The 72,089-nt window shown below is 39.3% G+C and overlaps 2 long non-coding RNA genes and 1 pseudogene across 2 annotated transcripts; all 3 read left to right on the top strand.

Moving 5' to 3' along the window:
- Positions 1 to 24,580: 24,580 nt before the first annotated feature.
- On the top strand, positions 24,581 to 26,910 carry LOC148213104 (uncharacterized). Its single transcript, XR_015788481.1, has 3 exons — positions 24,581 to 25,212; positions 25,306 to 25,358; positions 26,551 to 26,910. It is a non-coding gene; the product is annotated as an uncharacterized LOC148213104 (long non-coding RNA).
- A 21,062-nt stretch (positions 26,911 to 47,972) lies between these two features.
- On the top strand, positions 47,973 to 51,068 carry LOC148213103 (uncharacterized). Its single transcript, XR_015791490.1, has 3 exons — positions 47,973 to 48,675; positions 48,761 to 48,801; positions 50,582 to 51,068. It is a non-coding gene; the product is annotated as an uncharacterized LOC148213103 (long non-coding RNA).
- A 1,232-nt stretch (positions 51,069 to 52,300) lies between these two features.
- On the top strand, positions 52,301 to 54,067 carry LOC148213102 (uncharacterized; annotated as a pseudogene).
- The last annotated feature ends 18,022 nt before the right edge of the window (positions 54,068 to 72,089 follow it).

Raw genomic sequence — 72,089 nt, 5'->3', positions numbered from 1 at the left:
AAAACAGAGTTCGAAAGGTCTTAGGCTTGCTAGGCTGATGTCGAATAGTAGTGGGTCGATGCCAAAACAATGTCGAAGGGGTGGGTAACTCAGGCTTCGCCTAGGTGTGGGTCACAGCCAAAGGTCACCGGAACAATGAGAAAATGTCACGAACTCGCCGACTTTACGAACCTGAGATGCAGTAGTTGCGGCTGTAGAAGACCGTCAGAGTAACAGCGCACCGATCCGAACCTGAGGAAAAGCATGCTGAAGTTGGGTCATCGTTGTGCCTACCGGCCATTGGGATGTCGCCTCCGTGGGAACCGTTTAACGCTGTAAGGGGCATCACTACTGTCGAGATGAAGCACTGCCATGGACGGACTCCAAAACTATATTTCGTGTAGTTATTCTAGTTGTTATATCTTGATGGAAGACGTTCAAATTGCCGATAGAATTAGATATCGTGGATACAACTTCGTTCAAATCGTGGGTCATAAAGATCTGGGAGTCAGAGGTCGGATGACGTTGAGAACCTGTCAAAATTTGGCTTGAAAGACACATTGTCACTGCTGCTAGTTCGGGTCATCGGCGGTGTCACCGGCGAGGGCTACCAAAGAGGAAGAAGAAGAGATGGGGGGGGGGGGGGGGGGGCGCTACAAGGAAGAGGGAGGAGAAAGAGATGGGATTTTTAGGATTTCCTTTTGTTTGTTGTCTTTTACACAAACATTTTTTTTTTTTATCAAATCCTTTTCACTTCATTTGTTTTGAAAATTAGAAAGTCCAACAACTAAAAATAAAAAAGAAAGCCCAAAACTAGAGTTCAGTCCAAAAAAATAAATAATAAATAAATTTAAAAAAACCTTGGATTTAAGATTTAATTAAAAAGTATATTCCAAAGCTTGAAAACTTAATTTATCTTAACCAACTAATTTAATTTTAGTTCTAATTTACCTAAAATAAGAACTCATAGATTTGAAAGTCCACCAAATAAAATCAACTTAGGGGAAAATCCAAAGGCTTAATTTCAATCTTAAGATAAAAATAACTCGAAAACTCGGGCTTGTTACAAAAAAATTTACAAGCTTAAACGATCCATCTATGGTTTGAAAGAAGCGTCTCGATCTTGGAACATAAGATTTGATACTGCAATCAAATCTTACTGTTTTGACCATAATGTTGATGAGCCTTGTGTATAGAAGAAAATCATCAACAAGACTGTAGCTTTCTTAGTGTTGTATGTGGACAATATCATACTCATTGAGAATGATTTATGTTTCCTTACTAACATGAAAAAATACTAGCCTTGTCTCAGGCAACTGGTATCGACAAAATGCTTGTCAAATATTGGATGTAGAATTCCAAGAATGATTACTACCTTTCAGGCATGGAATCTCTCTGTATAAGTAACAATGTCCTATGACGCCTCAAGAAGTTCAGAATATGAGACGTATTCCCTATGCTTCTGTAGTTGGTAATCCGATGTATGTCATGTTATGTACTAGGCCTCACATTTGCTATATAGTAGGGAGTAACACTAGGTATCAAAAAAAAACGAGAAGCTATATGATTGTGTATGGCGCTAAGGATTTGATCTTTATGGGATACACTGACTCTGATTTTCAAAGTTATAAGGATTCACGAAAATCTACATCGGGATAAGTATTCACTCTTAATGGATGAGCTGTAGTATGGCAGAGCATCAAACAAAGATGCATTGCATACTCCACAATGGAGGTTGAATATGTTGTCACTTGTCAAGCAACAAAAAAGGCGGTATGACTTAGAAAGTTTGTAACTGAATTGGACGCTATTCCTAACATGAATTTGTTCATCACCCTTTATTGTGATAACAGCGGTGTTGTGGTAAATTCTAAAAAACCCCAAAGTCATAAGAGAGGCAAGCATACTGAGAAGAAGTACTACTTGATACGAGAAATATTACAACGAGGGGACGTGATCATCATGAATGTTGCTTCAGGACATCACATTGCTGATCCATTGATGAATGCTCGCACGACAAAAGTGTTCGAGGGCCATCTATAAAGTATAGGCTGACGAGTTATGTACAATGTAGTTTAAGGCTAGTGAGACATTTGTAAATGGTATCATGTATGCCATAGTTTATTGTATCTGTACATTATTGTACAACACCCGCTACTTTAAGCTTTTATTCACCCCACTAGAGTTTAGTTGAAGTGGGAGATTGTTAGGTTTTATGCCCTAAACTCCTTATTTGTAAATGTAAAACAAAAATTTATTCAATAAAGTTTTTATTGAAGTTTCTTTTAGAATTACAGTAACCTAAATCCAATAAACTAACATCTAAGGTTATGTCATGTATCTAGAACAATAGTATATATTTAATATAAAGGGTATATATTTCATATATACAGTACATAATTAATACACAATATGTATTCGATATACAGGTTGATAACGTTCTAGTAATAACCTAAAGGGTTTATAGTATATGTGTAAGGTTAGATACCTTATCATGGTAACACTATGGATACGACCAACTTTGTAATAGTTATAAACGATTTAATCAAAATCGTTCATATGGAGACATGGGAGTGGAGGTATCCTATGCAATGAGTTTATATAAGACCGGACAGCAAAATAATTAATTTTTACCTATAATACAGTTAACTAATAGATTATTATTTCATAGGAAGACCAAGTAACTCAATCTCAATCTTGATTGAGTTATAGAGCTTGTAAGGAATCGAATTTTGATTTATATGGGTGAGAGTGACGCGGGCTACTTGCTTAATATTTCAACAATTTTGGGGATGAGACCGAGTGGACAGTTGGGTACATAACTACAGAAAATGGAATTGACTCATTCCCGACTTTAGGGTAATTAGATGAGTGTTCTCTTAAGTACTGCGAGACCGACTGAGGAGCTTGGAACATAATTACAAAAGATGAAATCACTCATTCCCGACTTTAAGGTAAATAGATGAGTGTTCTCTTAATTACTGACTCAATGACTTTAACAAGGGGCCCACCCGTTCATTGGCCCGAGAGGAACTTCTGTTTAATGGTCGGACCATGAACGAGTTGTTCATCAGAGAATTAGTTGTACTGAAGGTGGAAAAGGTTACTCTGAGGTAAAACAGTAATTTGACATAGCTGTAGTTACGAACACTTGTGAAGGATTGACTTATTTATAACGGTCACATTCCGTTGACACATAGTATTCTATAGTAAGAAGAGTGCAGCTGAGGGTCTTTAGTAGAGTGACCAAAAAGTTAATGAATGTTGATTAATATGGTCAATGAGTTTAATCAATTAATCTCGTAAAGCATCTACGACCACCTGATGTAGGATTTTAAACCCTTCCAAGAGGTGTCTCGGTTCTCAACGACTACTTAGAATTTCAATAGATGTCTCCATCATTTCATTCGATGCATGAGGGATGCGGCCGCCCGTGAAACGACGAAGAACACGTGTCCCCTTATTAATGCAACTGTGTGAGTGGACGTTTGTTATGACGTATCTAGACAAACTAGTGGCCCCCACAATGGATACGGGAAGGATCTACCCGCCACGTGCCTTGCAATACGGTCCGCTCATGCTTCTACTTGCAGCAATGCCTTTAGACTCGGTCATCCCAAACAAGATAACCCAGCTCCGAAAGTGAGCTAACTATTGAGGGAGAAATCCGAGTAAGATATGCGTCAAGCGTTGGGATCGACAACGAATCGTTGGACCACAAACGGTTAGTATCGTACGCTGCACAGACATACAGGCACGTCGCCACCATAGCTATACAGCGGAGATGTCCATGACTGCAACCTGCGACCTACGGCTGTAGGGGGACATACCAGCAAGTGGAGGAGCCACCCAATAACAATCGGGGACATCCCACCCCCCCACCCCCCCACATTAGGACCTCGTACAGCTTGGCGTGGCTCTGTAGCTCTAACCACCGTCTTTTTTTGGTTCGACCACTGCGCCTATAAAAGGGAAATATTTGTCACTAAACCCTTTGTGTCTACTCGTATTCCTTTCCTCTGATTACTAATTTGAGCGTTGTATTTTGACACGACCCATCCCAATACACCTATCAGCCTTAGAACGAGTCGCGCCGACCATAGACTCCGAGTAAATACGAAGTCCATGGTCAACTTTTTCTTAACTTTGACCTGAACTTTGACTAACAAATTCTGAATGGATGCACAATAAATTAATAATCTCAACAGAACAACCACACTTACATCCATTCTAAACATTATTTTCTATCAAAGGATGCAGATAAAAACTTTTTACAAACAAGACACATGCATACAGAATGTCATGCAACTCTTGAACTGTTATAGATGGCTTAATCTGTTCTACTTTCTCCTAGAAACTGATATACATCGTGGGGGGGAGGGGGGGGGGGGAATCAAATGATAAATAGTGAGCTGGAAAGCTCAGTGAGTAGTAAGTTAATAGGAAAATAATTTCATCCAATTTCTTACATAATCAACTGAAAATTCAATTCTAAAAACAAACTTCATAAACTCAAGTAACAACATTTTCATTTAAATTTCGCAAAACTTGAGCAACTAAACACTTAGTAAACTTTCTCATAATAATGTGACAACAATTTCTTTCTAGGCAAATCGAGAAGACAACGCTCCTAAGTCCAGGATTCGGACCAGGATTTGGAATCCGGATTTGGCCCTAATCGGCCTGACATTCCCCGCGTCCCGTACGACCTAGTTACGCCAACTTCTCAACCTGCTCTAAATCACATTCTAAAACATATAAAACATGCTTCTTTCAAACATAAAACATATAGATAAGACTGAACACCACACATGTATCCATATTCTATTATGGTTTACTGGCATAGAGTAATCTCAATACACACAGCAGAATAATTCTAGTCTACTAGCATTGAGTAATCTCAATACGTATAGTAGAATAATTTTCTCAACGCGCGGAGTAAAATGGTCCCAAAGACCTTCTATTTCTGGGTATACTATAGAAACACACTCTGGTAGCATACGGGTAATCACCTGGATATAATTATATGGTGGTTTGAAACGACTGTCATAAACTCTTCTAAATTTATTTTCTTCTTCTTTATAAGAAATGTTCTAACCTTCTTAAATCATTTCTAATATCTTTCTCTCTAAAAATGTTTCATGAAATTCTAAAATCATTTTCTGAAATCTCTTTCTAAATACCTTTCACATCTTTCTTGAACATTTCCTTGAAATCGTAAAACATTTATAAATTCTAATAAACATTTCTAAATTATGAGACAAACACATTTTCTCTCATTCTTATCATAAAAGCTAAATCATACATATATATAATTTCTCAGAAATTCTATAATAATATCTAAAACATTTAAGTAAATAAGCACTCACAAATCCTTCAAACCGGGTCGTTCGCAGCTCCAATTTCTGTATGACCTGAAATATTGATCTAATATCAAATTAATACACTTAATTCCAACATAAACTTAATTCCAACTTAAATCAAAATAACTTCAAATTAAACCCATTATCCAAAATCACAACCTCACTCTCTCTCTTCATTTAAAACTACTCATTCTTTTTGTTACTACCTTACAAGTGGGACCCACCATTTACCAATCAATTTCTCTCACTCAAATTCACCACACGCAATATACCTTTTTTTTACCCAATTTCTTTTCTTTTTCTTATTTAATTTTAAACCAATGCTTTCTTTCTCTCTCTTCCCTCAACATCCACCTTCTTCTTCTTCACCCTAGGACCATTCTTTACCAAATTTATTGTCATATTCACAACCATTGCAAACCCAACGAAATCGTACATCCCTGTAAAATTGAGCCCAAAAAATTCATCCTTCATCTCAGCTAAGAATAACAAGAGTTTTTCCCATTCTTTAAATACCCATAAAACTCAACTCCTCAAAGACACTTATTTCCTAAAAACCCACAAATACGAATCTTCAAAGGCTAAAAAAATTCCATGGATTCTTCCTATTTGATATCTAAAAACCTACCAAATTCTAAATTTCAGCTCCAAATCAGGAAAGTTCCTCCTTCTTCCCCATTTCAACAACTTTTATCCATCTTCCAGCTTTCAACCTCTACTTCCTCTTTAGTCTTTTTTTTCTCCAACCCTTTCTCTCCCATTCTTTCTCTTCCTTCTTCGTTTTCGTTTTTTTTTTAACACATGTGAGTGACACACCAAACAAACACCACACACATGTGTCCTACACAACAATTCCCAATTTTCTTCTTCTTCTTCTTTCTTCTTCTTTTTTTTAAACGTAAGTGGTAAAAGACCAAAGTGCCCGTTATTCCAAAATTTTCTTTTCCTTTTTTTTTAAACAGCTAAAAGACTATTATACCTTCATTAACTTCAACAATTCCAATTTTTTTCCTTCTTGGAAAATAATGACAGACAAGTCCTTACATATTGTATTAGCCGGGACACTACACCAACGTCGAGGTTTCTGGTTGCAAGTTCATTTGCCCCAAGCCAGACATAAGCTTACCCGAGGGACACATGGCCCTCCCCATGAGTCTAATGGCACTTTCTATAAGTCTAATTAGAAAATGGATAAATATTTATATATATTCAATTTCTTATTTTATAGAATAATTTGTTTCCTCAACATTTCTTAAATGGTACAATAACACAGCAACTACCCCAGTGTTTTAAACTTAAAATAATTTGTCTTCAATTTGGTTCAATTGTTGCCGACAATTTCAATACTTGTTTTTTTTCTTAATAATTTTTCTATATTTCATTGTATAAATATATTTTTTCTTTCTATACAAATCATCATAAAGTTGGTTGCTCTTATTTTATTTCATTTATAATTTGAATTTTGAATAGTCTAAAAAGTCAACAAAATTCTCTAAAATAATTTTTTTTATTTCCATTTAAAGTAAATAATTTATACTTCTATATCTTATAAACTTGCACTGTGGGTCATATTAAAAAAAATTAATTTAAATCTATTATTCTGAAGTATTATAAGTATGAAAAATATTATCTTTCTAAATTCCATTATCTTCCTTGACTTATATATAAAATTTAGTAATTATGAAATTGATCTATAAACTTTGAGAGTTATGTCTGGTAGGTTCCAAAGCTTTAAAACCATGTATAACAGGTCTTCGAACTTTAAACTTTAAATGAAAAGGAGTCTGAATTTTCAATTTTTTTTTGTTTAATATATTACTAACCTATAAAACTATATTTTTGTTTAATAGATACAAAATTCAATGTTTAAAGACATATTTGATAATCGTTAAAGTTTAGAAAGATATCAACGACAAATGAGAAAATTAAAGGAAAAACTTGTACTTTACGCAACTTAATATCAAAACATATAAACTAGTAAGTTATTTAAGTTCATCCACAACAGAATCTTGACAAAAACTATAGATGCAAACTTTTCGGCAATCCCTCTTACTGGAAGTTGTAGAAAGCATTGGGTGCTTGTGTGTGTGTGTGGATTAACCGTTATGACCAATCGATGCATGATCACTAGTCATCATATTTTTATGATTGTTGTGTTTACGAGCATTTTGTTTTGTTAATAGTAAGTGAGGGCTACTTACGGAGTATTTTATATACTCACCCCCACCCCTCTACAAATATAGTTTCAGGTGTTGACCGAGTCCTTGACCATGGTGATGACGTGGAGGAGGCTTACTGAATAAGGACCATTAGACTGTGTTTCTTTTGTTTAGGATAGTTGATTTATATTTTGATTGTTGGATACGTTGGGGACTTCTCGTTAGTGGTGCACTAGTTATTGCCATTGTGATGCGTTGAGCAATTTTCCAGATGAACCGTTGTTTTTTGTTACTTATGGTTTTCTTGTTTAGCTTGAATTTGTTGGACAACTAGAAGTTCCTTTCCTTTATTGATTTATTAGCCCATTGAGGGTATATGAATTTTCTTTTAGGAGTTAGTCGAAGTATTAAATCCCACATGTCTATCTTTACAGCAGTTGTTTATGTTTTCCTTGTTGAGATGGCGGTTGGACATGAAGTTTTATAATGTTACCTTGAAAGGGATGTTGAAATTTTTGGGGCGTTATAGTTGGTATCAGAGCCGAATTGTTCCTGTAGACTGACCTAGTAACTAGGGTGTTTAGGAGTAGTTATTCTGGTCGACCTCCTTGTCCTCACCAGGTACGCTTTATGGTTGGTTGTTTTGTGAAACTTATAACTCTCCCATGGTTTAATTGTTTATATGTTTTCATAAGAATTGGTTGTGGCCCTGATTAGTTTGGCATAGCGTGCACACTAAGTGGGCTAGATAGATTGTACTTGATCTTATTCTTCTGTGGAAGTTTCGACTGTCACCCTCGTTTGAGACTACGCTTAGAGTAAAGTGCTAACGTTTGTTTGATGATTCATTTGTGCCCTTCCATTTCAGATGATGCCTCCTTGTCGTAGTATGAGACTGTGTGCGAACGTAAACCCAGTCTCGAAAGTGAGAATGCGGCGGACCCACCGGTCCCTCCGACACGTGCTCAGGCAGCGGTAGCTCCTCCAATTCCTCCAACAATGGCTTAAGGAAGGGTGGTTCCCCCAAATCTCCCGACAGTTCCCTAAGTAAACCCTCAGGTGGCTTTGCTCACAGAAGCGTTATTGGCGTTGATCAATAACACAGTTTGGTCGGTGGTGCTCAAGCTCAGCCACCCCGACATTTTGAAGCTCCTCAAAGTGAGGCCAAATTCATCAAGGGTTTCCAGCATTACGAGCCCTTACATTTGATGGAGGTAGCAAGAAAGCTACATCAGCAGAAGAGTGGGTTAGGGAATTAGAAGCTCTTTATGCGTATCTACGTTGCAACGACTAGCTCATGGTCAAGGGAACGATCTTTATGTTGATGGGTGAAGCCATGAATTGGTGGGACTCAGTGGCAGCGACAGAAGACCATCTAATGTATCGATCATGTGGGGAAGGTCCGACATACTGTAAATGGACATTTCATGGAGAAAAGGTAGATGTTTCTCCATTTCAAAGATTCAAATCAATGTTTATTTGAGGTACATTTTAAGATTCGAGTAAAAATAGAGAAGATGGTGGAAATAGTATAAACCAAGCGATAACTAATGCTGATGAAATGTTCCAAATGATGAATGACTTGATGGTGTAGTGTTTGAAGACATTCCTAGAGTATCAAATAGGCAATATGAGATAAATGACTTTACTGAATTGTTTCGTGATGTCGACAAAGAGTTGTATCCAGGATGTTCGAAGTTTACATCGTTTTATTTTTAGTGAAGCTTATGCACATTACGACTCTTAATTATTTGAGTGATAAATCATTTGATATGTTACTCCAATTATAAAACGATGCATTTCCAAATGGTGTAAGGCTTTCTAAATAAAATTATGAGGCTAAGAAAAGGTTACGTGATCTATGGATGAGATATGAATAAATTCACGCGTGTAAGTATGATTGTGCTTTAGTTTGGAAAGAATACGCATCAGTTGACCATTACCCGTATTATGGAGAGTCAATGTACAAACTTAATAAAACAGAAGGAAAAAAAATTCCCCATAAGATGCTGATGTATTTTCCATGGAAGACAAGGTAACGAAGATTATATATTTCAAAACCTATGGTTTGGGATATGAGGTGGCCTACATATAAAAGGTCTAAAACTAAAGGAATATTTCGATATCTTGCTGATGCTGAGGGTTGGAAACATTTTAATAGCCAGTACGCTTTGTTTGCTGTAGCTGCTTGTAATGTGATATTGACACTTTATTTGGATGGTTTTAATTCATTTGGAAGTATAAATTTATCGTATAGTATGTGGCAAATGGTGCTCGTTCCCTATAAAGAATGGATGAAAAAACCATCCATTGTTTTATCTCTACTCATTCCTGGGCCAAGGTATCCTAGTAAATAGATTTATATTTTACCTACAACATTTGATAGATGAGTTGAATGAATTGTTGGTGAATGGTTTCCGCACGTACGATAGTTTCAGTGCCTCTTTCTTCCAACTTCATGTTGCCTTATTGTGGATTAACGATTTTACAGCTTATGGTGATTTGTCTGGTTGGAGGACAAAATGTTATAAGGTTTGCCCAATTTGCAATGACGATACGAGTTCAATGAAATTAAAGAGCGAAATTTGTTTCGTGGGACATCATCGATATCTACCTCAAACACATACATGACGTATGAGTAGACAACATAATGGAAAAAAAGAATTTAGAATAGTTCCGAGATATTATCTGGAAATGATATTAAAAATCAATTTAATTCATTGAGTTTCCCTATTTTGAGCAAGCATCCTACAGTAGTACGTGAAAACAAACGTGCGGGGATAATTAACAAGCACAATTAGAGTAAAAGAAGCATTTTCTTTGATCTTCCGTATTGGCAAATTCTTAAATTACGTCATACACTTAACGTGATGCATATTGAGAAAAACATACGTGATAATTGTGTTGGTACTATATTAAATATTGATGGGTTTATAAAAAACACCATTAAATCCCGTGAGGACATAGCAAACTTGAAAATATAAAGGAACTTCACGTATAGAAAATTGGAGGCAGACGTGTGAAGCCCCATGCATCGTTCACACTAACTGCAAGTGGAAAAGTTTGTTTTTGTATATTCTTATAAACCGTGAAGTTTCTAGATGGATTTGCTTCAAATATACCCCAGCATGTCGACATAAATGAGGGCAAGATCACACGTCTGAAAAGTCACGATTTTCACGTTTTATTGCAAAGGCTTTTTTCCAATTGGTATTCGATCATATATACACAAAGACATTTGTACATCTATATCAGAATTGTCGAACTTCTTTCATGATTTATATGCAAAAACTCTACACATATCAAATTTAGACAGAATGCAAACTGATATAGCGTTCATCTTATATAAGTTGGAAAAGATCTTTCCATGGGCATTTTTTTACATTATGGTTCACTTAGCTGTTAATTTTCCGTGGGAAGCAAAGATTGTTGGTCCAGTCTGTTATAGTTGGATATATCACATTGAAATGTATATGAAAATTTGCCCCTATACGTTGCTTCATATTTTTTCCATGGTCGATTTTAAGTTCTAAGTCCATCACTATTTTTTGTATTAGGAGCTTGCGATATTTGAAGAAATATGTTATAAAGAAAGCTCGACCTGGAAGTTAAATTGCATAAGCCTACATCATAAATGAATCTTTGACTTTTTGTTTTTATGTATTTAAATGGAATTGAAACAATATTTAATAGAAGTTAGTGTAATTATGATACCATCGAGCATGCAGATAATAATGGTGGGCTATCGGTTTTTTCTATACGTGTACGATTATTGGGTGGCAGCAAATGTCAACGCTTGACTTTTGATGAGCTAGAAAAATCACACTGGTATATATATTAAACATCTATGATGAAGTGGAACCTTACATTAAGTATGTATTTGTTCCCCCGTATAACTCGTATATTAGAGTTTGTTATTATGATGAAATTTAGATATGTTTCACGCTTAAGGTGCATATGAATCTCCTTCAATCAAACGGACATGGTGATTTGTACAAGAGACAATAATTATAGTTTCCTACTTTGTAAAAAAAAAAAAAAAAAAGGTAGGCAGATACTTGTAGTTATACAACTCTATTTTCTTAAAGGGATTTCCGATGGGTTGTATGCCCTGGCCTTGGGTCCAAACAACTATGTTCAATCTTATAGCGGGTGTATAGTCAATGGAATTCGATTTCATTCAAAAGAGCGTGATAATCGTCGAGTTACTCAAAATAGTGGAGATGATGAAACCGGACAAATAAGTTTCTATGGCAAGTTGCATGAAATAATTAGGCTACAATATATTCACTCGAGGACACTTATTTATTTTAAATCTGAATGGTACGATACAAGTTCAAGAAAGGGCAAAATTAATGTATCCGATGGTTATACATCGATTAATACACGTTATCAATGGTACAAAGATGAGTCATTCATCTTTGCAAGTCAAGCAGGCCAAGTATTCTACTTAAATGATTACAAGCTTAGTCAAGATTGGAAAATTGTTCAAGAAATTCAACAAAACATGTGTGGGATATTCCAGAGGTTGAGAATAATGAAACATAAGAAGAAGTAGTGACATATAAAACCATTGACACATGTTACCTACAAGTTACTGATAAGTTGGATTCACCAACCTTTATTAAAGAAGATGTTGTACCAACGCCTATTGGAGATGAAGTAGATTTTGGTAGTGACAATAAGACATCTATTCATGAAGAAAAAGAGTTAGATTTTGAGTATTGAAGTGATGATTCCATGAGCTCAAATTCGAATATATTATTAAATGATGAATAGAGTGATAGTGATAGATAGACATGTTCGTAAGTTGATAAAGTTATACGCAATATTTAGTCTTATATTTACAATATTTTTTAGTGTGCTTTTGTTCATTATTATGTTAGAGGATGTCTTTTTCAAACCATGGACCAGATAATGGACGTAGTCACACAACAAACGTTTAAATAATAGAAAACGCTCGCCAATAAGACATTGATCACCAAGCACAAAGTACGTACTGATTTTCACCGACATTCATGTCATGTACATTCCATAAAACATATGAAAGGAACATTAGAGCTCGATCGGATCTACTGTATCCTCGTACAACAAGAACTATTGCATTCCTACGCTATAGAGAAATATTGTAGGTATTATTTTCGTGTCATAACTCATCAATATTTCACTACTCATTACTTCGATTGATAATTATGTAGAAAATCAAAGAGGGTCGGGAGGTAGATGACATGAGACATGGAACATGTAACGCCCCCCAATTTCACTACAAGGAATGGGGTACCATTGCCATAATAACTATTCACTCTTTTCCCTATTAATGAAACATAAAGCGGAAAACCCATGGGGTCTCTGTCGCAACCGAAACCTAGAAACGCATATTTGCCTCAGTGGCTAATAATCCAAATAAAGAAAAGAATCGGATCCTATAAACTCATAATTGCCTCAGTGGCTAATAATCCAAATAAAGAAAGGCACATATATTTGTTTCCACAATTCAAAAATTCACCCTCGTTTTAAATAATAATAATAATCAGCACAACTAACAGCTCGATAAAAAAGTATGAAATAAGGAAGAACGTCCCATGAGTCAACCAAAACCTAGTACCACTAGCAATAAGTCTCTAATGCTACAAGCAATGAAACCCCAACCCAACTATCCTAGACAAAACGCAGCTAGTGGTCCCTCCTCGGTCAAGCCTCCTCCACATCATCACCACGACCGAGGGTCCTGTTCGCACCTGAAATAAGCAACATAGAGGGGGGTGAGTACATAAAATACTCCATAAGTAGCCCTCACCAAATAGACACCAAACAACATACTCACAATCACAGCGACATCATACTCAATAACTAAAGAAACAAATATAAAAAATCTATTAACAGTAATGTGACATCTCGACAGTCCAATCAAACTTCAGAACTCTCGTGACTTGAGTTGCACGACCCACTAGCCTTTTACTCCTTCAATATACCACTCGTACTAAACCCTGAGTTAGTGTTCCAAGTCTAGCTCTTCGAGGTGCATCGACCCTTGACATTTATCCCCAAGGTACCGACATCCCTCTACAGAAGCTTGGTATTCGACTTGGCCATTTATCCCCAAGGTGTTGAATTATGCCCCGGTCCTTGACATTTATCCCCAAGGTACCGACGTCCCTCTATAGAAGCTTGGTATTCGACCTTGCCATTTATCCCCAAGGTCTTGAACTATGCACCGGTCCTTTACGTTTATCCCGAAGGTCTCCGGCGACTACTTAACGTATTGGTCCTTGGCCTCCACCACGTATAGACTCAATACGTAGCCTCAATTAGATTAATCATGCCGACCCCACACCCTTTGTACCCGGAGCCTCGACACTCCTCTCTACAAAACTGGTGTACCGACCCTCGACCTTTTGTACCCGGAGTATCGACACCCCATAGCGACGTATCAGACCCCAACCTTTCTCTCGCAGGGCCCTAACACTCATCCAACATCCTACCCGTAACAAACAAAAAATTTTACTCCTATTGTGAAGATGTCTTCTATACGTGTAGTTATGGGTTTGGCAGCGAGCCTTGACGTGGAGGTTGAACATATGGACGTCAAGACTGCATTTTCGCATGGTGATTCAGATAAAGAGATTTATATGGAACAGCCAGAGGGTTTTGAGGAGAAAGGCAAGGAGAATCTTGTGTGCAAGTTGAATAAAAGTCTTTATGGTTGAAACAAGCACCGAGGCAGTGGTACAAGAAGTTTAAGTCAGTTATGGGGGAGCAAGGCTTCAAGAAGACTTCTTTTGATCATTGCGTATTTGTGCATAAATTTTCTGATAATGACTTTATTATACTGTTGCTTTATGTTGATCACATTTTGATTGTTGGCAGACATATTTCAAGAATTGACACGTTGAAGAAACAGTTGAGCAAATCTTTTGCCATGAAGGATTTGGGGCCAGCGAAGAAGATTCTTGGAATTCGTATAGCACGAGACAGAGCATCCAAGAAATTGTATATGTCTCAGGAGCATTACATAGAGAAGCTGCTTGAATGATTCAACATGAGCAAGGCTAAAATATAAGTTATCCTCTATCCAAACACTTCAAACTGAGCAGCAAGCAAAGTCCTTCTATATATAAAGAGAAGGAAGAGATGAGCAGACTTTGATATGCTTCAGCAGTTGGTAGTTTGATGTACGTCATGGTGTGCACTAGACCGGATATTGCCTATGCGTTAGTGTTGTTAGTCGGTTTATGTCGAATTCGTGAAAACAGCATTGTGAGGCAGTAAAATGGATTGTGAGATATTTACGGGGTACGTCCAGTTTGAAGCTCACTTTTGGAGTGGAATGCCAGTGCTCGCCGGTTACTCTAATTCAGATATGGCAGGAGAATTAGATAATCGTAAGTCTACTTCCGAATATTTGATGACATTTGTAGGTGGTGCAGTGTCGTGGCAATCAAGACTATAGAAAGTGTGTTGCACTTTCTATGATTGAGGCAGAATATATTGCAGCAGTAGAAGCGTGCAAGAAGATATTGTGGATGATGTGATTTATACAGGAGCTCGGCTTGAAGCAACAACAGTATGTGATATTCTGCAATAATGAAAGTGCTATTCATCTTGGTAAGAATTCAACATTTCATTCGAGAACGAAACATGTTGATGTAAAGTATCACTGGATGAGAGATGCTCTCAATGATAGATTGTTTGAACTTGAGAAGATACATACTAATCGTAATGGATCTGATATGTTGACAAAGAATCTACCAAGAGAAAAACTTGAGTTTTGTCGTTTCGTTGCTGGGATGGCAATTTCTTTCACACAGTGAAAAAGGGGGGATTTGTTGGTATTTTTCACTTGTGTGAAAGCCCAACAATTTTAGGCCCAAATGGGCATTATGTTTAGGGTTTTATATATATATATATATATATATATATATATATTACGAGTGGAACCGCCAAACACAATTGAAGAGAGAGAGGGAAAAGTCTCTACATGCATATCAAGAAGAGAAATATAAAAGAAAAAGGGAAAAAAATTTATTTTGTACAGAAATTTATCCGTGATCCGATCAAGGTGAAATTTTGACAGTGTTTTCGTAACACGAGGCTCTTCAATCTGGACGGTGGAGATTTCTTTTAGAGTTGCCTATAGTCAGATACAATGGGTAGTTGGTGCCACTTTCTAAGTGAGATCTTTCTAATTTTCTTCCCCGGTTTATTCCCTTTGTTTGTCGAGATTTATTGTCACGAGATATTATTATTGTATACCTCTAGTTGTTGCTAGGTAGAACTTGGTGTACCTATTATTGATTATAGTGGAGATTTTGACTTCGGTCCGTGGTTTTTTACTCCTCACATTGAAGGGATTTTTCCACGTTAAAATTGCTTGTGTCCTGTACTTGTTTGGATTATTACTTTTACTTGTTATTTCCTATTAGGTTCACCCAAGAGGGGATAATTGGTCCATTAATTTAAGTGTTTATCCCAATAGTTTGCTCTCTTCGACATATATGTAGCATAAGCCACTGTTTTACAATCATTGCATTGCATAAAGTCAAAAGCCTTCTCCATTTCCTAGATCCATTCTTCAGCAACGATCAGATATGTGCTTGTACCATGAAAGGAGGGTGGATGGAGCTGTCTAAACTATTCCACCGCACAATTAATTCTATCATTAGCTGGAGCATTCCTGTTAGTCATTGGGTGTTGTGAAACATCTAGAATATTATCTTGCAGTTCACCAACGACTTCATTGCTACGATTATTAGCCCTTCGTGTCGGTATTGTTCTACGAAGCATATTTCAACCAATTCTTATCGGTATTACAATGAAAGCGTAACTATATCGATAAAGATATAGTGAGTAATTAACACATATAAAACAAACACTCTCAAAATACTAAACACAAAACTGAAAACGATGATGCTTAAGGTTCTGGCATGAACTTTAGAACAAGCCAAACACATCAGAATTCTAAAGTCTACAAAGACCTTATATCATTGTTGTTAACCAGCTGTGACAACCCATATTTTCTAATATGGTCATTCTAACATAAATGTGGAAGCATAAATAATTAAATAGTGTAACAAAGAAAACTTCTTTATTAAACCTTAAAGAACGACAAATATAAGAACTGGTCAAACTTTGAAATAGAAACCTATAGTATAACGAATTCAAAGAGTAACTAGGAGAACTATACTAAGTTCTCATAATCAAGTAATGAACAGGACTAAAAATATTCAATTCTTTATGCCAGAACGCTATTCCGAGCGGCGAACAGAGATTCTAACACCGTAACTAGATTGCGGATGCGACCAGATGGCGTGAAGAATATTCCTATGGCGATGCTAATAAACGAACATATATGGCGATCCACTACACAGATACTGGCGGTGACGACCCATCTGGTGCAAGTAGATAACGATCAAGTGAAGATGATCAACAGGTCGCACTAATACTTTACAACCAAGGGCTGAGAACATCAGACATCATCCTTGAACACGAGACAAGGTCGAACATCGGCACCAGAGAACTAGAAAACCGAAGGAAAATTGTGACCCGGAGGTCACCCACCTTTGATCGACGATTCTCTTTGGGCCTTGCAACTACGAATTAGGTCTCCATTGTAGAAGGTTCTGGAACCATTCCCGCACCTATAAGTAAGCAATGCAGCCTAACCCTAAACGGTAAGAAACAAACTAGAAACTCACCATTTGTCAATTCCCCTTTGCTAACTTAGGCATCGGAGTCCATGTGACTAAGGTCACACCGGTTTAGGTTGATTCGGTTTTGCAGATTCTAGTTCCCTAATCATCAAGTTGGATGTGTGCGAGAAGGTAAACAGGAAGGCCAAAAGCCTCACATCAATAGTATTATAATAATAATTATCAATTTGTGTACAGAATTGTTGATTCCTGCCATAAGTGAAAAGTAATTATGTGTCGACGAGTGGGAATATCTCCTCTCTTAATCACTATGAAAAGTTTAAGAACTCGTTAATTTTTACATAAATTATTATTATTCTTATTTCTTTAAGTAATGATTAGATAGGTGGTCGCACCAGGTGGCTCTTCCATTTACTCTCTCCCATGCTTAGTGTGGGAACCACTAATTAGGTAGTTCATTAGGCAAATGTTCCCCCACCCACGCCAAAACTAAATCATCTCATCTAAACAATTTTTACTTGACGATGGCAATGTCTAGGACCCCATTTGTAACGCCCCATAACGTTTTACACTCTTCTAGGTGACGTTAATTAAACCTCCTGTCTAATCTTATCTCTAAACCCGAGATAACCAACTCCTTATGAAATTAATTAAAATGAATTATAGCTCCAACTCTGATCAATTCACCGAAAATAAGAGAAAATATCAAACCTATAAAATTATCAGTCAAACGTCCTCCGTGGACAACACCACAACGCAATTCCATTATTCCAACTGAACGAACTCAATAAATGGAAGAAAATAAATGAAGAACCCATCCCGAGTCATGGCAAACAATAGGTGGGAAACTCCCAACAATCAAACAGAACAAGTGGTTATTGTCAAAACAATAATGTATAAAACATCTAAACCTAGGTTAAGCGAAAATAACTACGCAGCCTATGGTCCTCTCTTGTCATGTCTCCTCCACGTCATCGCCATGGTCGTCACCAAAATCTCCGCCTGAAAACAATAATTGCAGAGGGGGGTGAGTATATAAAAATATACTCCGTAAGTAGCCCTCACCAACCACACACAAACATCATACTCAAAAATCATAAAAGAAAACATTCATGGTCATGCTCTTCATTACATTATACAAACAACCATAGACATGCTCTATAAGACTCGATGCTAACCACAACCATATACAATCAACTACCGTCCACGTGGCATCTCTAACATCTCAAACACCTCTATGCTCATCTCAGCTATTCTAGCTTTCCAAGGCTAGTTTGTTGCTAGTGTCGGCCCCTGACCATTTTTACCCAGAGCCCCAACACTACTACATGAACCTCGGCCACTTATCCCCAAGCCACGATGTCTTTACAATCTATTGGCCCTTGACCTTTTTTACCCAAGGCCCCAATAGTTTCTTTTCAAAAGACTCCTCGCATCGACCCTCGACCATTTATACCCGAGGCCTCGATGTCTTTACAATCTATTGGCCCTTGACCATTTTTACCCAAGGTCCCAATAGTTCTCCTTTCGAAAGACTCCTCGCATCAACCCTCGACCATTTATACCCGAGGCCTCGACGCTCATCTTTATCCAATATTGGCGTATCAACCCTCGACCATTTATACCCGAGGCCTCGATACCCAATTAGTGACGTATTAGCCCCCGACCATTTATACCCGAGGCCTTGACACTCACTCATTCCTCTTCCATAACTTCCAAAACTCCACATATCATTTCTAGCCTCCAACCAAGATTCTAGTACCAGCTCCCTAATAAAACTAATCACAACAACGTCCATCCACAACACATCATCTAGTATGATTTCAATGCATCACGGATCTCAATAACACATAATTTGACAACAACCTTTTGCTCACGACATAGAGAACACAAAAGCTTCAACAAAATAACCTGGGATGCTTCACATAACATACCTTTTTACAACATAACAAATCGTAATCAAATCCAACCATACAATATCAGCAAATTCCTAAAGTTGGAGACAACAATCATGGATACAAGCCATATACATATCCAATAAATAAAAACAGTCAGTTACAATAACAGTATCAACCTCACAACCATGTCCAATAATTAAAATGTAAGAGAAACACACGTATAATGAAAATCAGCAGGAACAATTTCTATTAGCACACAGCAACGCACACACCCGCCCCTGTACTACTTACAAACAAGATCCCAACATGGTACTAGGCTCGCCGCAAGATTCCTAAATCCAAAGAAAACAACCAAACTTGGGTTAGAGTTCACTTTATAAACACTTAATTTGCATCGAACTAAGTTTGGGTGATTCGGTACCTACTAACTCACGCCAAAATACTTGGGTTATGGTTGGGTATCTTCCGAAAACGTTCGAGCTTCTAAGATCGAGTTCGAAAGGCTTTGGGCTTGCTAATCCGATGTCAAAAAGTGATGGGTAACACAAATCAAGGTCCGTGTGGGTGTGGGTCAATGCCAAAATGTATCGGAACGAAGATATCTTCGCGAATCTGCTACTGTTCGCGTCGGATTGCAAAAAGAACGAGTCGCCGGAGCTGCTGTTCATTGGAGACGGCCGTCGGGAGTTGCGTACGTCGTCGGGGTTGAGGCCGTGGCAGCAAGTCGTCGGGGCTGCCGTGGATCTGACTGTTCGTCGCGCGCCGCCACGAGGAGACGCTGCAAGAAGCCGGTGCTAACAGATCTTGGTCGTTGCAGTTCGCCGGAGGAGGAGCCGAAACTTCTCTGTTCGTTTGGGGTTATGCTGAACGCACGCACTAAGCGTGGTAACAATTCTATAGATGCAAGCGCACACCTATCAGAGTAATATAAAATGGATGGAGTATCCAAGTATCGATCCTCAAGGACTTCTAAATAATTTCCAAACTCTAAAGTTTTAAAGAATAGTGAATGTTGAAATGAGTGATTCTTGTAAAATGGGAAGTGGTCACAAATAATGGTTTTGGATTTGGGATTTGGTCTTATAATGGTAAAACCTAGCCCGAATTACTTCAAGTTAGCCAACAAAGAATCAAGGATACGCTAAGGACGATAGGCATTTTACTTTAGGAACCAAAGACTACGCTTTTCACTTGACTTATGTCTAAGCAAGTTCAAAGTCCTAAGACACTCCCTAATATGTCTATTATGAGAGATATCTTAATTTTAGGATGGAAATAGTCGCAACCTCGGGTTAAGGTCCTATGTCTAGGCTACTTAACCGGAACCCTTATGTCTAAGGCGCTCCTCTCCTCGGTTTAACCACTCAACAATGCAAATAAGCAACCTTTTCAGTATTGACTTGTTAAGACTTACAGTGGCCTTCTCTAAATCCTAACTTTTTGGGAAAACATGTTGAGCAATGAATGGAAAGCAAAAACACTACTTCTTAGCAACCCTTTTTAGAAATAAAAGGCTAACTATCCATAACCGGGCTAGAGACGGGAATTTAGAAAGACATATTGAAGAAAATACAGCAAGTAAAATGGTTGAAATTGGAATGCATGTGTGAAAAACAAAAGTTAACTAACGGAGAGTTTTTCTCGGGATTGAGAGCCTCACCCTTCTCTTTCAAGCAAGGGGGAGTGTCACGTGCTCTTTCCTCCAAAAACACAACTCTCTTAACTGAAGATAAAGTAAAGGCAAAGGGAAGATAAGCAAAGTGCTGGATTTTTATATATTTGAATAGGTAGAAAATAACTAAGTACAAACGGAAACAAAACAAAGCTCAATAAAGGAATGTAAAGTGCTCGGGATTTAAAAACCAAAAGCAACTAATGAAAGCAACTCAAAAGTACTTAGAAAGCAACAAAGAAACACTAAAACTGATCAAGAGAAGGAAGCAAGGCTTGATGCATTTGGTGGAGAAGCTGCTGGAATTTATAGCTGTGCAGAATTGGTTAGGTAGGTCCTAAAACGATGATGAATCACCCATTTCCAACTCTTTTGACTGACCAAATCATGCTCAAACTGATAGTGGAACACTTCTTCTACACGTATGCATCGGTTGGAACCACCAAAACGCATTGGAAGACGCGTTTCATTAAGGGCAAAGTTGGAAGAAAAACTGTTTTTCTGCAGGCTTCCCAGGCGCCTGGCGCCTCCCATGTAGGTATTTCCGACTTTTTGCTTCTTTTGATTAATTTCCACTCCCAAATTTTCCTAAAATGTCATAAATATAATATAAGCCAACCACAAACCATAATATATGAATTTTGCATGAATTGGAACTCAAACGACCGAGAAAAATCCGAAACAAAGCTGAAACATAGTAAAAACAGCATCTAAAACCTTCTTTTTACGCATGTAAACAAGCGTAATCATAGCCCTCAAACACTTTAGCCGTGAGTGCTTTCGCAAAATGATCAGAATATTGTGCTCCGAAGCGATCTTTGTGACGGTCACATATCCTCGTTGCACTATCTCCTATATAAGGTGGTACTTCCTTTCGATGTGTTTGCCTCTCTTGTGGCTTCGAGGTTATTTAGAATTTGCCACAACAGCACTGTTATCACAATAAAGTGTGATGGGCAAGTTCATGTTTGAAACGACTTCCAAATCTGTTAAGAACTTTCTAAGCCAAACTACATCTTTTGCTGCTTCACAAGCTGCAACATACTCAGCCTCCATGGTGGAATTTGCGATGCATCCTTGTTTGATGCTTTGTCAAACTACCGCTCCTCCGTTAAGAGTGAATACTGACCCCGACGTGGATTTCTTTAAATCCTTGTCTATTTGGAAGTCAGAGTCAATGTATCCTGTAACGATCAAATCCTTAGAGCCATACACCAGCTTGTGGTCCCTCGTTCTCTTAAAATACTTGAGGATTCCCTTAACAGCAATCGAGTGATCATATCTTGGGTTTGATTAATACGTATTGACCATCCGTACCGCATAGAAAATGTCGGGCCTAGTGCACGACATAGCGTACATCAGACTGCCCACTGATGAAACATAGGGTATACGTCTCATATCCTCAACTTCTTGAGGTGTCTTTGGACATTGTTCCTTAGACAGATCATTTCCATGCCTGAAGAGCAATAAGCCTTTCTTGGAATTCTGCATCGAATATCGAACAAGCACGTCCTAGATATACGTTGCTTGAGACAGGGCTAACGTTTTGTTCTTGCGATCCTTTAGAATTTGGATGCCAAGAACATATTGAGCTTATCCCAAATCCTTCATTTGGAACTCAGTAGCTAGCCACTTTATTTCAGTGAGTTGTCCTACATCATTCCCAATGAGTAGGATATCATTCACATACAACACTAAGAAGGCTACAATGTTGTTGACGATCTTCTTGTATACACAAGGTTGCTCTTAATTGGCTTCTTCAAGTTGCTCTTCTACCTCTCCAAGTGGCCTAGGCTTCTTGGTGTTTTTATGTAACGCCCCGCGTTCTCGGGCATGCTTATTTTAAGATATCATTAGTGCCTTTGAATTTTTTTTCCCAAAGCTGATAATTTTAATTCTTGGATTTTATAATTTTAGAGTTCTAATTTTGGATAAATGAGGATCTAAGTTTAATTTAGATAGTTAAGATAAATTAAGTTTTGAAATTTTGGAGAATGATTTTTAATTAGATCTTAACCCTAAGTTTTGGATTTAGTTCTCTCTTTTGGTTTCTATTATTGGGTTTTAATTTTAAGCTAATATCCAAATCTTTTTTTATAGTGCGTCTCCTTGTTAAAAAAAAAGAAAGAAAAAGAAAAAAAAAGAATAAAATAAAAAGAAGGAAGCCCTAGCTTTCCCTTCTTCCTCCTCCTCTCTTGTTCCCTCTTTGGTGGCCGTCAAACCCCTCCCCCTTTATTTTTCTCCGTCCAGCCCATCTCCTCCCTCCGGTGACGGCAACAGCAGCGACGCTTCCTCAGAACAACGGCGGCATTCCTCAGATACGCGGCGACGACACCTGCAACACGCTCACGAACCCGACCACGCCTCCACGAGCAGTGACACTCCTCGAACCCAGGCGGCGGCGGTTTCCGGTGGGTTTAATGGCGGGGCGACGTACCCTTTCATTTTCTGCAGCGAACCCGCACGAACCCGACCCGGTGACCCGTGCCCAAACCCGCGGCGTCCCTTCCCCCGATCTGTGGCGTTTTCGGGCGCGATTCATCTCTTACGGTGCTGAATCGACACAGGGTTTAGGAGGGTAGCAGTGGGTAAGTAGATGAGGGGCGTGTGCGTGCGTCGATGTATATTAATTGGTTCTCAGTGTGCTGTTTTATGAAGTTTAATATTGATTTTGATACGCTATTATGCTAGGTAACTCTTGTTTGTGTCAGTCTGTATGCTTGGTGTGGTGTTGAATATTCGTCGATGTAATGGTGAAATTTTGTATTGTTGAGCTGCTGAGATTTGTTCTAGAATGATGTCTGTTTATAAAGTGGATTTATCGTGATTATGTTTCTTATGATGTAAGCAGGCTAGTATAGTTTATATAAATGTTTCTTTATGATGCGAGCGTGCTTGTCCGAGTCATATTAATTCCTTATGAGATGTGGTTGTAATAGAAGTATGTTATCGGAACCTGTTCGCAAGATAGGGGTTGTTGGGGAGTTGGCTATGATAAGAAACGTTGGATTTATTGTGGAGCGTGAATGGGTGAGTGTCAAGGCCTCAGGTATAAATGGTCTGGGGCTGATACATCACTAATTGGGTATCGAGGCCTTGGGTAAAATGGTCGAGGGTCGATACACCAATATTGAATAAAGATGAGTGTCGAGGTCTCGGGTATGAATGGTCGAGGGTCGATACGAGGAGTCATTTGAACAAAATACTATTGGGGCCTTGGGTAAAAATGGTCAAGGGCCAATAGATTGTAAAAACATCGAGACATTAGGGATAAATGGTCGAGGGTCGATGTAGTAGTGTCAGGGCTCTGGGTAAAAATGGTCAGAGGCCGACACTACCAACAAAATAGACTTGGAAAGCTAGAATAGCTGAGATGAGCATAGAGGTGCTTGAGGTGTTAGGGAGCCACGTGGTCGGTTGTAACGCCCCGCGTTACTCAGGTTAGCTTACCCTCGAGTTCCGGGACTTCTTTTCTTAGAATATATATAAATATATATTTTTTTATTGATTATTTTATTCATTAGTTATCTTTATTTAACTTAAGTGTGGCATTTCGGTTATTTTGAACTGCTGCAGAATTGGTGGTGAGTTAATTGCGTGTAGTTACTTATTAAATTATTGTTTAGCACGGATTCCGTTTCGTTGGCACTTGTTTTGGGCCGTTGGGCCAATTACGAAATTCTATTATTGGTTTTGAATAAGCTTAAGGAGGTTGTAATAGGATTTAAATGTTTTGATTCGTGAGCTTGGTTTTGTTTAACAACGAGTGATTGGGTAAGTGGGCCTTAAACAAAAGAAAAGTGAAGGAATAACCCAAGCCCATGTGAGTTATATGTTTTAAAACAAAATAACCCTAGCCATCTTATTCTCCTCCCTCTCCTTCTTCCTCCCTTCCCTCTCTTGTTGAAGCCGCTGCCCCCCCCCCCCCATTCGGATTCTCCTTCTCCGACGAAGCAGCACCGACGGCAGCACTTTCTCCGGCAGACAGGAGCAGACGGCGCGACGGACAGCAGCAGGCGGCGCGACTGGCAGCAGCGGAGTGCGACTTCGGGCAGCGGCGGAACACGACGTCAGGCAGCAGCAGGCAGCAGCGGAGCGCGGGTAGGGCAGCAGCAGGCGGCAGCGCGTGGGTGTTGTTTCGTGGTGTTTTTCTCCGATCCGACAAGCTCGAACGACCTCGAACAGCTTAGATCCGTGAAGCTCGGCAATTTTCTTTGACCCACCTTTGTTCGAAGTTAAATTTGGATTACCCACACCCAAACGAAACCGATTTGGGATACCCACACATAAGCAAAGTTGTTTTGTAGTAACGGACATCAGAACGAAGCCGTTGGAAGTCGTGTTGGCACATTTCTCTACTGCAAAAACGTGGACAACAGCGTTTTGGTGGTGTTCGGCAATTACCCTCATCCGTTCGAAGCCAATCTACGCTACCCACACCTTTGCAAGCTAGATCTAAGTTACCCACACCTACACGAAGTCGATTTTGCGGTAATGAGCCCTTTGAACCCTCTTAGAGTTGATTTCGAAGGCTGAACCGTACATATAACTTGCTGTTTTTTTTTCTATTTTTTTTATGCTTAGGTGTGAGATCGACGCAAGACTTAGGGACGTGGTTGTGTAAGTAGCACCAGGGGGTGAGCGCGTGCATTATTTAGCGTTAACGGAATGGTTTTGGTGCTGATTTTTAGTTAGAATAATTTATTTGTGCATGTAGGAATTGTTAGTTTTTGGTTTTGTGAACTTCTAGTGATTTTGTTGAGTTATGTGTTACTGTTTTCATCATTGAACAATTATGAGAAAACATGTTTTTTTTTTCTTCTTATCGTTCGATGTGACTGGTCAATTCTGATTATTGTGGTTGGAAGTAATTGACTCATGACGTTTTGTAAACATGTTGGAAATGAAATGCTCGCGTTGACAGCCTGATAATTAGTTTATATTGTTTTGGTTGTGAGCTGTTGGATTAGTGTTTTGTTTGTTACAATGAAAAGCATGCTGGGGGATTGTGCTGTGAATTGAAATGTGGGAAACTTATTTGTAGGTGGTCTTGGGAGGACTAGTGGGAATGGCGAAAAGTGAAGGGACGGGTTGGCAGTTCGTTAATCTATGGGTTGTCTGAATTGAAAATGCTTATTAATCGTTTGGTTATTCAAAGCCTTGAGTGGTTGCCTTGGGAATAAATGGCAAGGCCGCACGTCAGGTTTCTGTAGAGGAGTATTGGGGTCTTGGGAATAAATGTCAATGACCAATACGCTGGGTAGTCATCGGTACCTTGGGGATAAATGTCAAGGACTGGTGCACAGTTCAAGGCCTTAGGGATAAATGGCAAGATCGAACATCAAGTTTCTGTAGAGGAGTATTGTGGCCTTGGGGATAAATGTTAAGGGCCAATGCGACTCGAAGAGTTAGGCTTGAAGGACTAACGTAGAGTGGTGCTTGTGAGTAGCAGTTCCAGGCCTTGAGGATAAATGGCAAGGTCGAACATCAAGCATTGTAAAGGGAGGTCGGTATCTTGGGGATAAATTTCGAGAGCCGTTATGCCTCGAAGAGTTAGACTTGGAGTACCAACATGGGGTGTAGAGAGAGTGTTAGCTCAAGTGGGGCAAAGGCTAGTGAGTCGGGTGGTTGAAGTCCCGGAAGTCCCGACAATTGATTGTTTGTATGGAAATGTTAATCTATTGTTATTATCCTCCGCTGCCTATTTAATTGTCTTGCTATTGTTTTTTTTATATGGTTGTGAGTGCGAGCATGTTGTTGTGTTTAGTTAGGAAGGTCTACTTACAGAGTATTTTATGTACTCACCCCCCTCTTCCTTAATTATTTCAGGTGTGAACAGGGCCGACCGTTGTGATGACGTGGAGGGGGCTTGACCGAGGAGGGATCACTAGACGAGTCAGTTATAATAGAGGGAAATGTCGTTCGTTACGTGTAGCATTAGAATTTATTCCTATGGAGATACTAGGCATTGTGTTGACCCAAGGGACGTTTTTGTTCTCTTTTTAGAATTTTTGTTTTACGGATGTTATTGCTATACGCGCCACTGTTGTTCGTTGGATTTTTAGGTAAACGATTGTTTTTTTTTATTTAAGATTCCTAGCCACTGAGGCGGACATGAAATGTTTTATTTTGGAATTGTCCACGGAGGGCGATTGTTCGACAATCTATAAGATTGGTATTTTTGGTGAATTGATGGGAGTTCAAGCTTTATTTTACTTAATTATTTCACAGGGAGTTAGTCATCTCGTGTTTAGAGATAATATTAGATAGGTGGTTTAGTTAACGTTACCTAGAAGAGTGTAAAACGTTTTGGGGCGTTACATCGGTAGTTGAATCGTACATGGTTGTGGTTAGCACCGGGTCCTATAGAGTGTGTTTATGTTTGATTGTATAATGTAATGAAGAGCATGTCTATGAATGTTTCCTGATTTTTGAGCATGATGCTTGTTTGTGGTTGTTGAGGGCTACTTACTGAGTATAATTTTATATATTCACCCCCCCCCCCCCCCCCCCCCCGTAATTATTGTTTCAGGCGGGGATTTTGTTGACGACCATGGTGATGATGCGGAGGAGACATGACGAGAGAGGACCATAGGCTGCACAGTTACTTTTGCTTAGCTTAGGTTTAGATGGTTTATGCTTTATTGTTTTGGGTAACAAACCACTTGTTCCTATATGATTATTGGGAGTTTCCCACCTGTTGTTTATCTTGACTCAGGATAGGTGTTTCTTTTAGTTTTCTTCCATTCATTGAGTTTGCTTAGTTGGAATAATGGATTTGCCTTGTGGAGTTGTCCACGGAGGACGATTGAATGATAATTTATAGGATTGATATTTTTTTTCATTTTCGGTGAATTGATGAGAGTTGAAGCTTTATACTATTTAATTATTTCACAGGGAGTTAGTTATCTCGTGTTTTAGAGATAAGATTAAAGAGGTGGTGTAATTAATGCTACCTAAAAGAGTGTAAAATGTTCTGGGGCGTTACATTTTAGATGGACGAGCCTCAGGTGCTTTTTAGGCGGCCAAGCATGATACAGCGGCCCGGATGCGAGGTCTCGAAATTCGTACTCTTTTTTTTCTTCAAAACTTTGGTCAAACATACCTATTCTTCTGAGTTATTTGCATCAACAATGAAATTTAGATCAAGAACATTTATACTTGAAAAAAAAGGGGACACACCTTTTGAATAAGAGGAAGATAACTTCTCCATCGCTTCATTTGGGACATCCACAAGGTCGGATGTTCTTTCTTGCAGTTAAACAGGGGCGTCCTTTTCATCTTGCTGTACTCATGCACCAGAGTATGCATACGAACTTCAAACTATGAAATATCATCCTGTCCTTCTCCGTCCTCATAGTCTTCTCAATCGACTTCTTGGGGTAAATCTCCAATATCCTTATCATCTCAAATAACATCCAACCTACCCTGAGATTCCAGGTTGTTTCCATCATCCTCCAATTGATTTTCTCCTACTGCTTCATTCAAGGCTACCAAATTTTCAACGTTTTTTTACTTCGTCTTTTCCCGTTCTAATTCATAAAAAACTAAAGGATTTTTAGTCAAAATGAGATATGGAAATTTTGGAGGTGAAATACCTTCGAGTGTGGCTGGTGGGGTGTTCCAGTCAAAACTAATTTGTTCCTACCCTTTTATACCAACATTAACAGCAATAGAGGGTGGGGGTGGAATGGGTAACTCTAAATATTGAGATACAGGGTTGTTTTGAGGGAAATCTAACCTATGACGATTATTTGTATCACCTGATGCAATTTGTATTCCTTCACTCAATTTTCTCAAATTTTCCATAAATCTTTGCCATTAATCGTAATCTCTCTTTTCTTATTTTCAATATCAATATTCTCATTAATCCTAGCAATATTAGCTTCTAAATTCTTATTTCCATAATTTTTACCACCCATAGATTGATTCTTTCTAAGGTAGACCCTTTCGATCTCTTCTAATCGCCTTTCATCATAATCGCACTCATTAACCCGAACAACATTAATTTCTAAATCCCATTTTTCATAACTTTAACTATTAATTGATGGTTTCTTTCCAGTTGACGTTGTCAACATTTCCTAAAATTTCTTTCTTTGTGGGACTAACTTTTCTAACTCTGTCCGGTGGTTCAATATGGATGACCTAGTAGCCATCTTCCTTCTTCTATGCCGACAGATGTCCAAGAGGTTGTATTGCTTATGCATATGTTGCTATTACGCGGGTATGAATATTTAATCTCTATTCATAGATCATTATTCAAGATTTTGGTATCTTTACGCAATGCAACATAAATTTGAATCTCTTGAAAAGTTCAGAGAGTATAAGACTGAAGTTGAAAATTCATTAGGTAAGTCCATTAAAAAACTTTGATCAAATTGTGGTGGTGAGTACATGGACTTCAGATTTCAAGACTATATGATAGAACACGTAATCGATTTCCAACTCTGAGCACTCGGTACACCACAACAAAATAGTGTGTCAGAAAGGAGAAACATAATCCTGCTAGACATGGTTCGGTCAATGATGAGCTATACTCAATTACTTGACTCGTTTTGGGTTATGCAGATGACACTGCAATTTATATCCTAAACAATGTTCCATTAAATCGTATTTCTTAAATACCATTTGAACTTTGGAGGTCGTAAACCTAGTTTAAGATGTTGGATGTGTTTCCCTAAACTCGTAGTTTGTATTTTGTGTAAAAACAAATGTATATTCAATAAATTTTTATTCAATAAATTTGTTGTTGAATTCATAGCATTGCATTGTCCAAAATCCAATAAACTAAACATCCGAGGTTATTTTAGTGTAACCGGGACAGTATATGTACTGGGTATATATTTGATATACCCCTGATATATGAGGTATATATTTGATATAGCTTGATATACAAGTGGATAATGTCCCGTGAATAACCTAAAGGGTCTATAGTATATGGATAAGGCTGGGTATCTTATCTTGGCAACACTATGGATACGGCCCACTCTGTAAAGGTTACAGACGACTCGATCCAGGTCGTTCGTGTGGAGACATGCGAGTAGGGGTATCCTATACAATGCGTTTGTATAAGACCGGACCACGAAATAGCCAATCTTTAGATATAACACCGTTAACTAATAGATTGCTATTTCTTAGGATGACCATGCAACTCATTCTCAATCCTGAGTGAGTTATGGACTTCCGCCCGTGAGGGCTCGTCCTTTGATCTGTATGGGTGAGAGTGGCTCAAGTTGCCTACTCAACATTCCTACCATTTTGGAGACGAGACCGAGTGGGGAGCTGGGAACATAACTTCACAAGATGGAATTCACTTCTCTCCGACTTTAAGGGAGTAGATGAGTGTTCCCTTAAATGCTGACTCCGGGACTTGAACAAGGGGCCCCACCCTCTCATTGGCCTGAGAGGGACATCTAGTTCTTAGTCGGACCATAACCGGGTTGTTCATTAGAGGAGAAGTGGTATTTAAGGAGTAAGATGTAACTCAGAGGTAAAACGGTAATTTGACCCAACTTGAGTTACGAGCACTCGTGAAGGATTGACTCGTCATTAATGGTCGTATATCCATAGACACGAAAACATTCTGCAGTGAGAATAGTGCAACTGCGGGTCTTTAGTGGAATGACCCGTAGTTAACGAATCTTGATTAACTCGGCCAATGAGTTTGACCGATTAATCTTGCATCATTGGAGCTTCTGATCTGTAGGTCCATTAGGTCCCCTTGCTAGCTCATAACGGGTAAAACGAGGATCAAGTTTTTGGAAGAATTTGAATTGTTCAAATTACTTAAGGTATTATATGTATATTGATACATTATAATATATAGTTAATTATAAATTAAAACTATATATTATGAGAGAAATTTTTTGAATGAGATTCAAATAAAATTAATAAGAATAAGATTCATATTAAAACTATAGGTTAAAAATAATGTGCATAAGATGTACATTAGAACTATAGGTTATACGAGAGAAATGTTTTAGAATATGATTCTATTCATCTGATAAATAATTAAGGGTTAATTATTTATATATATATATATATTAATTATTATTTAGATTAATAATTAATTAACATTTATTAATTAATATGATTAATTAATTAATTATATATATATTAATTATTAATATTAATATTAATATTTAACTCCCCTGCATTATTGCAGGGGAGTGGGGGAGTTATGTGGTTTTCTCCAAAAGCCTGCAATGGTTACAGAACGAAAACAAAAAAGAGGCAAAACTTCCATTTTTTTTCTCTCGATCAAGCTCTCTCAATCAAACTATCCCTTTCGTTCCAAAGAAACGCTCCCACAAGCGTTTTCTCGAAACCCAAGAGGATAGCAAGGAAGATCGTTTGGTGGTGTTCATTGGGAAAAAGTTGAAGAAACGTTCTTCAAAGGTAATAATTTTCCCCCTGTTTTTCCTTCTTGCACATTTTGATTTTGTTACCCAAATATCACGATCAACGGTCCGCTTCCGCTCTTGGATTCAAAGTATATATAACATACTTTCCTCTCTCTATCACGTTCTCCTTTATATTCACACTGTGAGTTCCATGCTCGGCCTCGTGTCGCCCTGGGCGCGGCCTCCCTACAGAAGGTGTTTGCATGGTTTAATATTGAGGTGAATAGAGATAGTATTTATAGTAAGTGGGAGAAGGACGTGTGACAACATATCCTGCCGTCTCCGCCATTGGTTTGCACCTTGAGGTTTCATACATGACCTTCGTGTCGTCCTGGAGCGACCATCTCTACGGAGGGTTCATTGTATGGAATCAAAACAAAGGCAAACTCCAGAAATGGATAAGGGTCTCTTAGGTTTTGCACCAATATTTTCCTTCCGTACGGCTGTATTATTGGGGTGGATCTTTGAGGTACGAAAATGACGGGTCACACTTCTGGGGAGTTGTTAAGTTAGTTAGCAATTTCCTAACCAAACAAACGATGACTAAAGTTTATAGGAATAAGAGTTATTTTGGTGCAAAATTTAGTTGAGAACGTCTCAATTCAGTGAAGGAGTACCTGTTTGCCCGACGGTAGCTATTGCTCTAAATCACTGAAGCGTCGTTGCAAAACAATTTTGTTAGGGTGCTTGATTTTGCTAAAATTTGATTGGGTTTAAAGGCTAATGCATATTTCAATGCAGTGTGATCAGTGTGGATTATCACTTTTGCTACCATCAGGTAGACTCTAAACTTCTCAAATGCGAATACCACCGCAAGGAACTCGTTCTCTATAATGGTATAGTGAAATTGAGCCTTTATCAGTGTCTTGTTGGCATAATAGATTGGGTGTGATGCTTTATCTTTCTTTTTCGCAACACTACTCGTACGGCAAACTCACTGGCATCTCACATTAGTTCAAATGGAAGCTTCCATTATGGGCTTGCATGATTGGGGCGTGGGTGAGCGCATACACCAGTTCATCAAATGCTTGCAAACGGTAAGAAGAAAAGTAAAAAAAAAAAAACCTATTGTTTTCTATCAAAGAACATAACGGTTTTGAAAATTTAGAAAAATCCTTTATAAAGCGTCGGTAGAGCCCTCGTGGCCTAGGAAGCTTTGGACTCCCTTTACATTAGCTGGCGACAACAACTGCTCAATGACTTATACTTTGGCCTTATTCATTTTCAATTAGTTTTTCAAGACTCGGTGCCCCAGCAATATGCCGTTTTGTACCATGAACTGGCACTTTTCCCAATTGATCAATAGGTTGGTTTATTCACAACGCTGCAGCACCCATTGAAGATTTCATAAACAATCATTAAAGCTTGCCCCGAATACCAAAAAGTTGTCCATGAAGACTTCGACCACGGACTCGACTAGATCCGAGAAGATGACCATCATACAGTGCTGAAATGTGGCTGAAGTATTGCACAGACCGAACAACATCCTGTTAAAGGTGAAAGTTCAATAAGGAGGTAAAGGTTGTCTTGTGTTAATCTTTAGGTGCAATAGTGATCTAGTTGTAGCCATTGTATCCATTAAGGAAACAGTAATACTCCTGCCCAACTAATTTTTCCAACATCTGGTCCATGAAAGGCAAAGGGAAATGGTCCTTTATTGTAGCTTTATTAATATTCTAGTAGTCCATACATATTCTCCAGCCTGTAACTATTCGAGTGGGGATTAGCTCATTTTTTGAATTCTCAACCACTGTCATTCCCTTATTTGGAACACATTGTGCTTGACTGACCCATTCACTATCTGAGATCGGGTATATAATCACAACATCCAGCCACTTAATTATCTTATTTTTTTCGCAACTTATTTCATTGCAGGTTTAGCCTATAATGTGGTTCCACTGAATTCTTTCAATATTCTTCAAAAGAATTTTATGCATGCAATAACTAAGGCTTATCCCCTTAATATGTGCGATTGTCCAGCCTACGGCTCTTCGGTGTTCCCCCAGCACTGCCAGCAACTCGTTTTTTTCCTTAGACGGATTTGCGACAATAATGATTGGTAACATGTTGGACGTACCGAGGTAGGTGTACTTTAAATATTGCGGAATATCTTTTAGTTCTAGTTCATGTGGCTTATTAACAAGTTGTTTCAACTACATTCGGTCAACATCCTCTAATTCCAAACTCTCGTGAACTCTGGACCATAATTTTGCTAACTCCATTTCGCAGTCCACATAGAAAATTTCTTGGAAAATTTCATCTGCTTGCTCCATCATATTATTCAATCAAGTGTTCCGATGCTACAACATGGTTTCCACACTAAGCGTCGCCATTGCATCTTCATCTAGCACTCGCAATACCATACATTCCTCAGCATCCAAAGGGTATTTCATGGAATCATATAATGAAAATTTAATTTCTTGGTCATGCACCCTCATAGTGGCCTGCTGATTCTGTCCTGAAAATCCTGGTGGATATTGTGTTTTCTAAGGATATACTTGAGCATTACTTGTTCCCACACTGTGTCCTTCTTCGTTTCCTCCCCAACTAAAGTTAGGATGATTTATCCAACTTGGATTGTATGTGTTCCTATATACATGATTTCTATTATGCTGCGGTTTGCCCAAATAAAACACCAAAGCATGATTGCCTCGACAATTCTCAAACTCGTGCTTACGTTCACAACATGGGCATAGAGCACTTTGTACAGCATTCACCTTAGCTTTGGAGGCTCCAGCCTCACTTGCATTAGCATTTTTCGTAACTATATTAGCCAACCATGACATCTTCGAATTGAAGTATGCTACCAGATCATTTGCCACCAGGCCTCTCAAATTTGTTGAAGAAGCAACCCTACATTTCGACCATTCATGCTTGTTGCGTAAAATTCGCTATAAGATGTCGAATGCTTCCTCATACGACTTTGACAATAAGCCCCATTCACCAAGTTGTCTATCACCAGCTGAGTTGCCTCGTTCAGCACATTATAATAAGTTTCTATTTGCATATAACACGGTATTCCATGATGAGGACACTTTTGAAGCAACCCTTTATTCACTTGAAGATTATCTCGGGAGCTGCTGAAAATTATTGATTTTGCTCCGTAGCTCGATGTTATTGGAAGGTAAGAAATATTGCATCAAATTATTTTCTGCTAAATCGGTCCATAGTGTGATCGATTCAGCTAGTAGGGAATCCAACCATGCTCTAACGGTATCCCTTAAAGAGTAAGGGAATAATTTTAAACGAATAGCCTCCTTACTTACTCCTTATACTTTAAATGAACCTGCCACTTGCATGAACTATCGCAGATGCCAATGAGAATCTTTTGATGCCAGTCCATGGAATGGTCCCACAGCCTGAAGCATTTGAAACATTGCTGGCTTCAACTAAAATCTATCAGCTTCAATTATAAGATCTGCTATCACATAATTGAAGTCATAAACGGCAGGAGCAACATAAGCTCTAATTTCATGCTCTGTGTCATATGCTAGCAGGACAACGTTCAAGGGAGGGACTGGGACGACAACTTCAGCTCTAACCCCTTATATCCTCTCCAGTTCCTATTTTGGTCGAACTGATGCGTCTGAATTCATGGCTACTCCTCTACATTGTATTTGTTGTTCCGTCTTTCTTCATCTTAATGTGCGCTCAGGTTCTTGGTCGAATGCAAATTAAATTGTAGGAAAATCGTTCATCCACTGCACAGCCTACGTGCAACACATAAATAAAGGGATTCCTTAAGCACCGTATTTCGAAATAACAAACCCAATTTTTATGAATTCTATATCCCCAGCAACGACGCCAAAAACTAGTTCGATTTCCTCAACACTAGGAAATATAGTGCAAGTATACACTAATTTATCAGTTGTAGTATTTAAACAAGGTCGTCTCGTTGAGGAAATAGGTTACAAATGGATGCAGTAATTTTGAAATACCAAAAGTAAAAATAAACGATGCTTTGACTTTGTTTTGTGAACTCTGAAATGCATAAAAATAAACAACAAACAATAGAGAAAATTTCTAATCATACTCAAGAGCATCCAATCAGAAAACACAAAAATGATGTGAAATTACGACTTGTTAGTAAATCGGGGAGGTGATTTCCACTTGCTCTTTCTCCCCAAAAATTGCTATATAAAATTACTTTAAAACGCTGATTGCCCGATATTCACGGCTCTCTCCCGAGATACCGAACACATGCTTTAACCCGACTCTCATCGTGACTAAAACAAGAAATACAACCAATATTTAGGCACTATAGGGTGGACCCCATCCTTGAGTATTCACATTCCCACTGCACAAGGGGAGAACTGGAACTAACGTAACTAAATCCACTCAGCTAAATTCAATCATTCCTACATGAACAATCCATTATTAAGCATAAATTATTAAAACTGAGGAATTTAGGAATTGTAGCAGCTTGGGGGCCCACTCAATGCATTCTCACATTTTTCTTAGGTTTATTGATAAGGACCATCACATTTACACAACATAAAATGCCCACAAACGCCTATGAAACACTTTCTAATTGAGAGTTATCAATAGCATCTGAGCGGGAGCCCTGACCAACTCTTATACTCGGGAAAGTGCCTTAAAAAATCGAGTATCCAAAGGCCTGCTTACAGCAAATGATATGCCACGTGGGCGGTCTGGACTCGGGGGCAGCCGTGAAACTTTGAGTGTTCATATAAGGGAATGATATTGTCCAATTAGGCGCACTGGTTGACTACCCAACTTGGGAAAGTGTCGTGGATCATCAGGTCTCCATAGTCTTGCTCACGGCTGAGCAAATCCATGTATGCGATCTGGTCTTATGGGCAGCCTTGGAACTTTCAGTGTTCCGATAAGGCAATGATAGCATCCGAGCGGGAGCCCTAACCGACTAATGTACTCGGGAAAGTGACTTGGAACATCGGGTCTCTAGAAGCTAGCTCACGTTTGAGTAGATGATACGTAGGCAGTATGGACTCAGAGGAGCCTTGGAACTTTGAGCGTTCATGCAAGGCAACGACAGCGTCCGAGTGGGATGGTCAACACCTCTACTCAAGAAAGTGCATTGGAACATCGAGTCTTTAAAGGTTTGCGCACGGCCGAGCACATTCATCGTAGGTAGTTTGGACTCAAGGGCAACCTTTGTGTTAGGGTTGACTTTTTACTATAGAAATGTGAGTCAGTACGCATGTTTAACCATCAAAATTATCCCTTTTCCATCATGATTAGCTAAAGAGGTTTGCATATTCTCAAAGTAGAACATGCATAAATCATTTATGGATAATATGCAATATATGGTACCTTCGCAAAAATGTGAGAAAAACGTGGTCAAAGTTGGAAGAAAATCGTAAGATAATGTTTTGCGGGAAAAGCGCCTGGAGCTTTTTGGCATGGTCAAACCTCTGAAATGTGCGTTTCACTCAATGATGGGTAAGGGAGTCATTTCTAGCATGTTTCAATGAAGCCAAAATCGTGAGTCCAAGTCAAGAAGAGGTGGTTTGGAGAATCTCAACTCATTTCCTACTAAACATAGGCCCTATGACTCATTAATGAAAACGAGTTGATAATTACTTTCTAGGATTGTAATCACACATAGAAATATGATTATAGGTTATCCTAGCCTCTGCATCAACCAAAAGCAGTTTGTGAAAGAGTATAACTCATATTCCCAAGTTAACTAGACTGTAGCTGGCGCATTTCTCCAAAGTGTGTATCTTTTATATTTTTCCATCAAAACTAAGGTAAGAGGAAAGGAGGTTTAGTTTTATAAAATTGTTTGATATTTGAAACTCTAAACAACAACATTTTATCACTACTTTCTTCATAAACCATAGTTGCATTTTGAACCATTCAATTCTTTAAACCCGTTTTAAAAAGCACATGCCCTTAATGAATCGACCTTTGATTATTCCCAAGTATTACTTGTGACCGTGTATGCTTGCACGTGTCTCTTATATTTAAAGGTAAATAAAGTCCCAACAAGTCTTTTGCACTGTTGCTGGGACTTATTTTCAAAATCATTTTTTCTTTCAAGTGAATTGTTTCATTTTGTGATTGTTGCATACCTATGTCTTGATACTTAATTGTTATATCTAACTTTTGAGGGAGTTGTGTATGAGCACAAGGTCCAGAAATTGAAATAACCCTTAAAATGAGAAAACGTGAACAGATGTTAAGAAAAGAGAGAGAAAATCAAAAAGAGAAAGAAGTTCAAGAAGTTGTAGAAGTTTAAGAAGTCGAAGAAGAGACCATCCAGATGAATTGAAATCCACCTCCTCCACGAGATCCTCCACTTCCACAATATCCACCTGTGAACGAAGATATGGATGGTGAAGGAGGAAACCGAGGAGGAGAAGTTCTTAATCTGATCCTTTTAGCTGATAACTGAGATGTAGCCATATAGAACTATGTCACTCATACGTTCAATAACTTAAATTCAGGGATAAGTAATCCTTTACAACAAGCTGCATAGCTGGAGCTTAAGCCGGTCATGTTCCAGATGGTGCAGAAGATGGGCCAGTTTGCAGGATTGACAAACGAAGATCCTTATTCCCATCTCAAATCTAATGCATTTCAACTTCCTAGTGTCTCTGAAGATCCACTAGGACTAAATTTGTTTCCTTATTCTCTTTAGGACAATGCAAAGACTTGGCTAAATGCACTGAAACTAGATTCTATGACCACTGGGGCGGAACTGACGGATAAGTTTTTGGCAAAGTACCATACTTTGACTAGGAACACAGATCTTAAAAAAGACATTGTGTCTTTTCGACAAAATGAGAACGAAACAGTTCAAGAAGCTTCGGAGCATTTTAAAAAGTTACTTAGGAGATGTCGGAGTCATGGATTGCCTGCATGTGCGCATATTGAGCAATTCTATAGGGGATTGGATCGTCCATCGAGAATAATGTTGAATGCCACAACCAATGCTTCATTGTTAGAGAAGTTAGTTAATGAAATCGTTGAAACAACTTTAATACAAGCCCAAATGATAGCTATGAATGAGATGTTGAAACAACTGACAATGGAGAAGGACACCAAAACCGCTACTTTAGCAGCGATTATTGAACAATCTCTTGTTTTACAAATTTCTTATACATCTTGTGTTTATTGTGGTGATAACCACTTGTATGAAAACTATCCAGCTAATCCAGTGGAACTTCAATTCATATTCAAACGCATACAACCCTTGATGAAGGCACCATCCAAACTTGTCTTGGAGTAACCAAGGAAGAGCCAGTAGCAGTGCAAAAGCACGAGCTCAACAATTTAAGCAAAACGACACTCCTTCTTGTTTTCCCACTCAACCTGCATTGCCACCACAACATTACAACCAACAAAGAGTGCAGAACTATAGTCAGCAAAGTGGTAACAATGGGAGTTTGGAGGCCATGATGAAATAATACATGACAAGGACTGACGCTGCAATGAGAAACTTGGAGATGCAAGTGGGGCATATAGCGAACGAACATATGTTTATACCTCAAGGTACATTGCCAGGAAACACAGAAAATCCTAAGCGAGATCGAGATGGTAAAGAGAAATGTAAGGCAGTCATCACAAGAAGCAGACTGAGTTATGATGGACCAACACGTGCAGATGAAAGAATCGATGTAGCTACACCCGTACCTGCATCCGTCCCTAACACACACCCAGGAGAGAAAGTAGAACTCGTAAGCTCGTTTGAGAAAGGTAAGAAGGTCGACAAAGGTATGCAAGTAGTGCACTACACTACTCCACGGGTCGGTAATGTTAAAATTCATCTACCTTTCCCCCAAAGGTTAGTTAAAGAATCAATATAGTAATTTTATGTTCTTTGAAATACTGAAACAGATGCATATAAATATCCCTCTCATAGATGTTTTAGAGCATATGTCTAACTACATCAAGTTTTTAAAAGATATCGTTTCTACGCGTAATAAATTAGGTGAGCATGAAACGGTAGCCTTAAGAAAGTGTAGTAGTGATGCTTTTGGGAATCCATTGCCTGTCAAATTTAAGGATCCAGGTAGTTTCACTATCCCTTGCTCGATAGATGGTAAGAATTTAGGAAGAGCATTGTGCGACGTAGGAGCAAGCATTAATCTTATGCATCATTTTGTCTTTACATAGTTAAAAATAGGAGAAGCTTGTCCCACTATTGTAGCTTTGTAACTAGCTGATAGGTCCATAAAGAAACCGGAAGGAAAAATATAAGATGTTATTGTTAAAGTCTATAAGTTTATTTTTTCCGCCGATTTCATTATTTTGGATTGTGAAGCAGATATTGAGGTGGCTGATAAGCGCCAAGGTTGCTCGGGTTTACAAAGCTAGAGGTCCTTCTAAGATCCTTGCAAACATTCACAAAAACGACTAACTTACCGAATGATTTCAACCAAGAGTAAGGTTAGAAGATGAATCACTCTTAGATCGGACTTAGAATCTACGATGGTCACTCCTAGATCCTAAGACGACTCACTCCAGAAATAGCTTGATCGAGACTAATCCAATGAATCAGTTTAACATCAAACCTAAAGCAAGATTTGAAAGAAGCAACAACAAATGTGTTAAGGAACAAAAGTACTTGAATTCCAATATGTTTAATCTTAAGTTCTCCCCATAACAAGAGCATTACAAGCCTTTAAATAGGCCAAATGGTCGTTCAACATAAGAACACCAAAAGTTTTTCAAAATACTACTTAATGCAAATTGTAGAAAATAAGACATGCAAATTAAAACTTGATTGCACATCATTCTAGACACTTAAATGCGGATCAGAAAACATAGTCACGCTTCAAATGGTCTTATATATGTGCTGTAGGAGGCGCTTCACATTTGGATGACATTTGACAAGCTTTGACTTCACAAACTCCCAAGGGGTGCAATCTGCCAAGGCACCTGTTCACAATTATGCACACATTTTTTGTCCTCCGTGCCATCTCTCAAAATAGACAACTTTTTCCGTGCCATCTTTGCTCCATTCTCTTCTTGATTCATTGAAGTGACATTATGAACAAATTTGGGCTAAAAAATCTTTGTTGATTATTGTGCATTAACAAGCTTTTGAAGGTGCAGTGTGAAAGCCTCTTGAATCTTCTTGTCTTGCTTCTTGTAATTGCTCCTTTGGTGCATGTAATTGGTCGCAAATGGATTCGTATCAGTGGCAATCATTATTGGGAGGCGGTTTTAGCAACCGATGACATTATATTCAATGTTACAAAATGAGAGATAACCATAGAGGTCAACAATGAACAAGTCACATTCAACGTCCTTGATGCGATGCGTCTCCCATATGAAGTCGTTGAGTGCTCTGCAATAGGGACAACTATGGAGGAACTCCAAGAAATGATTGTGGAGGACTTAGAAGCATATTTGGAGGTTGCGTAAAAAGAAGGCAAAATTGTGCAAGCACAATTTTGGCAAAAATTGAGACGTTCGAGTTCTTGCAACCAACGACGGCTATTTGAAATCCATGCAGCCTTCCATTGTTAAACCTCCATAATTGGAAAAGAAACGCACGCCCTCTCACTTAAAATATGCATATTTGGGTTAAAATGATACTTTGACGGTTATCCTTTCTTCGTATTTGATTAATGAACATGAATCATTTCTTTTTAAGGTATTATCTAAGTACAACCAGGCTATTGGATGGACCATAGCGGACATAAGAGGAATTAGCCCCAGGTTTTGAATGCACAAAATCATATTGGTAGAAGGAGCCACAAATTCTATTGAGAGTCAAATGAGGCTGAAGCTCAAAATGAAAGAGGTCATAAAAAAGGAGATAATAAAATGGTTAGATGGTGGGGTGATCTACTCCATTTCAGATAGCAGCTAGATTCGCCTGGTTCAATGCATTCCCAATAAGGGCAGTATGACGGTAATAACCAACCCTAACAACGAATTGATCTCGACAAGAACGGTAACTAGTTAGAGAGTGTGCATGGACTATCGTCATCTAAACAATATAACTAGAAAATTCCATTTTCCACTTTTATTTATTGATCGAATGCTTGATCGTCTTGAAGGGAACGAGTATTGTTTCTTCCTTGATGATATTCTGGTTACAACAAGATAACAATAGCTTCGGAGGGCCAAGAAAATACCACTTTCACGTGTCCCTATGGGATATTTGCATTTTGGAGGATGTCGTTCGGTCCTTATAACGCTCCTGCCACCATCCAAAGATGGATGACTGCTATTTTTTCTGACATGGTAGATTGAACGGTAGAAATATTAATGGATGATTTTTCTGTGTTTGGATAGTCTTTTGAAGTTTGTTTATAAATTTTAAAAGATGTTTTAAAAGTTGGGAAGAGACTAAGCTCGTGCTTAATTGGAAGAAGTGTCATTTTATGGTACGTTAAGGAATAGTCTTAGGTGACAAAATTCCAAGAAAAGGAATTGAGGTCGATAGGGCTGAGATAGTTTTGAATTCTAAATTACCCCTTCCTATTGTTGTAAAATGTGTTAGAAGTTTTTTAGGATATGTGGGTTTCTACCACCGTTTTATTCAAAACTTTGCACAAATTTCTAACCCTTTATGTCAGTTGTTAAAAGGGGATCAACCCTTTAATTTTGATGAAAACTATTTGAAAGCTTTTGAGACACATAAAGATGCACTTAGTTTAACACTTATCATAATTTAACTTGATTGGAACTTGTCGTTCGAACTAATGTGTGGTGCAAATGACTTTGCGATAGGTGCGATATTCGGTCAGCAGAAAGGTAAAATTCTTCATTCTATGTTTCACCCTTCGCCCGCCACCAGTGGAAGCAAGCTAGCCCACCGGTACTACCAAAAAGTCTCATGCTTACGTTACTGTTATTGATGGTTTTATTATCTTGGACCCCAGTATGCAAGAAAGACTTTGAAGAGTAGTCAGTTAAACTACATTGTGACTAAGAAAGAGTTTTTAGCTGCTGTTTTCACATTCGATAAATTTCGTTCATATTTAATTAGGACTAAGGTAATAGTTTTTACTGATCATTCTGCATTAAAATACTTGTTTGCTAAAAAATAAGTTAAGTGTAGGTTAATTAGATGGATATTATTGCTACAAGAGTTTGATTTAGAGATAAGAGATAGAAAAGGACGGAAAACCAAGTAGCATATCAGTTGTATAGAGTATAGTCTTCTTTGCAACACGTTAACTATGAAATTAAATAACATTTTGTTGACGAGCATATGTTAGCTATTTATGAAGTCTCTTTGTCTGCTGATTAGGCGATCTATCTGGTTATCAACGTAATTCCTAGTGGTTTAAGTAACCACCATATTAAGAAGTTCTTTCATTGATTTTATAGATGGGATGAACCTTTCTTGTTTAAATTGGAGCCTGACAACATTCTTCGTAGGTGTGTTGTTCAGCATGAACATAAGGAGATTCTGGAGGCGTGCCACAAATCACCATATGGCGGTCATTTTGCTAAACGCAAAACTGCAAAGAAGATCCTCCAAAGTGGGTTCTTTTGGCAGTCCCTCTTTCGAGATGCAGGCATAGTCGCTCAAAGTTGTAGCCGATGCCAAAGATCAAGTAACTTGACACAAAAACATGAGATGCCTCTAAACCCAAATATTGGAAGTTAAGATGTTCGATGTTTGGGGCATTGGCTTCATGAGTCTGTTCCCGCCATAATTTTGTAAGAATTACATTCTTTTGATTGTTGACTACATTTTGAAATGGGTTGAGGATTTGGCCACCCCTACTAACAATGCCAATGTAGTTGATCTCTTCTTGCATAAGTTTATTTTTACTAGATATGGTACAACTATATGCTTGATTAGTCATGACGGCACACCCTTTTTAAATAGAGTAGTTGGTAATTTGTTAAAAAAATATAACATCAATCATCAGATTGCTACTGCCTATCACTCTTAAACTAACGGTTTAGCAGAGATATCTAATATGGCAATAAAATCAATTTTAGAGAAGTTTGTGAATGTGAATATGAATCACTTGGCTATTAAGTCTAATGATGCATTATGGGCATATAGAACTGCATATAAAACTCTGTTAGGTATGTTCCCATATCTCATTGTTTTTGGCAAGGCTGTCATCATCCGCTAAATTATAACATAGAGAATTTTGGGCTATATGGAAGCTAAATTTTGATTATTACGGTGCAGGTGTGTTAGAGTATATATTAGTATATTTTACATTCTTTTAAATAATATGTATTCATTTGTCCTTTACCTTCCCCTTCTAGGATTAGGTCAACATTGTATATTTGTCTATATATATAGACTTCAGTAACGAGAATAAGATCAATCTGGTTCTCTCAAACCTTAGTTTCTACATGGTATCAGAGCTCTAGGTTTTTTTGCCCATTAGGGTTTTGTGCCCATTAGGGTTTTGTCCATTGTTATCCAACTCAACTCACTACCACTGATGTCTCCGCCGCTGCCACCGTCGTCGCTGCCGCTGCCACCCACCGCCACTACAGCCACCGACCACCGCTGCCGTCGCCGCCCACCGTCGCTGCCGCCGCCTGCCGCCGCTGCTGTTTTCCAATTGCTGTTCATGGGTTTCGTCTCGTCGTCCTTCGCACCTCCGTCGCCATCAGTCGTCGTGCGCTTCTGTCACTGCCAATCTCCTTCGTCCCTCTGTTGTCGTGGGGTAGCACTTAGGGTTTCTAGTTTCATAAAACACCTGATCCGATTCAAGCAGTTCGGTTCAAGTGGTCCAGTTCAACTGGTTTGGTTTCAAGCGGTTTGGTTCATCCGATTCAGGTTCAGTTCGGTCTAGTTCGTCACATTCCAGTTCGGTTTGGTCTGATTTATACTGGTTCTAGTCCGGATCATTTGTTTCGATTCAATTGGTTTGGTTCACTTGGCTCTGTTCAATTGGTTTGGTTCGATTCCCTTTCCTCGTTGAGATTTGGTTTGGTGTAAACCAAGGAAGCACCATTGTCATGCCTCAATGACCCATAACGAGATCAAGAGCTAAGAAGCTACAACAAGCTTTACTTTCTCATGTTCAATACTTGGTGAGCTCGACTAGGGATGATCAAGAGATTTTATTATTGAATGAAAGTTGCTATTTTGCTTCAAAAGCCTAGAGCTTGTTGTTCTTTGCAATGCTTGAGTGTTAGATTTGCATGTTAGAGTCATTCAACTAGTCTTGATCAAGCTATCTTGTGGAGTGGTTCGAATCTTGAGTTTAGAAACAAGTTTTCTCTACTCTTGATCTTGATCATCAAGGTAAATTCGTTCTAACTTCTTCCTTAGGTTGAAATCATCTTTATTTTGGGGTTTTAGCATTTGTGATCTAGGGGTTTGCATAACCATAAGGGTTCTTAGATCCAATTGGCTATCGTTTTCTTATCATTTGGTATCAGAGAACTAGGCTCTAGATCGGATATATGTTTCCGTTTTTGTATAGCTCTTCTTGTTCATTGTTTTGAAATTTTTGTTCTTATTGTTCATCTCGTTACATTCTGTCCATGTATCTAAAATATTAAGAAAGTGTCATTTCCATTATTCTTTTCGTTTTATTGTCTTTTATGAGTTTGTAGATCTCTGTCTTATCTACAACTTTGTCTTCTTTCATATCTTGTGATTCAATTTGCTTCTCGGTAAAAAGTTTGAAAATTGACATTCTGTTCTGGAGAGAGCATGTGTTCTTCTTTGTTCTTTATATCTTTTTCACTTGCAAAGCATGCTAGATCTGAGTTGTGCCGTTGAAATTTCCTATTTGGGTTAATCTAGTTGTTGGTGTTAAATCATATTAGTTATGTTTTGATTTATTTCCACAACTAACTGTTACTCATTAAATTCTTGTTACAATTGTCTTAATTAATTTCCAGCAATTTGTTGTTCAATGCTCCTGATGTTTTTCCTGTGTAACTCATATATGTTATAAAAGGCTGAATTAAACTCCATAAAATCTCAAAGTAGCCTTAATTGTTCAAGAGTTACATTTTCTGGTCTTTTAAATTTTCATCTTGTTCGATCTTAATTATTCTGGTCATTTTCTTTCTTAAGCTTGTTTTTTATTTGAGTTTTTAATTTACTCATATATCAAGTTATTTGAGTGTTTTCTTTGTGTGTCTTATCTAATCACTTGAGTTGCAGTCTTGCTCATTGGCTTACTTTTCAATATTGGAGTGTACTTTGCTGAGAGGGTGAGATTGAGCGTTTGTGAGGGAGTGATTTATTGTTTGAGTGTTAAACACGAGTGAAATTCATTAACGAGTGGAAACATGTGAGGGAGTGCTTGTGAGGTCCATTTCTTGTTACTTTAACTTGTTTTGCAGCATGTCCAATCCTGAAGATAATACCATTCCCGATGCCCGAAGGAGAGAGGCATTAGAAGGAACTATGGAGCAATTGATTCGTGGCATAGAGGCTTTGACATAACGGATAGGAAGGTTGGAGGCTTAAAACCAAGCTCTGGAGAGAATTCCACCACCACGTGTTGTAGATGAGGATGATTATGAAAGTGATGGATCTGATCATTGGGAAGACGATCAAGTTACAGTCTTGGTGGCTCCAAGACGGGGAAAGAGACATGTTGGTCGTGGCTTAGATCGAGGGTGAGGCCGAGGAAGAGGCTACCATAATCTCCAACGGATAACTCCACAGGAGGATGCTCGAGTTGACCGAAACTTGGAAAATATCAAATTGAAGCTTCCAAAGTTCTATGGTAAGACTAATCTGGAGGCTTACATTTAGTGGGAGAAGCAAGTGGAGTACGTATTTGACTACCACAATTTTAACGAAGAAAAGAAGGTAAAACTATGTATTGCTCAATTTAAAGATTATGCAATAACATGGTGGGACAAATTGATGTCAAGTAGGAGATGAAATCTTGAGGTGCCAATCGATTCATGGTATGAATTCAAGGAGTTGATGAGAAGGCGATTTGCTCCTAAACATTTCCAAAGGGACACGACGCAAAAGCTACAAGTGTTGAGACAAGGTAGCAAGTTCATAGAGGATTATTACAAGGAGATGGATTTGTTGATGGATCGTGTAACGCCCCGTGTCCTTCAAGTTAGTTTAGTCTCGAATTAGGAGATTTTCATTTAAATTCTAAATTAATTTTAATTAAATTTATGTATACCGTATCGCGCGTGTTTGTTTTATCTCAGGTTGGGATGGGTTTTTCTTTTGGGTTTGGTTTATGCTGTTTTTTTTTTTTAGTTGGGTTGGTTTGGTTTTAAAACAAAAGGGAAAGATAAAAGAAACCCTAGCCCCATCTTCTTCTTCTTCCTCTTCCTTCTCTTGTACCCTAGCCACCATCCACCCACTCTCTTCTTCTTCTCCTCCGGTCGGCATCCCACGACGGCACACGATCAATAGCAGCAGCGGCACGATCTAGGTTCCACGACAACGAGCAAGTAGCAGCCGGCGACATCTTCCCCACGACGAGCACGACGGGGCGAACCATACCCACGGATTGTGTCGTTTCTGCAGCAGTTTCGGCGGCGACCTCACCCAGGCAGCGGCAGTGGCGCGTTACCTTCGGCGTTCTCCCCACGACGGCGTAGCAAGGCGGACAACAGCGAACCTTTAGTAGTGGCGGAGGTTCAGCGGTGTGCCTCGTGGATTTCGGTGGCCCAAGCTCAGGTCCGGCTTTGGTACGGTGTTCCAGCGACTGTCCGCAGCGGTGCACGACAGACAACGAAGTTTTGGTTCGTTCCCTGGCCTCGACAGCCCCGAACAGTCCGAACTCGTGAAGCCCAGCGGATTTGGTGACATTTTCCGGCCTTCCAGTGACGTCCGACGTTGACCCATACCCAAACGGAGCTTGATTTGTGTTACCCACCCCTTCCGGCATTGATTCGACGTTGACCCACTCCAATTCGAACCCAAATCAGATTTATCCATCACTTCTCGACATCGGACCAGCCAGCATAAAACCTTTTAAACATGGATTTGGGAGCCCGAACTTCCTTGGCATTAACCCACTCCTAACCCAAGTTGTTGTAGTGTGAGTTAGTAGGTAACGACTCACCTAAACTCGGTTTCAATTATATTTAAGTCCTTCTGATTGGTTACTAAAACTTCTTTTTCTTTTAGGAAGTGTTCAACAAGCTTAGGAGCTTTAGGACATCTGTTTGTAAGTAGACGATGGGCGGGTGCGTGTGTTGATGTATATTATTTGGTTGCCGTTGTGCTGTTTTATGATGTTTAATATTGATTTTGGTACGCTATTGTCCAATGTAACTCTCTTTTATGTTGGTTTGTATGCCTAGGTAGTGTTGAATGTCCGTCGGTGATAATAGTGGAAATTTTGTATTGTTGAGCTGCTGAGATTTGTTGTGGAATGATGTGTGCTTGCAAGGAATGTTCGTTAAAGTGGATTTATTGTGGGGATGTTTGTTGTCTAAATTTGTATGAAGTGTTTGGCGTGTCTTATGTGTTTTATTATATCTAGCAATGCTTATTGAATACGGATGTTGGATAATGAGTGTAACGCCCCACGTTCTCTGACTCATTTATTTTAAGAGATAAATAGTGTCTTTGGATTTTTTCCCTAACCTGATAACTTTAATTCCTGGATGTTATCATTTTGAAATTCTAATTTTTGGATAAATTAGAATTAAGGTTAATTTCATTGGATTAAGATAATTTAAGTTCTCGGTCTGTGTAGGAGATTTTTTTTAGTTAAATCTTAATTCAATCTTTGGAAATTTAATTTTTTGTTTTGGGATTTTATTTTGAGTTTTTAATTAATTTAATCTCTAAATTAATTTATCAAAATCCTTTAAAGTGGGTCTTCTTTTTAAAAAAGGATCAGGAAAAATCCCTTTTATTTAAAGATATTAGTAATGTTTTTGGTTAATATCATTATTTTCCTTTTTAGTTTTTTTGGTAAAAAGAAAAGGAAAAGGAAGAAAACAAAACAACAATTAAAATAGAAAGCACTAGCCTCCACCAAGTTTTCTTCTCCTCCTTCTTCTTCAACCCTAGTCACCACCCCCCTTCTTCTTGTTGTTAATTTTCGACAGCCACAAGTTCTTTTTCCGGCAAGGTGCAGCGGGGCCAACGACGACCCGACGGTGGAATAGCAACCCACGAGTGACGGTGTTTCTTCGAACTATAGTAGCAGCGGCGAATTTGGTTTCGGCGGCTTCGAGCAGTCCCACGACACGACGACTTCCGGCGCAGTGGCGGCGTCTCCTCGAACAGCAGCGACAGCTCTTAATCCCGAACGGTGGCGCACCCTCGGAAATATCCCAGATCCGGCAACCCCGAGCTAGATCTGTGGTATTCCCTTCGTTTTATGTAGCGATCGGTGCCCCTATGCGTGAAGCTTCCTCGGCGGCGTTTTTATTTTTCCGGCGTGCTGTAGCAACCCACGGCCAGCACACGTCAAGGCAGTTCAGTGATTCCGATAGCCTAGAATCACAGTGATTCCTTCGTTCCAGCAACGTTTGACGCTTACCCACACCAAAACGAAGCTTGATTTGAGTTACCCACCCCCTCCGGCTTTGATTCGACGTTGACCCACTCTTATTCGGATCGAAATTGGCATTACCCATCGCTTTTTGACATTGGAACAACAAGCCTGAACCCCCTCGACGTCGACCCACTCCTAACCCAACGGGTTTTAGTGTGAGTTAGTAGGTAACAACTCACTTGTATTGGATTTTTATTTAATTAAAGTGGTTTTAGTTAGTTTCTAACTTAAGTTTGGTTGCCTATGGTTTAGGAAATCCTTCGGCGAGCTTAGTAACGTGTCAGGGCACTTGTGTAAGTAGTTCTTACTTGGGGATGTTTGCTGTATGAATATGTATGAATTGTTTGGTGCTTTTGGTGTGTTTATTATTTATTAATATGTAAGTTGATTGTGTCTTTGTGAATGTTGGCTAATGATTATAAGTAGTGGAATGAAATCATGTTGGTTCTAGTTGTTTATAATTGATTTGCTTTGCGTTGTTGGATTTGATGCTTAGCGGGATTTCTGAAAGCGTTGTGGATTATGAATGGTTTTTATCGTTGTATGGCTGTGTTCATAAAAGCACACTGAAATAATGTGGGAGAAATCTGTTGTGTTGCACATGCACGTTGGACATGTCATTTCCTTTTTAGCTTACTGTTTTTGGTTCTGGAAGTATGCTGGTTTTATTGTGAGTTGAGTGCTGCATGGGTCATGGCCTAGAAAGTATGTAGTAGGACTCTGGTGAGAGTTTGGTCCTTAATGAAGTGAATGGGTTATGTTGTGTTCTGATTACTATGAAATTTTTAGAGTGTTGGATGCGTTTATGGATATATGTCGGCTACGTCTCTTTTGTGAATTATTTGTGCTGTGGTGTGTAAAGCATGCTTAGTGTTAAGAGAATGGCATCCTCGTGATGTTGAATGGCCATGTCTGGATGATAGTGACATAGGTTATGTGTATAACGTATGTTCCATTGTTGTGAGATAATTTCTACATGGGTCATGGCTGAAAAGCATGTAGGTCTCTGGTGAGAGTTCCGGGATGTAATAAAGTAAATGGAGAACTAACAGGGCCAAAAAGACTGACACGTCACTAGTTGGGTATCGAGGCTCCAGGTGCAAAGGTCGGGGATCGATACCCTAACTTGGTAGAGATGAGTGTCGAGGCTCCGGGTACAAAGGGTCGGGGGTCGGCACGGTGATTCTATTTTGTTGAATTAGTATTGGGTCTTGATGTGGTGGCGGTCAAGGACCAATACGTTGAGTAGTCGTCGATACCTTGGGGATAAATGTCAAGGGTCGATGCACAGTTCAAGACCTTGGGGATAAATGGCAAGGTCGACGCCAAGCTTCTGTAGATGAGTGTCGGGCCTTGGGGATAAATGGCCAGGGTCTATATGATTCGAGGAGCTAGACTTGGAGGACTAACATAATGTGATGCACAGTTCAAGACCTTGGGGATAAATGGCAAGGGTCTATACGATTCGAGGAGTTAGACTTGGAGGACTAACATAATGTGATGCACAGTTCAAGGCCTTGGGAATAAATGGCAAGGTTGAACGCCAAGCCTCTGTAGATGAATGTCGGGCCTTGGGGATAAATGGCAAGGGTCGATACGATTCGAGGAGTTAGACTTGGAGGACTAACATAGTGTGATAGGTTAGGAGTTGCTTGGAGGCCAAGGACCAATACGTTGAGTAGTAGTTGAAGCCTTGGGGATAAATGTCAAGGTCCAACACCGAGCACCGTAGAGAAGTGTCGATGCTTTAGCTACGTGAGGTCAGGGGTCGGTACGACTCGAATGAGTAAGTCTTGGAGGCATCAAGAAAGAGCACTAGTGAGTTAAGTTATGAGTCTGAGTTTGACCTGTATGGTACATTTTTAGTTAAACTTATACATAAACTGCTTCTTAAAATATGTTTCTTTTATTTAAGGCTTGAGGTTAATGATAAACATGATGTGTTGATCCTTTGATAAGCATGACACGTTGTATCCTTGATAAGCATGTTGTTTGTGCGTGACCCTCAGATAAGGGCTGCTTACTGAGTACTGTGGTTGTACTCATCCCTCTTTTTTCCCTCCACTTTTGCAGGTATCGAGCTAGCTCTTGGGATGGTGATGGTGAGGAGGAGACTTGACTAGAGAGACCATTTAACGTTGCGTCGTTAAGCTTCCATTTGGATAGAATAGTTATAGTTGTTTATTTGTAACTGAGTACGTTTTGAGATTATTAAATTGGATTGCTACTAAATTATTAACTGGGAAGGATTTGCATTCGTTAGAGCTTTGGCATTGTTTGTTTTGTTTAGTGCCAGCTTATGTAAGTGTTATTAATTAGAGTAGCGCAGCAGAAGCGTGGTGAGAATTGTCAAAATTTGTAATTTCTAGTGGTTTAGTTCTCTAGTGCGAGTGATACTTTTTAAGTGGTTTTTAGTAACGTTCCTGTTTGAATGCTGAAAATCCTGAGGCGTTACAATGAGTGTTTGGATGAATTGAGTTGGGCTTCAGTCGTTTAAAAATTGTTGACTATGCTCTGTTATAACTAAACTCACTGTGGCGCTGTTGTTAAGAATTGATGTGTTGTGAAAGCATGTTTGGTTTATTGTTTTGATATTAGAATGATGTTTATGTTGTGGAAGCATGTTGAATTGTGTTGGTGAGCTGAGTGATGCATGAGTCATGGTCTAAGAAGGCATAAAGTAGGACTCCGATGAGAGCCGGTTCCGTTATGAAGTGAATGGGTGAGTGTCAGGGCCTCGGGTATAAATGGTCGGGGGCTGATACGTCACTAATTGGGTATCGAGGCCTCGGGTAAAAATGGTTGAGGGTCGATACGCCAATATTGGATAAAGATGAGCGTCGAGGCCTCGGGTATAAATGGTCGAGGGTCGATGCGAGGAGCCTTTTGAAAGGAAAACTATTGAGGCCTTGGGTAAAAATGGTCAAGGGCCAATAGATTGTAAAGACATCGAGGCTTTGAGAATAAATGGCCGAGGGTCGATGCAGTAGTGTCGGGGCTCTGGGTAAAAATGGTCAAAGGCCGACACTACCAACAGAATAGCCTCGGAAAGCTAGAATGGCTGAGATGAGCATAGAGGTGCTTGAGGTGTTAGAGAGCCACGTGGACTGTAGTTGAATTGTACATGGTTGTGGTTAGTACCGGGTCTTACTGAGCATGTCTATGGTTGGTTATATAATGTAATGAAGAGCATGACTATGTATGTTTTTTTCTTTTATGACTTTTGAGCATGATGTTTGTGTGTGATTGGTGAGGGCTACTTATGGAGTATATTTTATATACTCACCCCCCCCCCCCTGCAATTGTTGTTTTCAGGCGGAGATTTTGTTGGCGACCATGGCGATGACGTGGAGGAAACATGACGAGAGAGGACCATAGGCTGCGTAGTTATTTTCGCTTAGCTTAGGTTTAGATGGTTTATGCATTATTGTTTTGGAAACAAACTACTTGTTCCTATTTGATTATTGGGAGTTTCCCACCTGTTGTTTACCTTGACTCAGGATAGTTGTTTCTTTTAGTTTTCTTCCATTCATTGAGTCTGCTTAGTTGGAATAATGGGTTTGCCTTATGGAGTTGTCCACGGAGGACGTTTGAATGATAATTTATAGAATTGATTTTTTTTTATTATTGGTGAATTGATCAGAGTTGGAGCTTTATTTTATATAATTATTTCACAGGGAGTTGTTTATCTCGGGTTTAGAGATAAGATTTGACAGGGGGTTTAATTAACGTTACCTAGAAGAGTGTAAAACGTTCTGGGGCGTTACAGATCAACTTGATCTTGAAGAGGATATGGAGAATCTCATGGCACGATTTCTGAATGACTTAAATAAGGAGATTTCTGATAAGGTTGATCTACAACCTTACTTTAACATTGAGAAGCTGTTGCATATTGCCATAAAGATGGAAAAGCAACTCCAACGAAAGTCTCAAAGGTATTCTACTAAACCTTCTTCAAGTACTTCTACATGGAAAAGGGATAGTAAGCATGCTGAATATAAGTCTAAGACCTGAGTGTTAAGTGAGAAACCTAAGGATAAGGGAGAGACTTCTTATAAGGGGAAAGAAAAGGTTGATGAGACTAAGGAAAGAAATAGAGATATTAAGGGTTGGAAATGTCAAGGAGTTGGTCACTATAGTAGAGATTGCCCTACTAGGAGAACTATGGTCCTTAGGGAGGGAGAGTTGGTGACGGACGATGAGGAGGAAGATGAGGTAATAGAGAAAGAAAATGATGATTGTGATAGTGAGGAGTATAATGAAGAGGACCCTACACATATGTCGTTAGTCACTAGGAGAGCTTTAAGCACCCGAGTTAAGGAGGATAGCTTAGACCAAAAAGAGAATTTATTTCACACTAGGTGCCTTGTTCAATCTGTACCTTGTAGTATGGTGATCGACAGCGGTAGTTGCACCAATGTTGTGAGTTCAATTCTGGTCAAAAGACTTAATTTAGAGACTAAACCACATCATAGACCATATAAGCTTCAATGGTTGAGTGATTGTGAGGAGGTAAGGGTGAATAAGCAAGTTCTTGTTTCTTTTACCATTGGAAAGTATGTTGATGATGTTTTGTGTGATGTTGTCTCAATGCATGCTGGAGATATTTTGTTAGGGAGACCATGGCAATCTGATTGTCGGGTAATGTATGATGGATATACTAATCGTTATCATTTTATTCATATTGGTAGGAAAACTACTCTTGTACCTCTGTCTCCAAAAGATGTAGATGTTGATCAATGTAAACTTGAAACGAAAAGGCAAGAGGTCGATGCAAATGCAAAAGAAATGAAAGAAAAAGAATTGAGAGAAAAAAAGAGTTTGAGTGAAAAGCAAGAGAGTAGCAATCGACCTAGTGAGAAAATTGAGAGAAAAGCCAAATGTGTGAGCTTGTGTGCTAGAATGGGTGAGGTTAGGAATGCTTTGATTGCAAAACGAAATATCCTTGTACTTCTGTATGAAGGATCTTGTTTCCTTACTAACGAGCTTAACCCTTCTTTGCCTAGTGTTTTTGTTGCCCTTTTGCAGGAATTTTAGGAATTATTTCCCGAAGAGATGCCAAGTGGATTGCCACCAGTTAGGGGGATCGAGCATAAGATTGACTTCATTCCAGGAGCGACCATTCCAAACCATCCGGCGTATAAGACTAATCCTAGCGAGGCCGAAGAGATACAACGGCAAGCGAATGACCTCCTTGCCAAAGGGTATGTACGCGAGAGTTTGAGTCCATGTTCTGTTCCTGTTATTTTTGTACCTAAGAAAGATGGGTCATGGCGTATGTGTGTTGATTGTAGGGCTATAAACAAGATAACTATTAAGTATAGGCATCCAATTCCTGAATTAGATGATATGCTTGATGAGTTGCATGGATGTAGTCTCTTTACTAAGATTGATTTGAAATCGGGTTATCATCAAATTCGCATGCATATTGGGGATGAATGGAAAACTTCTTTCAAAACTAAGTATGGTCTTTATGAATGGTTAGTTATGCCTTTTGGATTGACTAATGCACCTAGTACATTCATGAGGTTAATGAATCATGTCTTAATTTTACCCTAAAAGCTTTGAAGGTAATAAAATGACATTGAGCTCTTATGATTTACTGCTTCATGAATTGGTACTTGTAGTTGCTCAAAAATTTCCCTACTTTGACTCCCTTATTTTACTTTTTATTTCATCTTGTTCTCCTAGCCCAACCCTTTGTTTCTTCTCTTTTTTTCAGTAAAAAGTGATTCCAAGACTGAGGATAGTAGTTTTGAGAAATGGGAAGATAGCGACCTGATACATAGTATCCTTTGATGAGTTTTGAGAACAATTTCATCATGATACTAGAGTTGCAACAACAAAGAAATAATTTAGAGCAACAGTCGAGATTGTAAAGGGTGACTTACGCATGATCGACGTTTTATAAGTGATTGCATCATATTTTGCTTGTAAAAAGGAGCATGTCTGGCCAAAAAAAAAAGCAAAAAAGGAAAAAGATAAAAATAAGAAAGATAAAAAAGAAAAAGAAAAAGAAAATATGAAATATCTAAGACTATGACAATTCTTTAGTTCAATGACTGGGGCAATAAACATAGATCAACAACAGCAGTTTTAAAGGCTTCAAGGTCCTCTTTACAAATTTTAAAAATGGGGCAAAGTTGTCGATGTTTTGTCATTTATACAAAGGCCAATTTTAGATTGAGAAGATCACATTTGTTGCACATAAAATTTTGTAGTCTTTTCACATTCACATGATTGGATTACAACAACATTCCATAGATCACTTGGAAGTTGAAGGCTAAGAAAAGAGGTCCTTTGCATTCAAAGGTGGACTGCATCAACTGCACGTCGAAACTAAGGCGAAAAAGGCAGTCTTTACGTTCAAAATGGATCACAACAACATTTCAGTGAAGAATAATAACATGTGGCTAGAAGGATGATTTCATCAAATGTCTCCAGTTAAGTTCAAAGAAGAGCACTACAACAAATATGGGATTGAGCGACGAAAATGCTGTTGTCGAATAAAAAGCGACGTAATAGCATTTCGTCGCATAAAAAGCGACGTAATAGCATTTCGTCGCATAAGGTGATTTCGTCTCATAAAAAAGCGACGAACTCACATTTCGTTGAGTTTAAAAGTGACGCAAATGCATTGTTCGTTGCTTTTTATGCGACGCAAATCATTTTCATCTCTTTTTCAAGTGACGAAGAAGCGTTTTCGTCACTTTTTCAAGCGCTTCATCGCTTTTGAACAATCCTGTTTGCCAGCGTTTAACTTAAAACGCCGGCCAAACGACCTCGTTCGGCTAAGCGACGAAACAGATTTCGTCGATTAGCCCCAACCCTAAATCGAGCGCCCCCATCTTCTTCCTCAATTTCCTTTTGTCCCCCGAAATCTCCATTGCTGCCATGCGGTGACCCCATCTACCACCTTCGTTGTGACAATATTGCCGCTGCCGTTATCATTGTTGTCGCCGCCGTAAGTCTCTATCGTCACTGTCGTTACTGATTTCGGCGCCCCCCTCTTCTTCCCACTTCCCTGCGTACAAGGTGAGAAAACGTTTATGTCCTTATGGTTCCATTACTACTATGAGCATAGCCGTTAGAATTAATATTGATTTCTCACTGAATGATATCTTAATTTTCTAATTTATGAACATTTATGCCGATGTAAGGTCTTGAGAATCTATTTTTGGTACTGATATGGCTCTGAATTCTGAATTTCTTCCTGTATACGAATGGTTTTAGGGATAAACAGTGATTATGTCCAGGTTACAATTTATTTCTTAATGCACTGCTTCTTTTAACTGCTTTGTATGGATGCAATATTTACTTTTATGCAACTTCTGCCTTTCTATTCTTTGGTGTTCTTTGAAGTTTGTTTAGTGTTCTTCTCATCATAGCTTGGTTTTTGGATTTAGGATCCTTGTTATAGATTTTAATGTTCATTTGACACATTTATTTAGTGAATTACTTATTGTTTCTACTGAGATTCAAATTGTTCCACGAAATTTAAGTCATCCTACTGTACAGATAGGCTTGTACTTCGTGAGACTTTGCAACTTGTTTGTGTGATAAATTATTAAATACCTAAGTTGTGGAGTTCAAACCTTTGAAGTGTTCTTCGATGTATGATAGCAATGATAAGATATATATTCTTTTGGTATTAGTTTCTGTTTTCCATCCTTCTAGTATTGGTGTTCTGTTTCTTGTAATGGATAAAGCAATTAGTGGGTTAAATCCTTCTTACTTTTTAACAGAGCTCATATTTATTGCAGATTTCTTTGTATGGTTGCTTGGAGTATTGCTCGGAGGTGGAGCTTGCTTGGGTTTCATTAACGAGGTAAGTTTCTTACTTTAAACATTCCTTTAGCTCGATTTGACTCAAATTTTATACTTCTTTTTGGGTTGATTTGTTATATATTTTTTCATTTGTTGAATCTTGAATTCCCAATATTTGATAAATGCTTGCATATTCGTGGAATGGACTCATTGCTTCATAAATTTTGTGTGTTTTATTTTTTTAATGCATAGTTTGTGATATATATATATTTGTTTGAAGGAGAAATTTAGCATAGATAAGTATGAGTCACTTTTGAGAACTAAGTTTATTTTAAAATCTTTTTGAACTTGTTTAATTGCTTTATTGATCCATTATATTCAGTATATTGATTAGTATATTGATTAGTAAAATCATAGATAGAACTTGGATAAAAGACCATAGCTTAAGCAAATAATATAAAGAAGGGATTAGGGCATTTGTTGAATTGTCAAATAATCACGTAGATGAGAGAGGGGTACACGTTGTCCAAGTATGAGATGTCAAAATACTAAATGGAAACGACTCTATGATGTTGAAGAAAATTTATACAAATATGGAACTTCTCCAATTTATAGTAGATGGATTTTTCATGAAGAAATTTCTGGTTTATCTGCTTTTATGACACGAAGTGAAAACACCACACGTAATGTAGAGGAAGCAGATAGAAGCAGTGAAATGTTAAATGATTTGACTAATGAGGTATATCATGGTCAAGATTACTCAATTAGGATTGGATCAAGTGATAATAGTAAGAGTGAAAGTGATAAGTTTCAATCGATGTTTGAGGAAATTAATCAACAACTATACCCTCGATGTACATTGTTGGAGGTGATATCTCAACTCACACGTGGCATGCGATGATTGGATACTCAGAAGCACACGAGCCTTTTTCTTCCGAAGTCCAAAATTTTCCTACCTCGGCCATGATCCTTCATGTCGAGCTGACCAAACAGTTCTAGATTGTATTCCCAGATAGTCAATTGAACTGTCTTCCTCCACTTCGACTAAGCTCATTCTCCGACATACTTCGTTACATCCCGTCGTGTTTCACGGTTACCTTAAAGAGCTGTTGAGGCCTTGTTAGGAACACGGTCGGAGACTTCCTCTATAAATAGAGCCTATTTCCTCCCTTATAAGGTAAGCGAACATTCGATTCTCTCTCTCGAATTGATTCGACATTCGCAAAGTTGATCATTTTTTTTATCAAGCATTTGGCATCGTCTGTGGGAATAATTTCTCAAGTCATTTCCTACCAACAACTAAACTGAGTAATGGTAATCACATCATCCTCTCAACTTTTTCACACACCCGTTCTAAGTGACAATCGCGACCATGCTCGCCAAACCTACAACCCGTCGAACTTATTCTCAAGTCGCCGGGACCTCCAAAGACCAGCTCCCGACGCTTCAAGTGGAAGGGGATTGTTCGACTACGAATGCAGTCCCAAATGGGGCTCAAGGAGAAGGGGGCCGAGCTGACGACTTCTCGGTGAACCTACAACCGATAAAGAACCCCCAGGTTCAAGAGAACGTGGAGGATAAATTTCCTCCATTGCCTATTCAGCCAGCACTGTAGCAAGCTCAATTGGTTAGAGATTGGGGACACACCCGCAGTCGTTCGGGCAACAGTCTTAACCCATTGGTCGACCCGACCATCGTCGCCAACTCCACCACCAACAATGTTGAGGTGAAGGATCGTTTGGCCGCCATGGAGAAAGGCGAGGGGGAGTCTACCCCCACAATCCGTCGGGATCCGAAGAAAGGAAAAGCACCAGCTGACCTGATTCCTCGGGTAAAACTGACCCTCCGCGTTGACCCACAGAAAGTATCCACATCGAAACACTACCGTTAGCCCCGCAGTAGAGTGTGGAAGTACTCTCTTCGATGCGCGGGAAGACCCACGGTCTTTCCCAGCCTAACCGCACCAAACAGAGGCTTCGGGTAAGACTTCCGAGGAAGCAGTCGGAAGCGTCGACCGGTAGCCACGACCTGCGTAGGGTACTATGTGTACGCCACCATGATCGCGAGACTCTTTAGCACAGAAGAAATGTCCCTAGCGACCTTAGGCATCGTATTACCACTAGGGCGAGAAGCGAAGAGATAGACAATCACCATGCTTCGGCACAGGCCTCCTATAGTATTCGGTCTGAGATGGACCGGTTGAAAGAAGAAATGCAAAAAGAAATAGATGATCTCAAAAAGCAATACAAGTCACCGAATCAGGTGGACTTTGCAGAGCGTGAAGAGCCACCCTTCACCTAGTAGATTCTCAACGAGCCGATCCCTCACAAGTTCAAAGCCCCAACGATGACTCCGTACGATGGGTCGGGAGACCTTGTCTCGTACGTCGAGATCTTTGAAGGAAAGATGGACTTTCTCGCGGCAAGTGACGCGATTAAATGTTACTCCTTCCAAATTGCTCTAGAAGGCTCAGCTCGGCTCTAGTGCAGACAGTTGAGACCAAAGTCCATCAACAGCTAGGATGACTTGCACATAATGTTCATCAACCAGTTCTCAACTCGACAGTTGATGAAATTGTCTGCATCTCATCTCGGCACAATCAAACAACAAATAGGGAGTCCTTGACTGACTACATAACTCGATTTATGGACGAACATGTGAAGGTCGTCAATTGCACCGACGAGATGGCGATCATATACTTCACCACCGAACTAAAGGATAAAAATCTGGTGGTCAAGCTTGGCAAAAATCCAGCTACCTCCTTGAATGAGCTCCTCATCCAAGCTCGGAGGTATATTGATGGCTCAAGATGTGGAAGGCCAATGGTGGGAAGCAATATAGTAGCTGAAACGACAAGTTTCAAAAGCTGGGATAATGACTAGAGTTTAACTCGTGAAACCGAAGACAAGCCGGACCGTCGCGACGACAATCGATCCAACTCCAAAAGAGGGACTTGGTTCGACACGTACACCCCAACCAATAAACCCATAGTCGAGATACTAGTAGTTGTGGAAGAAGGCGGGTTTGAGAATTTACTCTCGCCACCTTGGAAGACCCGAAAGCCTGAGGCAATGAAAGACAAAGTAAATATTACCGCTTCCACAAAGACCACGGTCATGACACGTCGACCTGTTATGTGCTAAGGGATCAAATTGAGGACTTGATCTGTCACGACTACTTGAAAAAGTACGTCGGCTCATGCAGCCAGACGAGCTGACTAGATCCAACAAGAAGGATCATAGGGAGAGAACCCGGTCGCCACCTCGGTATACCGGGGATCGTCCTGCGGTAATCAACACAATTGTCGGAGGACTCAACGTAAGCCAGTCCGTGCAGAAGCGCAAGGCTTTGATCAGAGAGGCAGCACACGAGGTCTGCACCTCATACTCGAAGGAGCCGACCCTTCCTATCCTGTTCGATGAGCAAGAAACTGAGGGTGTCCACATGCCTCATAATGATGCCCTAGTCATTGCCCCACTGATTGAGCATGACATGGTCAAGAGGGTTCTCATTGATGGAAGAGCCTCCACCAACTTACTTTCCATGTCAGTATATTTGGCTCTGGGATGGGAGCAAGCTCAATTGAAGCCAAGCCCTGCACCCCTGGTCGGATTCGTGGGAGAATCAGTAAACTTCGAGGGTTGCATCTCACTTCCAGTCACCCTCAGCGAAGGGGAGCAATAGGTCACATCGGTCGTTGAGTTTGTAGTGATTGATCGGACCTCAGCCTACAACGCCATACTAGGATGACCTTTCATACACTAGTTGAAAGCTATTCCCTCGACTTATCATTAGACGATGAAATATCCAACAACAGCTGGGATAGCTATAATCTGAGGCGAGCAGAAGATATCGAGGGAATGCCATGCTGTAACATTAAAGGGCTCCGCCACCTGTGCAGCCATCATGACTCAGACCCATTACCGTATGAGCCTACCTGCGGGACACTAACCGAGGAGCTCGGGCTTGTGCCACTCCTAAGACCTGACAAACAGGTCAGCATCAGCATAAATCTAGGGGCAGAGATCAAGATAGAGCTTATCAACTTCCTACGAGCCAACGTCCATGCCTTTTGCATGGTCGTAGGAGGACATGCCAGGGATCGACCCGAGCATCATGGTACATAGGATAAATGTAGATCCCTCCTTTAGGCCCTTACAGCGAAAGCGTCAGCCTGTCGATGCTGAGCATGGTCTTGTAATAAGCAATGAAGTTGAGAAGCTCTTACGAGCTGATTTTATAAAAGAAGTTCACTACCCAGCGTGACTCTCTAATCTTTTATTAGTTAAAAAAGCTACCGGTAAATGGCGCGTCTGCATCGACTTCCCCAACCTGGACAAAGCTTGTCCGAAGGATAGCTTCCCTTTACCTCAGATAGATCAGCTCGTCGATGCCACCGCTGGGCATGAGCTAGAACATATTCAGGCTATAACCAAATCAAGATGCATGTACCTTACTAGGAGCACACTTCATTCATTACCAACTAGGGGCTCTACTGTTACAAGGTCCTGTCATTCGGCCTGAAGCACGTAGGAGCCACATATTAGAGGATGGTGAATATGATGTTCGCCAAGCAGATCGGTAGAAACATGGAAATATATGTCGATGACATGCTCGTTAAGAGCAAGTAGGTCAGCTCACACATAGCCGACCTGACTCAAACCTTCGAAGTCCTCCGCCACTACAACATGAAGCTGAACCCAGAGAAGTGCGCCTTCGACATTGCTTCAGGAAAGTTCCTCGGCTTCATTGTGAATAAACGTGGAATCGAGGCAAATCCAGATAAGATTCGAGCCTCCCAAGAACTTGAAGCAGCTTCAGCATCTCAACGGGAGCATAGTCACGCTAAACCGCTTTGTTTCCAGATCCACTGACAAGTGCCTTCCATTCTTCAAAGTTCTAAGGAAAAAGGAGTAGTTCGAGTGGACACAAGAGTGCCAAGAGTCATTTGATTAGCTCACGCTATCTCAACTCAGCTTCTTTGTTGGCCAAACCACTACCAGGTGATAAGCTATTGTTGTACTTGGCGATATCAAAGAAAGTTGTTAGCTCGGTGCTTATCAAAGAAGACATGGGCCAGCAGCATCCCATCTACTACACCAGAAAATCACTGACCGATGCCGAGACGAGGTACCTGTGCATCGAAAAGCTAGCCTTAGCTTTGGTTACATCAGCTCGGTGCCTGCGCCCTTACTTTTAGGTGCCTAACGTCACAGTGCTGACCAACTTCCTCCAAAGGCAAATTTTCTATAAGCCTGAGACCTCAGGCATACTCATGAAGTGGGCCCTGGAGCTCATTGAGTATGACATCAGATTCGAGCCTCAAACAACAATGAAAGGCCAAGTTGTAGCTTATTTTATCGTCGAGTTAACCCCATACAAGCTTGGGGCCGATGATCGAGCTCAATGGGCGTTGTATGTAGATGGTTCCTCCAATGACAAGGGTTGTAGGGCCGGTATGCTTCTACTCGGCCTAGGCGATCTGAAGTTCGAGTACGCACTCAGGTTCAGCTTCAGAACCTCAAACAACAAAGCAAAATACGAAGCACTCATCGTAGGACTTAGGGTTGCGAGATGAATGGGAGTGAACAATCTGCTCATCCTCAGTAACTCACAACTTATAGTCAACCAAATAAACGAGGAGTACTAAGCAAAAGATAGCCGAATGGAGCGCTACCTCAGCGAGGCAAAAAAACTCTTGAGCCAGTTCAAAGAGTACATGGTTCGCCAAATCTCGAGATCGGATAATTCAAACACTGACGCTCTAGCTCGGCTAGCTTCAGCATATGAGACAAAGTTACCACATGCAGTCTCGGTGGAATTCCTGAATGAACCATCCATCGACCAGGCCGAGGTGATGGATGTCCAGCCAACCTCCCTAACCTGGATGGATCCCATCAAAGACTACTTGAATGGGAAGGTTCCTTAAGATCGAGCCGAAGCCAAGAAGCTTGGGTGCGAAGCCGCCCACTACGTCATCCAGGAGGGAAAACTCTACAAAAGAGGCTTCTCTCTTCCACTCCTGAGAGACCTCGACCCAGATGAAACGAACTATGTCATGAGAAAAGTTCATGAGGGAGTTTGCGGCAACCACTCAGATGCTCGATCCATGGCCTTTAAAATAATTAGGTAAGGCTACTATTGGTCGAGCCTAGACCACAATGCGAAACAATTCGTGAAGAAGTGTGACAAGTGCCAGCGGTTCGCCAGCATACCGCACCGACCTCCAGAACTCCTCACTCCAATCTCAAGCCTCTGGCCCTTTGCTGAGTGGGGCCTCGATTTTATTGGACAACTCCCAACCGGGAGGGGTCAAGTCAACCACACGATAGTGGAAACTGAGTATTTCACCAAATCGATCGAGGCAAAGCCCTTAGCAAATATTATCGAGCAGAATGTTACAAGCTTGAGATAGAAGAACATTGTTTGTCAGTTCGGCATTCCTTACGCCCTAATAACGAACAATGGAAAGTAGTTCGACAACGCACGATTCAATAAATTTTGTGGTGAGCTCAGTATCAAACACTTTAGCTCGTCCCCATCTCATCCCTTCCCTAAGCCAATGGGCAGGTTTGAAAACGAAGTTGGAAGCCTTGAAGGATCGCTGGGCCGAAGACCTTCTAGAAGTACTTTGATCGTATCGAACCACCGCACGAGGATCAACAAGTGAAACCCCCTTCCACTTAGCATTCCGCTCGGAAGCGGTGACCCCTGTTGTGATCGGCTTACCAACCTTAAGGCTCAACCTTGACCTCCTTGAGGAAAAGCAACCTCAGTCGTAGCTTTGCTAAGCCGAATATCAAAATCTATGACGCGATACTACAACGCCAGGGTGAAGCATCGAGTGTTCAAACTAGGAGACCTCGTCCGAAAAAAAGTCTTAACCCACGTCGGAGCACTCGAGCCGAACTGGGAAGGCCCAAAGAAAATACGAGAAGTAGTTCAGCCCGACATGTATGTAATAGTCGACCTAAATGACAATAAGTTGCCCCATCCATGGAACACTGACGAGGCCGACGAAGTGGTATTAGAGAAGGGCACGCGTAAATGCGTAGCTCCGCTCGGACCAATTCCTCCCTTATTGGCCAAGTACAAACGAGTTTAACTTTAAACTCTAAATATGCGTACCAAAGATGTCCAAGGTCGAGTTAGTTGAAAAAAAAAAGAGGGAGAAACTCTTGCGATCAGGAGAGATTCTATCAGATTGAATTTGAGCCACCCAAGTGTATAGGTTTAGGTGGCATTACAAAAATCGATGAGCAGAAGCACATACGCTCCAACCCATCATAACTTACAAAAATTCAAAAAGCATATAAGAAAAGTGGAGGCCCTAGCTCAGGCGTCAGTAGTCGCCCCTTCATCCTCTCTAGTAGGTTTATCAGCATGGACATCTTCTTCATCATCCTCCTCCATAGCAGCCTCGAAGATTGCGTAAGTTGGGGCCAAGTCCAGGTCAGGTGCCAACTTCATCACCTTGGTTACAACAATGTCGAACCCCTTGTCAGCGAGGTCCCGAACAGGGTCGTCAAAATCACGAAGTTTCTTCATTGCTAATTCTAAAAAGTCGAAGTTCTTTAGCTTCGCCTGTAGGTCAGCCTTTTCTGCAGCAAGCTCAACCACTTCCTTCTCGACGTGCTCCTCAACCGCTTTGGCCTTTACCTCTTGATAAGTGACTTTTGGCTCTTGTAATTTAGGGTGTTTTAAAGTTATTTGATAGTTTTTACGAACATTTTCTTTGGATAGTTTAATCGTTTTTTTGTATTTCTTTTTATTGTAGGAGTTGAGTTGAAGAAGATGAGAAAAATAGCAAATAAAGATACTCTTAGAGGTTTACAAACTCTTGGTTTTATGATGGAGGAGTTTCATTCTTGGATTTAAAGTACATTTAATTGTATATTCAGTTTTAAACCTTTTGTAACGCCCCAGAACGTTTTACACTCTTCTAGGTAACGTTAATTAAACCCTCTGTCAAAATTTATCTCTAAACCCGAGATAAACAACTCCTTGTGAAATAATTATATAAAATAAAGATCCAACTCTGATCAATCCACCAAAATAAAAAGAAAAACATCAAATCTATGAATTATCGTACAAACGTCCTCCGTGGACAACTCCATAAGGCAAATCCATTATTCCAGCTAAGCAACTCAATGAATGGAAGAAAACTAAAGAAACGACTATCCTGAGTCAAGGTAAACAACATGTGGGAAACTCCCAATAATCGAATAGGAACAAGTAGTTTGTTGTCCAAAACAATAATGCATAAACCATCTAAACCTAAGCTAAGCAAAAGTAACTACGCAGCCTATGGTCCTTTTTCGTCATGTCTCCTCCACGTCATCGCCATGGTCGTCACCAAAATCTCCGCCTGAAAACAATAATTGTAGAGGGGGGTGAGTATATAAAAATATACTCCGTAAGTAGCCCTCACCAACCACACACAAACATCATGCTCAAAAATCATAAAAGAAAACATACATAGTCATGCTCTTCATCACATTATACAATCAATCATAGACACGCTCTATAAGACCCGGTGCGAACCACACCCATGTACAATCAACTACCATCCACGTGGCTCCCTAACACCTCAAGCACCTCTATGTTCATCTCAGCTATTCAAGCTTTCCAAGGCTATTCCGTTGGTAGTGTCGGCCCCTGACCATTTTTACCCAAAGCCCCGACACTACTACATCGACCCTCGGCCGTTTATTCCCAAAACCTCGATGTCTTCACAATCCATTGGCCCTTGACCATTTTTACCCAAGGCCCCAATAGTTTTCCTTTCAAAAGACTCCTCGCATCGACCCTCGACCATTTACACCCGAGACCTCGACGCTCATCTTTATCCAATATTGGCGTATCGACTCTTGATCATTTTTACCCAAGGCCTCGATACCCAATTAGTGACGTATCAGCCCCCGACCATTTATACCCGAGACCCTGACACTCACTCATTCACTTCATAACAGAAACAACCCTCATCGGAGTCCTACTTTATGCTTTCTTGGACTATGACTCATGCATCATTCAGCTCAACAATACAATTCAGCATGCTTCCACCACATAACCATCATTCTAATAGCAAAACAATAAATCAAACATGCTTTCACAACATAACAATTCTTAACAACAGTGCCACAGTGAGTTTAGTCATAATAGAGCATAGTCAACAAATTTCAAACGATTGGAGCCCAACACAAATTTATCTAAACGCTTAATATCCAACATCTGTGTTCAATAAGCATTGCTAGATATAATAAACACATAAGACACGCCAAACCACTCATGCAAATTCAGATAACAACCCCCCCCCCCCACACTAAATCCACATTAACGAGCATTCCCTTCAAACACACATCATTCCACGACTAATTTCAGCAGCTTAGCAATACAAAATTTCACCATTATCACCGACGAATATTCAACACTACACCAGGCACACAGTCTAACACCAACAAGAGTTACCTAACACAATAGCGTATCAAAAATCAATACTAAACATCACAAAACAGCACAATGGAAACCACTAATATACATCAACACACGCATAGCCAATTGAAAACATTTAAATAATATTGAAACCAAGTTTAGGTGAGTTGTTACCTACTAACTCACACTTCTAACCCAAGGGTCAACGCCGAGGATGTTCTGGCTCCAATATTCAACTTCAAATGGCCTTAGGCTTGCTGAACCGATGTCAAAAACTGATGGGTAATACATAGATTTGGGTCCGATTGAAAGTGGGTCAATGCTGAACCAATGCCGTAAGGAGTGGGTATCAAGAATCAAGCTCCGGTTATGTGTGGGTAATTGTCTAACGTCGCCGGAAGGGCTGGGTAACACAAAACTGACGAAAGAAAATGTCAAGAAACTCGCTGGGCGTCACAGATCTGGGCGCGGGGTCGCCGGAGGAAAACGACGTTGGAGTTCGCGGGACCTGGACTGCTGCCGCTATTGTCCGGTTCTGCTTGAAACGCATCACCGCCGTGGAGAAAGCCCGCCGGGGAAGACGCCACCATGGAGACTAGATCCCGCCGCTGCTGGACCGTGGGTCGTCGAGTTCGTGGCTGTTTTTGCTCGATGCTGAGGGATCGTCGCTGCAGAAAAGAGAACGCCGCCGTTGCTGGCAAAGACTTGCCGCTGCACCGAAGGTCGTCGCGCCGACTGCTGTTGCTAGATACCCACGTCGACGACCGCAGTTTCGTGTTGCCAAGGGACGCCGGGATGAACGTATCGCCGCTAATGTCGAAGACCGCCGGAGGTGCTGCTGCTGCTGTTGAAGACTGCCGCCGCTGGTGCCGTCGAAGAAGGAGAAGAAACAAGAGGGGTGGGGGTGGCTGGCAGATCTGAACAAGAAGAGGGAATGGGGGGGGGGGGGTCGGTGACAGCACAAAGAAAGGGAGGAAGGAAAGAAGAAGAAGAAAGGGCTTAGGGTTTTCTTTTATTTTTTTGCCCCTTTGTTTTAAAACCAAACCAACCCAACTAAAAAAAACCAGCATAAACCAAACTCAAAAGAAAAACTCATCCCAACCTGAGATAAAACAATCACGCGCGATACGATATACATAAATTTAATAAAAAATAAATTTAGAATTTAATAAAAATCTCATAATTCGAGACTAAACTAACCTGAAGGACACAGGACGTTACACTTTCATTTGTCACTTTTAAGTTATTTTTGAGTTAGTGGTGGTTGTGGTATTGTTGTACTAGGGAGTTATAACTTTAATCTTTTGGTTACTTTTAGGCATTGTCTTAAAGGCTATATATAGCCTAGATTATTCCATTGGAAGGAAGAGATTTTGATGATTGAATGAAAGTTGTTATTTTGCTTCAAAAGCCTAGAGCTTGTTTTTTTTTTTTTTGCAATTCTCGAGTGTTAGATTTGCATGCTAGGATCATTCAAGTAGCATTGATCAAGCTATCTTGTGGAGTGGTTTGAATCTTGAGTTTAGAAGCAAGTTTTCTCTACTTTTGATATTGATCATCAAGGTAAATTCGTTCTAACTTCTTCCTTGGGTTGACATCATCTTGATTTTGGGGTTTTAGCATTTGTGATCTAGGGGTTTTCATAACCATAAGGGTTCTTAGATCCAATTGGCTAGGGTTTTCTTGTAAGAAATTCTGCTGAGGAACTAGCTGAAGATCAAGAGATTATATAATTGGAGAGTACGAGAAGCAGTGAAAGGTCAGCAAAACAAGCATATGAGTCGTTAGAGCTTGCAAACCATGAATACAAACAACTGAAGCCATCTATAAAAGAACCATCAGTGCTAAAGCTCAAGGCGCTCCCACAGCACTTTAAATATGCCTATTTGGGTTCATCTAACACCTTGCCTATTATAATCGCTGCAGATTTATCAGAGAAAAAAGAACAGAAGTTGTTAGACGTGTTAAAAGCTCATTAGAAGGCTATTGGGTGGACAATCGCAGATATAGGGGGAATAAGCCCTTCCTTTCGCATGCATAAGATTATGCTAGAGAAAACGAGCAGAGATTCCATTGAACCACAGCGAAGGCTAAATCCTGGAATGAATGAGGTTGTTAAGAAAGAAATAATTAAATGGTTGGATGCCAGAATCACCTACCCTATCTCTGACAGTGAGTGGGTAAGTCTTCTGTAGTGTGTGCCCAAGAAAGGGCACATGACTGTTGTAGAAAACGAAAAAATTGAACTAATCCCCACAAGAAAAGTGACGAGGTGGCGAATCTGCATGGTGTTGGATCAGTATGACAACACTAGAAGGGGGTGAATAGTGTTGAAGATCAATTTACTAAACTTTTTCAATTTTAAGGATAAATCAAATAACCAAGTAAACCTTTTTTAAACCAAACAACTTATGCACAATTTATACTAACTCAAAATATTATGAAACAAATATTCAAGATAAGCACAATATATATTTGCAATAAAAGAAAATATACTTAGAAGATAAATTGGAATAAATAAAAAAGTAAATGATAGAGAAAATGTCACGCAAGAGATTTATAGTGGTTCGGCAAACCCTCGGCCTACTCCACTCCCTGAGCACCTCTCGAGATTTTCCACTAAGCACGATCCTTTTACAGGTTCAAGATCGGAAACCCAGTCCTTTTGCGGGATCAAGACCAAACCTTACAAACCGTTCTTTTTACTAGATTTAGAACTAAACCCAACATTTTTCTCAAGACAAAGATCGAAACCCAAACTCCGTTTCTTTTACCAGGCTCAAGAACGAAACCCAAATAAGTGTGAAAATAAGGATTTTTCACACACTAAAACTCTCAAATAGAGTAGATTTACAAGTTTAAGCTCACAAATACATCAATCTTTACAACAAGAAAATCTCTCACAAGAATAAAAATGAAAATAGAATTGAGAGCTTGAAGAGAGCAACAATGGATTATAGAGATTTGAAAATAAGAAAATTGGTGTATAAAAATGGGAGAGGAGAGGAATTTAAATAGGGGAGGAAAGTTGGTAAAAATTGATTTGAAACTAAAATCAATTTGGGTCATTGGATCTTAATGATTGAAGATGAAGGGTGTAGATTGAATTCTAAAAAGTAATGATTACATTATATTATAATATAATATAATATATATTTGTGTGTGTAACTAGGGGTGAGCATCGGTCGGTCGAGGTCGGTTTTTGGCCAATCCCGACGCCGAAACCGATCTAGTCGATTTCCAAATCTGGAAACGAACATCTATGCCGAGCCATTTTGTACGAACCGACTGTCGGTTCGGTGGGTTAATTTCGTTGATTTTGAAAACTATCTTCGTTTGGTGGAGGATGCTGGTGCCGGAGCTATGGTTGGTCGGGAAGAAGAAAAAAAAGAACGGGTTGGGCGAAAAAGAAGATGAATGGGTTCTGTATGATACGAAGAAGAAGGAAAAGAAAGAGGGAAATCGGCAATCTTGAGGAGGGAACAAGAAGAATATGAAGGAGTCAGTGAGTAAATAGTTGGACGAAGAGAATAAAAGAAAAAAAAAAGGAAGAAGAATAATGAAGAAGAAGAATAATGAAAAGAAGACAAGGGAGAATGGTTGGGCAAAGAGGATAAGGAAAAAAGAAGGAGAACAGTAGAAACTAGAAAGCAAATGGAAGGAGAGAGGATGGGAAGGTAATTCAATGCTGCTGCAGTAATGCAACAACACGCCTCTTGGGCACTGGGCAAACTAGGAAGCATTTAATGCGGTATGTTCCTTATTTTTTTTATATATATAAATTATATATATATACGTACGTATGTATATATGTATATGTATATATATATATAGTCGGTCAGTTCGGTCGGAAATCACTTTTCCGATCAAACCGACCGACCAACAATCGGATTTGAAAATTAAAAACTGATTCCGACCGTTTCTCCATCAAACCGACCGACCGACATCGGTTTGGTAGGTTTTGTTCGATCGGATTGGTTTTTCGGAGTTATTTGCTCACCCGTATGTGTAATGGTAAGTTTGAATTTTTCTTCTCTTTTCTTTTCTTTTCTTTCTTTTCCTTCAAACGGTAACTTCCCTTTTCTTTTCTTTTCTTTTTTTCAATTTTTTTCCTTTTCTTTCTTTTTCATTTTCATTTTTTTATTCTTTATTCTTTTGAATAATTCAGCTCGCCATGTGTCAGCATATGATTTGTCCACGTCATCTTCTCGAATATTTTCGGTTCGACTTGTTTCAATCATAACTTCTTCATTTAAACTTCGATTTGAACCATTTAAATTGCGTTGGATTTGTCTTATTATGCTCTACACTTTGAAAACTTTGAAACACAAATATCATCAGTAGATTAAGTTTGTTATCATCAAAACATATGGTATGACTGAAGCTCGAAAAACCAACAATCTCCCCCTCTTTGATGATGACAAACCACTTAAGAAAAATATATTCAAAGTGGCATAAGAAACATATTCAATAATATAATTTCATTTTTCTCCTACTTTCTCCCCCTTTTGGAATCAATCAAAAAGGATAAAAAAAATATTTTCATATCAATTGTAATAAGCACAATCATCAAAATATAAATTTAAAGGTTCACTTTTAATGAAAAAATGCAATCAATAAATATATCTTTACGAAATAATAAAGTATGAAACTCTCCCTAAATAAAAGAATCATATAATAAATGCACGAGAGGGATATAATATATTACCAAAAAATTTAACATCAATATTTTCAAGAGACATAACCCCCCTAAAACTAAGCATACTCCAAAATAAAGTATGAAGAGGTTTCATGATTTTCAAAATAATGCTAAAAAAACAAATATTATTCGATAACTCAAATAATAATAATAAATATGATATAATCAAAAGATGCCAATTTTAAGAGATAAAATTTCTAAGGTCATAACAAATGTTAGAAACTCAAATGAGTTTAAACAAGTTACAAATTTTGTTCCATTCAAGAGAATATCAATTTCAATCCAATTATACCAATAAGTTAAAAAAAATATACCAATTGTTCTAAAAAATAAACAAATTTGTTGAAATAAAAAGAGGTATTAATGTTAAACAAGGAAAACAACAATTTCATGAATAGAAGCCTCTCATAAAATTTCAAACAAATCAAAGAATTTCTTGAAGATCATATATCATTATAAATCCAAAAATAATCGTTCCACGAAAAAAATCAATTGTTCAAATAATCACTACCAAACAAACTCCTCCAAGAACAAGACAAATTTATTTTAAAATTTTAACTTATACTCCAATAACAACTTAAAAACATATTCAATATATCCATCAAATAAATATTACACTAATATTTTCAAGATCACAATGTATTAAAAAAAAATCTCAATGCTCATTTAGAAATAAACAAAGTTACCAAATAAGGTGATTTTCCACTTGAAGCATCAAAAGAGAGTTATAGAATTGCTTTTGTGATCCTTTCCTTTTTTAACCAAGCAACCATTTCAAATTTAAATTTTTGAGCCAACCTTCAAAAGATTTTCAAAAAGATTTTGGTACCCATACTTTCTTGAGTCCATGTAGGTTAGTAGAATTAACTTTTGGAACTCATTTCTTTTTAGTTCCATTTTTCATAACATTCAATTTGGGAAAATAACAAGCATGGGATTTATGTCCAAACTTGCCACAAGAAAACATAAGATATTATGCATGAAGTTTTCTCTTACAAAAAATTTATGCACATTCTTTTTCACATAAGAATTCTTTCTATAAGCATGAAAAGATTTTGGTATATGGAATTTATTTCTTTTTCCATAAAAATTATGAGCATTTTTCAATTTATAGCAATACATCATGCTTCACAACATCATTGACTTTAACTTCACAACATAAAAATTATGGTCTAATATGACCTTTAACTCCACAATAATGACATTTAGGTAAAAATTTAGCATTATGCACAAATTTAGACTTAATATGAAAATGATTAGGCACAAATTTAGGTATATCATGCTTATGCACATCACACTTTGGCACAACATTAGGCAAATTTTCATTATACATACTAGAGGAGGCTTTAACAAAAATTGTTTTTGAAGTAGACGGTGTAGAACTCTTATCAATGTTTATGCAAAGATTTGCACAACAATGTGTTCCTGGTTGCAGCTCGAACCCGGCCTTCGGACCGGTCTGAAAGCTTGGGCGGACCTGCACAAAAAGGTGAGCACTCCGACGATCAAGTCAGTATAGGCCGGATTCCAAGTCTAGTTCGAGGCCAGAAATCATCGTACCTGATCGGGGAGTGAGGTCCTCCACTTATAGGTGGTGGTCCCGCTAATCTCGTGACTGTTACATTCGGTAATCTCGGGACCGTCGGTTACATCCGGTAATCTCAGGACCGACGGTTACGCCCG

Source organism: Momordica charantia (genome assembly GCF_013281855.1).
Source record: "Momordica charantia cultivar OHB3-1 chromosome 1 unlocalized genomic scaffold, Mcharantia_2.0 BLBB01000001.1, whole genome shotgun sequence".
Lineage (NCBI taxonomy): Eukaryota > Viridiplantae > Streptophyta > Magnoliopsida > Cucurbitales > Cucurbitaceae > Momordica > Momordica charantia.
Note: the sequence above shows the minus strand (reverse complement) of the source record. Positions and strands in the feature narration are given on the sequence as shown.